The sequence below is a fragment of the Botryllus schlosseri genome, chromosome 4 (genome assembly GCF_051294905.1).
Source record: "Botryllus schlosseri isolate E-star chromosome 4, Bs_hap1, whole genome shotgun sequence".
NCBI lineage: Eukaryota > Metazoa > Chordata > Ascidiacea > Stolidobranchia > Styelidae > Botryllus > Botryllus schlosseri.
Window position 1 is genome coordinate 6257188 of NC_137239.1, and position 72089 is coordinate 6329276.

Sequence of the window (72089 nt, forward strand, 5' to 3'; positions counted from 1 at the left end):
GCGAAATTGCGGACCTATGGCAACCCTAGCTTAGATGGGCCCGCGTGTCTATGTCGGTAACTTGGGTGCGTCTCATGCTCCGTTGTTTCTATCGTTTTTTTAATATCCACCATTGCAAAAAAAGACTGGGCAAAAACGGTTCGATCTCGGGCGGGTAAGCAATAGAGTCAGGTCTCCGAGCACCCCATTGCTGACGTGCGCATATCGTAGATCTCTCACCCATTCATGTTTTATAATATAAATTCCACACGATAACAAAGAAAATCCTGTCGGTTGAACGTAATCAAATAAAACTTCGTGCATCTATCAAACAAGAACCATGTTATATCGCCTTTTGGCATTGATGCGCGCTATTGCTAACTTTATTGAATGCTCTTTTGAGCATGCGCATTGCGCGTATTTTGACAACGCGTCATGTTTTAAATAGGGCTTGGGTTATTTTGCCGAGTACTGACATCAGGCTGCCCTTGCCAGTTGCCAATATCAGTTATTTTATCAGCGATAAGTATACCTCTGAAGCTTTCTTCTAAGCGTCCATGTCTTGAAACCTCTATTGGTCGAATCACAACATCCAAAACCTGAACAAGTCCGCGTACGTACAGTTGTGTATTCTCGTAAACGACACTTCTGTGATGTAGTGACCGAACCGTATCGTTGTCAAAAAGTAATATGAATATAGAAGGTATGGTTCAAGAACCGAAATACATTTAATACGGTGTAACTGGCGTTATTTTATTAGCACTCGTGTAAAAGCTACTTATGTTAACTTTATAGTTTCACTAAATAATAACTTCCTATTGCTAATTTATGTTATAATATATTCTACTATTTAGTGAATAAACGAACGATATGAAGGTATGGTTTCGTATGGAGCTGAAGTTCTGCACCACAAATGGGTTGTATAAGTATTTCGAAGTGATTCACACTGGTATGATGTCATGTCAAGAACAAAGAAGGGACGTAATATTCGTTACGTAATCTAATTACTTGGATTTTGTGGTGTACGCAAAACCAACGAAGTTTTGAGCAATACTCCCATTACCGTTCATTTTTTAAAGAACAGTAAATTATGAAATGAGAAGTAAAAATAATGAATATAATGTATAGAATAAAATGAATAAAGATATAATATAATGCATTTAATTCGTTATCGAAATACGGCAACCTATTTTATGCCAACTGAAGGAGTTAGTGTACCATATATAGTACTATATATATTCTACATTGAGCATAAGCCGAATTTTCATACCGGTGACGTCATACTTCGTGATACGATTGTTAGCATACGCCTTTGAATTCTCTACAAGTTGCTGACGATTACGCCCGACGACTATCAGCCGAAAATATTCGGGTTCATTTCGATATGAATATGCCGTTGAATTAGAAAGTGCTGATATTTGGCTGCGCGGCTTCATTCATTTTCCCGGTGTGAATGTAGATGTCTTTCCGCGATACAAATGTTTTATCGTATCCGGTTTGACTATTGTCGGAAACAGTTATAAGAATAATTCTTTCTATTTTACTCAGCGTAGGGAACCAAAATATCGTGCAATGTCGCAACATTGTTCGCAAGTACTAGGACACACATATCCCATTGGAATATGTGCTTAGTCAGAGTTACCCAAACAGGAACAGGTAACGCGTGTTGTTGTGTTTGGCGTAAAATTTTGACACAGTGGCAAAACGACCAGACGACGCGTAGTTTCCCCCTCTCCACACTTCAATGTACGAACATCCATACACCCTTGCACAGCTGTGTCGCCACGAAAACCTGCACGAATCACGATGCCGGAGATGCTTTCTATCACGATCTATCAACTAGCCCATTCACGCTGACACAACAGTTTGTCGCCGAGATTAAGTTACCCGCGCCATCCTTTATCCCGCTACCTTATTCAATACTCCTCACGTTCAAACACATGTCAGTAACTCGACCCGAATCACGTGCCTCAACACGCGGTCTCCTAGCGACGCTGTAAACAACTCCGGCCGTAGTAAGGCGAGATGCGTGTTTGCCCGTGTCTCCCGGAGTGTGTATTGAATATGATATCCATACGTCAACAGCTCAGCTGTCGAAACCTTCTCGGAGCAACACTGGAGCATAATCGCAAACTGTGGTAACGCACGCCGCCCGTTCATTAATCACAAATGGGGTTTGAATCGTTTGATTGATAACGCACATTAACCAGACTTCTCCAAACAACCAATGCAATTAGTTGACGGTTAATTAATACTGCTTTTTACTTTGCGCATTTTGCAAAGTTAGAAGTTGTACATGCGTATTTAAGAAAAAATAGTTGCTGAACAATCAAAAAAAACACGTGTCGTCGTCTGGCATGAATTTCTAAGCTCGTTAGCAATTAAGTAATTTGATTCAGATAAAATAACAATGAATAATGTGTTGCTTCGGAACTCCATCTAGTTTTAGTTGATTAGTTTCGAATTTTTAATGTCCTTAGTTCTAGTTCTAGCTGCGAGTTTCGAAAAGTGAGTAGTTCTAGTTCTAGTCGCGCATTTTCATAATTCAGCGAAGGTTTTGATTGATTTAGACCCCAAATTAACGGATTGAAATTACGTGATACAGACTAGTACAGCACTGAACTTAATTTGACGATATTCCATCACCCACAGGGCGACAGTGAAAACCGTACCCTCGAGACTTATGTTGATATTACTCACTATATGATGCGTTCGGATAGTGTAACCTAGCTGCGGTGTGTGTTTGTCTATATCGGGGACTTAGCGATAGTTGCGCAACCTACTATATCCTCGGTAGAACCGTGAGGTTATATTTACTACGCTGCTATGAAAAGTCGTGTTTTGTTGACAGGTATATTTATCTTACGCTACGCAAACAATTACGAGAGATAGCAAACACAAGAACGTCTCTCAAAACCGTGTCGCTCGCCAGCGATGACCAATCACAACGGCCTGATCGGGAGAGAATATTTTTGAAATCTTAGCCAGCGCACAATAAGGCCGAGTTTTTATACCCCCGTCGCCATGTCGAGCTGTTTATTCGAGTGTTTGAAGGAGGCGGGTTTGGAGAGGTTTTGCGGCGCGATACAGCGGTACGGTTATAAGACCGCGTACAGCTTGCTTTATTTACCCCCGGCTCGGCTTACAGACGTGGGAATATCCACCGACTCGGACAGGCAGAGGTTTTTACAGCTTGTGCAGATTATAGCGTCTTTTCACCAAGGCGGTAAGCTATCGCCGAATCATCCCGCGTCGCCTCAAAGGCGTTCCAAACAGGACAGGTCAAGGAATAGTGCTGTCTCGATGACACATTCGCTGCTTTTTAACGGTCGCAGTTCGGACTCTGGTACATCTGAAGATTCGCCGCCCGATTATATACCATCGCCAAGGCGTAAAAGTGCTAAAACTCGGGCTAATTCGGCTAAAAGTCCGGCGAAGAATAGTGTTATGGACGCGGCGATTCAGATATCGCCGGCTAGGCACAGGCGTCAACACAGGAGGAGGTGTTCAGCCGAAAGAAACCGGCCGGATCATGTTACGCCCAACGAAACGCAACCTATAAAGAACGACACTCGAGATCACGCTTATGACGCACAATCGGCTGGGTCTCTAGTTACGGGGCGTCCTACTGAAGACAGGCGTACTGGCGTTGATAACGCGACAGCTGACAGCGTGGCTATGTCGGCGGAATCGTTGAAAATTCATAAAGTGCTGCGCACCAAAGGCTATAATTACGGGCTGCCTCGAGAAGACGGGCAATGTAAAGCGAGCGGCAGCCCGAAAGTTACGAAGGCGGACTTTAAATCGCCGGTATCACAAAGGACAAGGTAAGACGCTGTCTATAGTTAATCCAGGTATAAATAATACTTACTATGGTTTGAGAAAATTGAGTTTCTAAGGGCAGACTTGGACAATTAAATAATTCTAATTGTCTAATTACAATAATTAGGGCGAAATGCGGGTATACTAGTTTTAATCTAATCTAATTTGTTGAATGTTTCTTTGCTCTAATTCTGTAATTCTAATCCAATTTCTGGATAAGTTTGAAGTAATTCTAATTCTAATCTAATTTAGAGCGTCTGACTGATTCGATACGGAATCGAGAGTGTTCGAGTATCACGCGTTGTGATGTTATAATAGTGTGGGTGATTTTGGAAATTCGAATCTTTTATGAGACTACGAAAAAATGAAAGATTATCTGGCGTTTTTTGGAAAATATGGAAAATAGTATCTAAACCAGTGGTACCCCACCTTTTTGTATGTCGGAGCCGCATTTCAAACTTCAGAGTAGGCTACGTATGGAGCCACATGAACACACTCGAGTCTAGACTACTTATAACGAAAATATAAAGGTATAGCTAGCCTACCTCTAGATCTCACCATCCAGCTAATTCAAAAGCATGCACATTGCACATAGACTTCTATAGATTTTTTATCGGTTATTTTAGCATTGATAGCAATGATTGGCAAGTGCTATACGTTGAAATAAACTGAAAATACATATCATTACTACAACATATTATTATGTTGCTATGTGATAGCTCCTCAGTTTTCATACGCTCCAGCACCTGATGCGTAAGTTTGCGGGGGATTATAAGCTGAGTAATATTGGAATCATTGCAATTTATACCTTACTATGAGCCGCTATTATGATGTTAGTTATATTGTGTCGAAATTGACTCTTCACAGAGACGATAAATAAAAGTATTTGATCAGCCGAACTCAAGGTATATCCTTGTCTGACGGGTATTCACTATTCATCCACGCGTTTGACGCTAGTCTGCAAGAATTCTCTTTCAAAAGCGGCTTTGGACGGCTTTAGACATATATGTATAACTAATATCCGCCATTTTCGCATTCATATACAGAAATTAACTATAATTGACTATAACTATTCATAGAACCAAACAGCAACTGCCGTCTATTATATTTTTATGGAATATTTAGAGGTCAATCAGAGCCGCAAGAAGGGCGCCTTGTGTATTCAGATTGGAGTCCTCAAATCATTATGCCCTGCCTTAATTACACATGCGTCACGACTTATATTCGAGGTTCTCAAATCGTTACACCGGTACCTAGATTTGATATCAACGACGTTTCCGATTGCAGGGATAACGCAAACGTGATCGCCGCGCGACCTAAGATCACCGTGTGCGTCCGCAAAAGGCCCATTCTCGAAGCGGAAACCAAAAGCGGCGGTTTCGACGTGATCACGTGCAACGATGAAAACGGTGGCAAGGACGGGGGCGTCGTGGTCCACGAGCTTAAGCACACCGTGGACATGGCGGAGTTTATACAACAGGTAAGGGGTGTTATGTTGAAATTTAGACGAGGCCTGTTTTGTGATGATAAAATTAGCGCGGGTATGACGACTGACTAGTTTAGTTGTTAAAAGCAACTGAGAGATAGAGTATTCTATATATGTATAGAATATTTGTTAATCAAATGTGAACATGTCGGAGTTTGTTCAAGATATGAGGGATAAGCTGGAGTCAGGGGTCATCGTCGGCGACTATATAGCAGAGAATTGAGAGGAACATGGTATGCCGACAACAATTTGATGGTGCGGTTTTTGATAGGCAATGTTCTTATCAATTCTATAATAATTGCTTAAGATTACCCTTGACGAGTGTCCGCCGAAACTATTCGCGTTTGTTGCAATATGAATCTGTTATTTAATTGCACAATGTACACCCAGTATATATGTAAATGGAAACTATTTTAGTCTTGAATCGTGCAGTTTTCTTCTAGTCAGACGACTTTATCAGTGTCGCCGAAATATGACCGGATAGCCTGTGTCAAATCTGCGTCTTCGATTTGATATTGACCTACAAATAACTTATTGTTCACGTTGTTATGAATATATTTACGATATGGTAATATAATATGCTGTTGCGTGACTGCTACATCTTCTTCGAAGCGATAATATATTTGACAATCGCGCTCTGTGAAGGATTGTATTGATATGAATTATGACGATCGTTGTATTATACTTGAAGATAAGTGCATTAGCTATAATTCCCGAACTTAATGCAGTATATACTCAGTTATAGAGGTATAATTTGTCAGCGCTTTGTTGAGTTAACGACTTGATTTGTGTAATCTACATCGTGTGTGAATACGTGATTGGTTTTCGGTAATGTTCATGGGCGGGGTTGAGGTATTATCGCGGATATTGTGTACTAGTTAAAGATAAGATCTCCACATTGGTGAAGGCTGTGTTGACTTGGCAATCCAATCTCGAATTAAGCGTTGTCAATAGCCTGTCGCAAGCACTCGAATGTATTTCCAATTCCAATTCGCCCGCCCGTTGAGGCTTGATTGTAATGGCTTGTGAGCACAACAGATGCGTGCCAGGCTCGATTGGCGTCCCTAGAGATTATAGAAAACAACGGGTGGTTGCATTGTCCGTTTTTAACCGCACAAGTGCGTTTTGTTGGCCCGGCAATCCGCGCCGGAGGCGTTCTCAAGTACATTAATGTGTTGCGTCAAGTGGGTTATTATTTTATCGAATCGTTATGGCCGGTTTAAGGTGACCCGTTGGTGGTAATATTGTTGTATATTACTACGAGCACGCCAGCGCGTAGTATTCTTTGGTTGATTTATCTTTATTAACGATCTTGTGTATTTGGAAATTCCTGTGGATTGGGTGTGGTGATTAATGGACGGCTTATGCCTTCCTGTCTCCTCCTAGTAGTAGTGATATGAAGAAGAAAAAGGTAGATACATATATGCCCAAATAACATTATGAAATAACAGAAATACATCAGCAATTATTATAAAACCACTATACTCTTGGAGGTAGGCCTCGCCTACAGATCTTCAATACTATTGAATAATATATTCATATTGAAATGAACTTGTATAGTCGGATGCCACCTGTCAGGGGTAATCGTCAGCAACTAGTAGCGATTTGGAAAGAACATTATATATCAACAATCGTAGTACCAAATATGACTTCACGAATCACGATATTGATGTTTAATATCGGAATTGAAATAATATTGCAAAATAATGTAGTATTCCTTTTTAATTTCAATATCACTATATATTTCAATCATCAAAGAATATGTTAAACTTTGAATCCTATGTTGGTTCATGCATTCGTCAACATCTTGATTTTGGTTTGTAGAATGTGTTCCAATTCGACAAGGTTTTCACGGAACGCAACACAAACCAAGACATTTACGAAGGCGCTTTGAAGTCTATGGTGGACTGGATCATGGCCAGGTGTGCATTTGTAGTCTGGTGTGAATATCTAACCTAAAACAGTTCAAATAAGCACAAAATAGAATATCAGTCAACGGGTATAGCATTAATTACAGCCTGTGTCCAAGTCCATATTGTAAGTGGAATTACTTGCATCGTGGTATCATTTGTGATTCCTTTTCTCCAGCTTTTTGTGTGTTACTTGAATAAACTTTCAAGTTTTTCTGAATTTACCTACGTAATAAGCTTCATTTAATCAGTAGAACAGAAAGTTAAGTGGAATAACATACGAGGAATGGTTTACTATGTTTCTGGGGATACTTGGTTGCCCACTGCCCAGTTTCAGTCCAGCGACAAAGAATGAACATAGTAACTTGATTGACCGCTAGACCAGACCTGATGGGGCTGGATTTTAATTATGATAAACTCACCTTCTCTGGTTTGTGTATATAATGTCATACTGTGCCAGATGGATTTTTGAAATTATTCTTTATGCTAAATGGCGTTTATTCATAAATATGTGTCTCTTCCCATCCTAATTTTAATTATCTCCGATTCGTTCTTATAATGTGATACTGTGACACAAGTCTGCTTGACAATTATTCTTGATGCCAAATGTCGTATATTCATGAAATACATCTCTTGGTATGGTAATCTTCTATTGGTTACCTAATATAGAGCAATAAAACAGTGCTTGTCTGACACTGTCGAAATAGGACCCCGTGAAACGCAGTTTCATAGAGTCATATATCTGGTGATGTTTACCTGTCGCCAGTTTTATTGGTAGTTTGGCACTAGTTCAAATAAATTTTACGCTTGTTGAGTGAACTTTCAGGATGAGTAATGGGCTTGTTTTGTGCTGTTAAACACATTGATTGCTGTTATTTTTCGAGCAGTTCTCACATTCGTTTTGACAAAACATCTTCCTTGGTACTGTATCAAATGAATTTGTGCCGGTTTGGACTAATCGCAGAGGGTGACAGTATTCAGCGTCGCTACTCGATAAGACGTAATGTTATAAATTTCCACTCCATTACAAGTAGAGTTATCAATTTGAAATACATGAAGTTTATTTTCATAAATTAAGCATGGGAATTGCAAATGCCGGCACAGCAAGCTTGGTTCATTCCGCACTACACTGATCTCCCGTTGCATTTTCAGGAAACCAGAATTTAGATTAGAATTGAAGTCAGAGCGTGGATACATTTAACAAATTAAATTCGAATTAGAGCAAAGAAACATTACTCTAATTATACTAGAATTCTGTAGTTTTCCAAGTCTGCTACTCATTTCCTGGTGTGCAAGTGAGGCAGTGAATGACGATGGTAGATGCTATTTGGGAGTGAGCCAATTGTAGCCTACATGGCCCAAGTTCCTTTCTTCGTTTTCTAGCAACACCTTGTACTGTTTTAATTAGGTATGTTACCTAGTCTATAAAAAGCAAAGAAGCAAATATTTGCCACGGTAACAGCACTCATGACAATTTTTCTAGGTGGTGCCAGAGAGGCACCAATTTTCAAATATTGCGAAACTGTCTACTTCACGGTGGAATAAAGCATGAATTGAGAATCCAATTTTTAATCAACCATGCCGCTTCAAAGTAGGCCTACATTTTCTATCATTTATTTAAAATCCTTCATGAATTTTCAAGTCACCCCATTTTTTTCATCATCAACTTTTTTTTTCATTGAGTTTAGAGTGAAAAAGTTGATTTTTCTTCAATTCTCCGTCCCCAGAACTGAATAATTAAACATTTTGGTTGGTTCTCTACCGTCATTAAAGGGAAAAATGTCGATTTTGAAGGTTTTGCATGTAGCGCCATTGAATCCGTTATCTTGGACACCACTGAAAGTATTTCAATTTTTGTTCAATTCACTCGGAATTCAAAAAAGCACAAGATTTGTAAATATTGTACAGTACAAATGTCAAAATGTTTGCTGAATTGCAACGGAATGAGTCCTAATCGTAATGACATCTTTTCCAGAGACGGCCGGGCCACGTGTTTCGGGTACGGCCAGACAGGCGCTGGCAAAACTCACACTCTGCTCGGTGACGAGACCGAATGGGGGGTGTTCTTTCACGCCGCCCGGGACATTCTGTCGCGCTTGGCGATGCAAAACCAACGTCCAAATCACCCGAAGCGCGGATGCACCTTGTCTATCAGCTTGTACGAGATTTACTGCAGCCGCATATTCGATCTTCTCAACAACCATAAGAGGTGGGGGTTTTGCAGATATTGACTGAAAGCATCCTACAGAATTCGTCTGTTTCACAGAGGTTGCTTCTCTAGTCAAAGTAAAGGTTTATACTCAATTGTATGGAGAAGTAACGGTTTTTCATGACTCGACTTGGCTCTAGTCATTTTTTCAAATGCATAGAATGACGCGACTCGAGTCAGTTTGTGTATTGACTCGACCTGTACTGGAGTCATTGTGCATGACTCGAACCAAGTCATATTATGACTTGAGACTTAGACGGCCAACACAGACATTTCATTGTAACTTCGAAGAATAGTAAAGTCACCACATCATTGGTATTTGGTCTATCGGTACTGATACTTGGAAAATGGAGCCAGAAACTGTTAGGACTGAGGAAAATTGTGATATTATGAATGCGAGCCATACTATATCACTCTTGACTTGAAAAGAGTGGGTTGAACCCGATTGAACTCAAAACTGAACAGTGAACACTATCACTTCGACTCGACTTGACTCGAGTCAAAACTATAAAAGTGAGATTGACTTGTCACTCAGAACCTTGTGACTTGGTTACAACCCTGAGCAGCTGAGCTTGACTCTTAGTAAAGTGATCCAAACTTACCCCGAAACTAGTTTCTAATTTTGAAAATACAAGTCATAAAAAGTATGTGGTTTTGCCGGAAAATTGTTCCAGTGAAACTAGCCTATCAGGATAATGCACTCCAGTAATTAGTGCAAGCAGGTAAAATATAGTATTGCTTTGGTATACTGTAAAAATGGGGTCCTTGCTACTGTCAACCTGTTTTATTTCAGATTGCAAGCATTGGAGGACAGCAATAAGCAAATTCACATTCACGGTCTACGTTCAATTACCGTTCATGATATGAATAGCCTAGAGGAGGTGGGTTATCGGATCTAATGTAGTTTTAAGTTTCTGTGCAAATTCCGGGGCCTTTTTTGGGTAAATAGGTGGGCTATATTGGATTGGTTATAAACTTTGAACACAAAGTCTTGATATTTTTAACGTTAATTGGGAATTCAATATAACAACTGAAATGAATTTGTTTAAAGTTGTATTCCGTGAATTAGTATATACCAGGTTAGTTTTGGTGTTAATGTAAAGGCTGTGTGCAGTCAGCAAATTCAGAATGCCTTCCTGTAATTTGAAATTCGCCTTATCAAACATATAGCACTAAGTAGACTAGTAATTTCACAGCACATAATATGCAACTACGAACTCGTTGAGGATAATTTGATCAACAATCCTCTGGCACTGCAAAAGTGAAAAAATATCTATATCCCTATAAGTTCAGCACATATATTTAATGTCCCTCTCAAATGAAATAAAAATGGTTGCTTGCCATTTTGTTGCTTGGTAGGTATGGAATGGCATCAAATTTGCTTGTAAACGAACATCCCTCCTAGGTTTGGTAATAGATAAGTCCTTTGTCATTGATAACAAAAGGTTGCTGTGCCAGAATCAATATGACACACACCTGAATATTATAGTATGTATTGATTAGTGGGGTAATCCGGCGGCGTATGACTTTGAGTAATATATATTGTTTGATTACCTTCACCTTATTCAGCTGTCCAAGTTAGGAATATGACACATCAAGAAATGCTTTGTTTGATCCAGTGTCGCCATAGCTTGAAATAGGTTTCGCTTTTCCGAAAGTCATTGTTTTGCTCATATTCTGTAGGATTTACTACAAGTGGTCTCGTGCTATTGTGTTGATTTTAGCGTCTGAGACACTTTAACGTGACCATCGTAGACTTGGAAAGCTATTATGTAATTTTAGGGAGTTTCAGGTGCGATTCTTTATATTGAATACCATGTATTATATGGAAAAAAGTATCTCTTACAACCAAAAGGTAAAACCCATAGTAAGGAACCGACCACATCTGACAATGCTTCCTCATTTGCAGACAAGATGTTGAGATTGGTATACTCTTATAAATGCTGGATGTTCAGCAGTAGGCCCATCACTCTTCAGTCCCTGTATTTCTATGAATGGGGGCGTTGGTTCAAGTCCATACTTGCTACACAAATATTCTTCTGTGACACAAGTGTAAAGATAATCACTAGGGCAAGTTTTTGTTGCAGTTAAATCCGTGGAAAGTTGCATTAAATTTTCCCAAAAGTTGCACTAAAAGACCACATTTTTGGTCACATGACTAAAAATAAGGTCAACCTTCCGGCTCAGCTCCCGAAATACCCGTTAGAGCGTTACTTCAGTGCTGATTTACGGTATTTCAGTCGAATTTGGCCGTGTATTTCACCAAAATTCTCAAAAAACAGTGACATAATTGCCAAATATTTCCAGTAAAAAGTTGATTGCATGAAAAATCGAAAAAACCTTCATGAAAAATCGAAAAAGTTGCATGAAAAAAATGGACGAAAGTTGCAAAAAGTTGCATTATAAGATTCCTTCAAACAGCTTAAAACAGCATCCTACATATCTTACGAGTATTTAGGAAGCTGCCGGAAGCTGTCAAAAGAAGTTGCAAAAGTTGCAAAAACTTGCCCTCATAATCACCTGTTGCAAAAGTAATCTCAATCGATAGCGTTGATAGAATAACCGCAATAACGGTTTATAGAAGCAACCTGTGTATTCGCCAAATGCATTGGAAATGAAGGCTTTATTCGACACATAACAATTCAGATTCCTGTGAAATTAACCACTTTTATATTAATTGCCTGTGATTGAATACGTTTTCGATAAATCTTGTTTCTTAAGCCTCCAAACATTGCCAAATAAAACGTAATTTCACATTGTTCTCGACTCAATCATTTTCACTCAAAAATTTCAGGTTGTCCGCAAAGGATTGGGAGAGCGCAGTATCGGGGTTACCGGCGCCAATCAGGACTCCTCGCGATCTCACGCTATCGTGCAGCTGTCGATCAAAGACGCAAAGGGGGCTGAATTCAGCAGGTTGGCTTCAACGCAGATCGTTACATTATGAAGGCAATGATTTGCGGGGCTAGGTGTTTGCAAGTTCTAGTCCGATCCTTCTCAATGTTCTGTGAAAATGCTAAAATCTGAAGAAATTCAGCGCTGGTTAGGTATGGCTACCATATTTTGAGGTACGGAAAAGGGGACACTTTTCACAAATTACAAAATTTATAACGTCGGACAACAAAACTGGTAATTTGAAAATGTTTACGGAAAATACTGTTATGTTGACTATAAAAGGTAATTTTACAACTTGTTTCCCGAACTTGAACGTCTACATTCTATATTTTGCATCATTTATGTCGGGTTTTAGTTGTGCCTCTACGTGTACAATCGCCTGGCTGTCAAGGCTATTAATGAGGATGACCCCCCAAAAAGTAGAACGTCTGGGCGTTCACGGAGGACATTTTGATTTCCTGAAAAAGGCGGACAAATCGTCCTCAACGAGGACGTTTGTACTCCAGTAGAATTAAAGTAAAAGGGTAAAAAAATTAAATATTAGGGCTGTTAAAAAAAACAACTTTTCCTTCAGATTACACTGGCTACTTGATAAAATTGTTAGGTTGGTTAAAAACAACGCTGCACACCAACTTTGACTAATTCCAACCAGTAGAAGCGAAGTTATTGCAGTAGAAAAATTTGGATTTGAATAAAATAGTATTTACGTTGGCTAACTCTTTAATTATTTATTATAAAATCATGGAATTGGTAACTTTTCTACTGCAATAACTTCACTTCTAGTGGTTGAAATTGAGCCAAATTTGTTGCTTTAGCCAAAATAATAATTTTTTCATGTGGCCAGTGAAATTTGAAAGAAAAAACTGTTTTTGAACGGCCCTACTGTGCAAGTGGGGAAAGCCTACTAATCTAAAAAGTTGGGGTGCTTCGTTACTGCTCACATCGGCGTGTCTGTACCGTAGTTGTTAGTTACCATAACATCTTTATATATTCGTCAGGCTCTCCTTTATCGATCTGGCTGGTAGCGAACGTGCCAGCGACGCATTACGAGACTCGGACAAGCGTAACCGATTAGAAGGCGCCGAAATCAACCAATCATTGCTGGCGTTAAAAGAATGCATACGGTCGCTCGACCTCGCCTTGGCGCACACGCCCTTTCGTCAGAGCAAGCTCACGCAGGTAACGACTAGTTTCGATCCGAAGCTGTGAAATTACGCATCGGGATTCATAAAAAACAATTTTTCTCATTTATTTTGATGGCTTGTTGATAAAATTGTTAGGTTTCCTAAAAAACGCCTCACAAACAAAGTTGGATCCCTTCCGACCTGTAGGAGCAGAGCTGTAAGATTAAACGATATTGTAACTGTCGAGTCTTAAGAGCGAATTTTGGCCGTTTTTGCACATTTTGAGAAAATTAGGTTTATGTCACGCTTTCATTTACTTTCGGCCGTTGAAACAATGTGATGGCTAATTTATGTCCGAAACATGATGAAAATTGTGCATTTGAAAAAACTAGTATTTACGGTTGGAAACTTCATGTTGCTTCACTTCTACGTGGTGGAATTTAGCCGAATTTGTTATGCATTGCCTTTTTTAGTGAACGGAACAATATTTCATTGGACAGTCAGTAAGATTTGAAAAAAATGGAATTTTCGATATTCTTGGATTAATCCAATTTTATTGTTACAAAATCTCTCCTACATCTTGAAATTTTGCCATTTTTTTAACAAGCCTGCTGCGCATTGCCCAATTTCAGATTTGAAAACGTTCTGCTGTAAATTCGGCAATCTGACAACGTAAATAAACTCAGCACCCCAAGAACAACCTAAAGCCTAACCTAACCTAAAGTCTAAAGCAGAGGTCTCAAACTCAAATGTGCTCGCGGGCCAATTTCCTAATTTGTGATGACCCGCGGGCCGCAGCATCAATAAATAGGGGTATTCAATTTATAATATGCCACTAGGCCTTATTTACCTGCACCTTGCAGACAGGCATTCCACAACCACCGAGAAAATGTAATTTACCATTCACGCTTGGCACGAACAAATAATATTTTCTATTATTTGAATAAAATAGTTTTTGTGCCGGGCATAATTTGTTAGAGATAACTAGTTTAGACATCATGCGAAGTTTAGACATCATGCGAGAGGACGCATGATGATATCGTAAAAGCTGTCGGATTGTAATATTGCAGCTATTGGACCTTTGAAATGCCACAATTTTATGTAGAATATTTTAGAATTCACTAAATTATGATCTGATATCAGAGCATGTGAGCGGTGTAGCCTAGCCTAATCGGGGTTTCTTATATAGCCTACTCGTGATAACTATAGGCTATTGTTACTGTCATTGCCAAAGTCAAATTTAACCAGCGTTAGGATTTTCTTCGATTAATATTGGAACAGATCAATAACAACTTAAATATAATTATTATTGTTCCATAGTAATAGCATTGTTTCTTAACCGTTTTAGCGACCGTACCCCTTGTACTTTTAATAAGATTTTCAGTGACCCTTGTCGATTTTCAACACAATTTCTGATGAGACCTATAAAAATCAGAAAGCCCATTCACATAAAATCGCGCGTAGCGCGAAGTATATTTTCCAGTTGAATAAAATAGCCCAGAAAATATTCCACAGCATATAGGCCAATTTCCACAATGCATCTGGTACCCCCTGATGTGGTGCTTTGTACCACGAAGGGGATACGGACCCCTGGTTAGGAACCCCTGGAATAGAAATGACTAATCGCCGAAGAATCCATTGGTGTTACAGCTGTGGACTGTGGAGCGTACCACTACCTTACTCGCCACCGATAATAACATGGACAGAGAGAGAGCAAGCAACATCCAGGATGTAACCAAATATACGTCACGGGGGCCACAGAATGTCAATGGTTTCCATACAGACCTGATTAGATTTCTATATTCTATATACCCTACGCAACGCAAGCTACGGGCTTTTGATATATAATACTATTCCCCACGACAGCTTCCTAGATTTTTGCCTCCGTAAGATTGCCAAGTCACTATTCCGAGAGGCAAGTCTTCTGATTTTAACGTTCGACCCTACTCAACTCGAGTCATTTTTAGTTTATCACCCAGTCAATCTAAAATCGAGTAATTTGGCGAAAGGTCGCACCAAACAAAATCACAATTTTCAGGCACGAATCATCAACGGTTCATGTTTGTCATCATGAACCTGAAATGTGACGTAATAGCGATCTTCCACTGCATGGTAGATTTTAGGAAGTGATGTGATAGTGAAGTTTATTTAGATTTCAGGTTTTTGTAGTAGTTTTAGAGTGAACTTTAAGTTCCTAAATCTAAAAAAAGATATATGACACTAGAATATATTGTCGAATACTTGAAATTGAAAAATGCCTTCGCGGGCCGCACAAAATTTTCTCGAGGGCCGCATGCGGCCCGCGGGCCGCGTGTTTGAGACCTCTGGTCTAAAGCCACTGCTGCATAACAACCCTGTCAGGTCGCTGCTTATTATTATCAAGGGAAGTGCCAAAAGCTGTGTGACGCCTGCTGCACAATCAACGTTTCAGGGTCCATTTTGTTGAAAATTGTAATTGGCAAGCGACATGCATTTGTGTTAAACGTAATCTCCAATTCGCAAGATTCGCAACGTTTATTTTGCTGAATCAATCTTTTGATTAAATCCTGCTGAACACCAGTAATAGCCTACAGCATGTCAAGTTCAAAACGGATTAGACGAAATAGCTTGAGAGCAAACATCCCACTATGTCCGGTTGCATGTTTATCTGCGTCAAATTTCACAGTGCTGACATGCCTCCATAACGCCCCGCTTCTTGCACCACCGAACCTTAATAATAATTTTATATGAGCGGCTAAGCAAATAGGAAATATTGACCGATTCAACTCGAGATTGTTTTGAATCGAGTTTATGGTTTTTCTTCGAGACCACAAATGATTGTGTATTGTTTCTCAAACACAGCTTAGTAAGTCTTCACACGCCCCATAAATTCTGGTCACTTCTGTTTACAGAATAGCAATTAAACTCAATTAGGTTCCGACAATGCAAACAGCGCAATTAGAGCTAGAACTTTAGCGCCGACCTAGAGCTAGAGCTACCAACCTTTTACAACTAGGTAGGTTCCATTCGAAACCACAACTTTCCACATGAACATCGGCACAAGTTTTAAATGGTAGGAGTTTCGATCTCTAACCCCCCCCCCCCCCTGGCCGCAGCAACTGTTAGTAAGGATGACTCTGAGCTACAGTAGTCGGTTGACCGTCAATTAAATATAGTGGTAGTTACTACAAATCTGTCTTTGGCGCCCTCAAATAGCAGTGTTTCCAAAATTAAATTTAACAAATATGAAAGTTTGGTATCATCACCTTTCATAGGGGGTCCACACTGCGCTGCCATTTTCATTTAATATAGGCTGATGTTCGCGAGTTATGATTGTTTACCGTATATTCTTGACAGGTGTTGAGGGACTCTTTCATGGGTAACAGTCGCACGTGCATGATCGCAAATATATCGCCGTCGCACGCCAGCATGGACCACACCATGAACACCTTGCGTTACGCTAGCAGGTGACTCATTTATATAAGTTTTTTATGTATTGTTCCTGGTTTTAGATAAATTTGTTATTATTAGTAGACCCTGGCACAATGGTTCGAGTAATCCAATCAGAATTGATTGCTAATTTTGATGATGCTGTAGACGGAATGTACAGTGCGAAACAAGCCAAGCTTGGTGCACAGACATTTGCCAGTTTCATGTTTATGAGACTTAGTTCTTGTTTTAATATATGTGTGCCTGCTTCTGATTTTGAATTTAATTAATTTCCGAGTTTCTGCCAATTCAGTCATTTTAATTCGAAACTAATTCCGAAAAACGTTGTAGGTATAATTCCAATTTTAATTAATTTGGAATAACTGAAAATGTTCTAGTGGTCACTTCTCACCGAGGTTGTCCACTCGATTTTGTGGTAACCTCGCTATCACCTCACGATTGCGTCACTTTTCTAAAAGATTGCAGCAAACAAATTTCAACGCCGCAAAGTTATCGCGTGACTTTTATCAAAATACACCAACCCGGTTTGCGCGAACAAGAAGCAGTTCGAGTATGATCTAAAAATAGTACATTGAGCATAAACCATCTTGTTCCCGCCTCTATTGTTTAAAATTTCATGCCGGTTTCGTCGTGTTTTGTGATACGATTGTTGATATGCAATGTTCGTTTTAATTCTCTACTGGTCGCTGACGATTTGCCCACCCCTGATGAGTGTCAGCCGAGGATATCAATATTAGAGGAAAAAATGACTTTTTTTCTCAAATTGTACTGGTTGCTTGATAAAATTGTTAGGTTTCCTAATTGAAGCCTGCACACAAAATTTGGTTCAATCCCAACCAGCGGCCGCATTGCTACGGGAGAAGAAAGTTTTTTATTTATTATAAAAAATGAATTGAAAAAATTTCAAAATTTTCTGTTCGCCCCGTACAATTGTTCGGTTGTCTATAGAAACGATGTTCACCAAATTTGACTCAATTCCAACCACCGGGAGCGGAGTTATTGATGTCAAAAAATTTGGATTCGAATAAAGTAGTATTTACGGTGGGCAAAACTATAATAAATAATTAAAGAAATGGCCACCGTAAATACTGTTTTATTCCAATCCGAAAATTTTTGATGGTAATAACTCCGCTTCTGAACAATTTTATCAAGTAGCGAGGAGAATTTGAGAAAAATAGTCATTTTTGAACACCCCTAATCAATACATTATTCCATCATCGCTTGTCCCGATTCAAACTGCTTCATTTTTTGTCAGGGTAAAGGAACTCCACCGTAGACCTGCCACGTCTACGCCGCAACGACAAGGCAACCGCCAGCGCGTGTCGTCAGCCAGGACATCGCGCCACCGGCCCTTCACCGCAGACCCGACCTTCTCTCAATCCCGACCTTCTGCATCTGCGCACAAGCCGCGACCTCACATGTCGAGATCCGTGTCCATCGACAGCAGCACGAAAGTCTTGGACTGCTCGGCCGCGTTCGGAGGACGAGGGAGGGAATTGAGCAGGACCCCGCCGCCGGGCGTGGCCTGTTCCACGACTGACGATAGTCGCGAATTACCGAGTAATTTTTGTTGTTTTAGTGAAGGTTTGTCGCTTAAACAGGGGTTTCATTTTTAGACGAATCCGAAAATATCCGTATCAGCTCAGATGCAGCTTTTACCGGTAAGTGAGACGGGTGTAACGCAAAGTTTACAACTGAATTCCACCCTTGACGATCTCGACATTTAGCACTTTGCATGAATGTAATCGGAGTTAGGGGTTGGATTAGCTTTAGATAGGGTAGGCTGAGGGTTAGGAAATCTGGAATGTTCTGCTTGCATCTTAAATTTCATGGTGTTAACTCTAGGGTTGTAATGACTCGAGTCATGACTCAACTCGCAATTTTTACTTGATTTGACTTGACTCGAGTCAATTTGTGTATTAACCCGACTTGCACTCGAATCATTGCCTATGACTCGACACATTATACTTCCTCTTGCTTAAATTTGGTATATCAGGAACTGTAATTGGGAAATAGGCCCCGAAACTGTCTTATATCCGTTTGAATAAACATGTTTAGAGCGAGAAAAATGAGTGTATTCTGAATCGTAGGCTTTTGATAGCACTGAAGAGGTTCGCAGCAGTGTGTTGAATCTGACTTAACTTGATACTGAACAGCAAGCACGGACTCGGACTTGACCCGTTGTTTGCTGACTGGGACTTGACTCGCTGGTGAATTGAAAATGACTCGACTTGTCAAATTGACTTGTGACTTTGTTACAACTCTGGTTAAGGTTACCTTTCTAGCGACATCGACTGACCACCATTACTATAACCTCCTTGGCGAATAGTGAAAGTTTGTTGCATAGAATTATTGTCTGATCGATTTCAAACTAATCTTAAGCCTTAATCCGGGAACCACCTTTGCCGTTGGCCATGCCTTTTGGAAATAATGTTATGTCACCTGTGGTACCCTAGGCGCGCCTATAACCGCAATTTAGTGATGATATTTTTGCAGCTGTCGAAACACAGACAAGTGCAATCTGTCCTGCAACGGTCGCGGCCAAACACCGAGAAGATCAAGCACCAGGTATTGACATATTGCGTATCATATGTTTAAAATCGTCGTCTTTATTGACTTGAGGCTTGTTAAGCTAGTTATGCTGGCTAGGAAATTTCCGGAATTTTCAGCGCAATGTCATTTACAGACCGTACGAAACCTGCTCTTCCGGAACAAAGAGGAACAGACGAATTTCGGCGACACCGCGGCGGTACCAGAATAGGTAGACCGCTAGGAAAGGCAATCCGACGAATTGCCTCAGACGGGGCCTCGGAACAGTCCGCCTCCACTACTAGTACTTGTTCTGTAACGTCAAATGACGCGACCGACTCTTACCGTCCGAATCGCAGACGATCTTTCGAATCGCAGTCTTCGAACGATTCCGAAAGCCCAGACGCGACGAAAACCACAGACAGCCCCCCGGCACTGTCCGGGGATAGCCCGAAAAATCCTGGGACGCCTTCGCCCAAAAAATTTCTTACCTTTCTCAAAGACAAGCAGTCGATCAAAACAAAAGCTTTGCGTCAGAGATTGAAAAATGCCCGCCACAGGGCCAATTCGGAGCAACGTGGTTCCGAGGACGAATCGGCCCCGAGCGAACGGTCTAGTTCTCCAGCCGGGGCAGTCTCGACGTCTCACGATACTTTAACTTCAAACGTACAACAGCACCACAGGAGGATATTAAGACCAGACCTTGTGACAAACCGGCCCACGCCGATTGTCATTGACAATGCGCCGAGCCCCGGGGCTTTACCGTCGCCGACGCTGGATCGGTCTGAGCCGAAGAGGTCTTCGAGGATATCGTCTAGGAGCGCGTCGCCTGGGACGGGTGGTAGGACCACGCCTGTTGAGAGACAGTCTGTATCTTCGAACCCGGCTACTAATGTGGGGCTTACGTCTGCTACTGAGTTACGGGCTAGGTTGGCGGCTGCTGCTGCAGCGATGAATTCTCAGAGCGATACAGGTATGTTATGTCGTGTATGGGACTGGGTGAATAGACTACCCCAGTGATCTGATCCTATATCTCAAAATATGGAAATCACTCGACTCGATGTGTGTATTGACTCCCCTTGGACTCGAGTCATTGCTCATGACTCGAACCAAATCATATTAAGTGAGACTCAACGACCAAGACCAACATTTCATTGTAATTTTGAAGAATAGTAAAGTAACCACACTATTGGGGTTTTGTCTATTGGTGATGCTACTTGAAAATGTGACCAGAAATTGCTAAAAGTGAGGAAAATGAGTATATTGTAAATGCGAACCATTCGATATCACCATACTGGTTTAACAAGACTTTAACTGGAAACTGAGCAGTCAACATAATGACTTGGACTCGACCCTTTGCTTGCTGACTTGGACGCAGACTTTACTCGTAGGTGAATTGAAAATGACTCGAGTCGAAACTATAAAAGTGTGATTGACTTGTGACTCGGAGCCTTGTGACTTGGTCACAACCCTGGCTTTCAGTGTGCTCGACCATTCAAGCATCCAGCATTATGACGCCATAACAGTGTTACCGATATTTCTTACCATTCAACAAATGAGGCTCAACTAAATTGCTTGTTCAGAGGAAAAGAAACCAGGCAAGAACGGCAATATAAAAAACGGTTCGGTCCCGAAAGTATCTTCGTCTTCCGACAAGGAGAACAGCGACACCTTTGCGTCAGAAATGTCGCTCAGCCAGCAAGAAAGGAACGAACTCATTTACAAGACGCAGTAAGTTTGACCTATTACTTGTTTTCCGTTTCTTATGACATTGCGATGTCTTAGCATGAAATGTTTATCAATTTTTTAAGTCTTATTATTTGTAAAACGTTTTCGGAGTGCGATATTCATGCACGATTGCACCACTTCGCAGAAATGGGTAATCATTATTTGTAATTGTAACCGTTTACATTTGAAAAAAAAAATGTTGTTGCGATTTTAATCGATTGCATTGTATGCATGACGATTACTCAACTTTTTATGAAGCTATATTGTCTACAATTTAACAATGTATTCTTATTGAAATAAGCCCTAATATTTTCAGCGCACACTGGTCGGCGGTAATCGTGAGCAATTAGTAGAGATTTAAAAAGAACTTTCTGTATCAATACACCTGAATGGTGTCAACGGAAAATATTTGGTTTTATTCCAATATGAATATGTCATTCTATTTTATGTTGAAGCTTTGTACCTCCAAGAGTCTTGTATATTGTCTAGAAATATGTGTCAAGCTCAATTTAAAGAAAGCCAAATAAATGTAATCTTGAATAATCATGATTACCTTTTTCCGTATATTCATATTCGACTAGTGAGCGATTTTGCTGCAATTGTAATCCCGCGATTTGGAAGTAATCGTTATCGATGGCATTGATACGGTAGCTTAAATGTGCCACGTCTGCTTCTTTGCATGGTAAACTCTTTTACGCAGGAGCGAAGTGATCATAGCTCACCAGGAGCACATCTCCGAGATTCTGAGGATCAGCATCGAGGAGGAGAAACTCTACCACAACTTGCGCGAACGGTGGGACAAAGGGACCTCGTTTGAGACGTACACAAAGTCTCTCGTGAAACTTTTATCGCGGAAGACTAGGAGCATAGAAGCGTTAAAGGTGGGAATGGATTGAAATAGAAACTGCCAATATACATACAGTGTTTGATATGATTTTCGGTGGATTGCCGAAAAACCACCTGTGATGTTTCATTGTTTCGCATGTTCCTTCAGAATTGGTATAGTCAGCATTACAGATAGTTAGATTTTGATTAAATTAGGGTTGCCATATTTTGGGATCCGAAAAGAACACACTTTTTACACATCACAAAAGATAGATTGCCTCACGGGAAGACGGGTGATTTGAAAATATTTACAGACAATATTCTTGTGTTGACTGAGAAAAAAGGTCACGTTTCCAGTCCGGTTCTTGAAAGACTTGGTCGAATGTACAGATTTCAGATTCGGCGTCATTTATGGCGACTTCAGTTGTGCCTGTCCAAAGGGATGTCAAAATTATAAAGGAGGACGATTTGCCAAAAAGGAAGAAATTTGGGGGTCCTCGGTGGACATTTTCGGTTTCTTGAAAAGGGAGGACAAATCCACCCAAAGCAGGACTTACGATAACCCTAATTTAATGCAAGGAGTGTTGATATCACCATAGCTTCGTTAGCACACTTGCGAAAACTGCTGGATTATCAAAATGCTCTGTAGAACTAGTACTACGATAGCTGCTACGATGCAACAAATGTAGCTTGTAAAAAATAACTTTGACTTCGTAGATGATTTTGACCATTTTTTTGACCCAACGCTACAATTTTGACGAAATTTTGACTTGTCATGACTGGCCAAAAAAATCGCTCTGGTCATTACTCACACCCACCTCCCCGAATGCCGGCCTTGCTTACTTTTGGCACAGGTTGCAGTGGATTACCAATCATTGATGATATTTCGTCACCATAAAAACTTGTGATGGTGTGTTTCTTTAAACTTGCGATTGTCACATATACAGGTTCAATTGGCATTATACGATCGTGTCCGGGACACCTACCAATGAAGCTGACGCACAATTATGACGCATACAACAAGCCAACGTTTGCAAACGCGAATTTATCTTCCTTTTTCAACTTATCCTTTCAAAAGACGCTGTCCCCTATTGTAGCCATACATGTTGAAGTATATTTTTTTCTGTAGCACAGAGGTACGGATTATATTTCTGTTGAATACGTACTCGAATTTAATACCGCACCATATCGGTACTATGTTGTTGTCTCCATTTTTGCCTAGTTTCGTAACAGAAAGATTTTTTCGTGCCAACTGTGATTATTTTGTCAAAAAATATTCTTTATATCAAACGTTATGATTTATACAACGATGATTTAAAATGTGATGTCGCTAAGTTTGTTGGGTGCGAATGCGTCAAAAGTTGTTGGTAAACTATACCAAATTTTGTTAGCCTCGAAGGTCCCAGTTCTGTTTCCAGCAATTCAATTTGGAATTCAACACCTTATTACATCCTCCTATAATAGCTTCACTCATTTCTTCAATTTGATTAACACGTCACACTTGAATTACCCCCTGTCAGAAAAAAAAACTTTGCATTTTGTTCCATTAAATTCGCTTTCATCTCGCTGTGGCCCCACATTCCCCATTCAAACCAAGATTGTTAAGTGGCCATACGAGTTAACATGCCAGTTTTGAATTCGGCTTGAAATTCTCGATGAGAGTCTCGTCATTTGTATTTTTCTACCAGCATACATCACGATTCGCGGTCATCTTAGGTGAAGCATTCATTTTCGAATTTATCAATCCAATATTAATACATATCATTAATAGTTATTACATTTCTAATGCCAAATGTGAACTGGCAACCATGGACGTGACCCTCAATCCACCTTAACAGTTTGAATGCTACCAGCATACCACACCATAACAGAAACGGTACTATATTTCATATAGCAGGAGACTTACTGCAAGAAAAGCTTCTCTGTAAAAAAACTGAGCTTCCAATGTGTTACCACTCCTGAAATCAACCCCTGAAAACACCTGCCTACTTTTGTTCCAACTCATCTTCAGTATACAGAGGCTGTCGTCACTTTTTCATTACTCAACAAACGGACATTTATATATATTTGCATGCTCGACAGCGTGGAGTTTCTAAGGTCGCATTCAAAGTGATATTTGTACATTCTGTGAAAAGAGTCTAGCAATGGAATAAAATTCATTTTTTCGCCTTCACGATTTCGATCTGAGCTCTCGCTCCAAATCTCGGACTTTGGCTTCGAGCGTCATGCGGTGATCGCGCTCTTCTTCGTACATCTTGCGCCATGCGTTGGAGTTGTTGCCTGAAGGGAATTCAACTAGTAAAGTTGCGTGTCGCCCAATTATTTAAGGGTAGGGATAGATAGTATGATTGCGAGCGACAGTTGACTTGTACAAACTACTCATCTAATTAACTGAAGGTCAATAAATGCAGCAGCCATTATCAGCTCAAAGTCGTCACTACTAACAATGGTGTAGCCAGCGGGTGGGTTTTAGGGGTCGAAATCTCTCCCATTTCAAACTCGAAACCCCGTCCATTTGAAATGTCGATTCTATTTCCGATAAAATAAAAATTACGGTGTTGCCTAGGAGAATGAAATCCAGTCCTTAACATTTAATGACTTGGGAACCCCTAGGCCAGAGCCGGGAAACGATTTTTCTGGAAATGAGAAGGATGAAAGACGCTGGCAGGCTAAGTCAAAATTGTGCGCTATATTCTACAGTGTATTAATTTTTAAATGTTCTAGTTGCGTGTTTTGAAAAGTGAGTAGTTCCAGTTGCGGGTTTTAAATAGTAGTTCTGGTTGCAAGTTTGAAAAACTGAGTAGTTTTAGTTGCGGGTTTTGAAAATGTGAATAGTTCTAGTTGCCAGTTTGGAAAAGTCGAGTCATTTTCAATTCACCACCGAGTCAAGTCCGAGTGCAAGTGAGCGAGCAGAGGGTCGAGTCCGAGTCATGGTATTAGGACTCAAGTCCTACTCATTGTGTTGACTACTCAGTTTCCAGGTAAAGTCTTGTTAAACTGACTTTCTATAAGTCTGTTTGGTGATATCGAATGATTCGCATTTATAATATGCTAATTTTCCTCACTTTTAGCAGTTCACAAAATATTACGAAGTAGAAGTAGCGAAAAAAATATCTACTTGAGTATTTACCAGAAGTAGAGAAAACTACTTGAGTACTTCGAAAAAGTAGAGGTATAGCCTACTATCGGTACTGACCACCTCTGAGTACCAGTACCAATAGATGAAATCCCAATAGGGTGGTTACAATTCTTCGAATTTATAATGGAATGTCGGTCTTGACTGTTTTGAGTCTCGAGTCATGCGCAATGACTCGAGTCAAAGTCGAGCCCAGTAAAGAAGTATTATTTTTCGGAGTATATGAGTACTTTTCTTTGACTTGCATTATTTAGTCAAGTGGCTATCAGTACTAGGCCTACTTAACTGATTTCAGGTAGATAATTTTATAATTTGGATTTTGTAAAGTAAGGAGTAGTTTTGCGATATTAAGTTTGCATCAATTTTATGATTGAAATGGTCATGATAACTGAGTGATGTAAGCCTACAGCCACATAGAAATCGCCATATGTATCTTCGTGACTAACGCAAGATGACTAACGACGCACGTAGCCTATTCTCACAGAATTATTGCCTTTAAAATGTCCGTCAGCCTAATGCTGGAATCTGTCAACTTGTAGGACTGCTACAGATTAGATAACAGTTGAATTCAGTGCGTCTTTCGGTTGAAAAGTGAGTAGTTTAGGAGCGGAAGCAAGCTGTTTTTATTACACAGATGACTCACCAGTTTCTCGTCTAAGTTTTCTCGAGGCGTCCTCCAGCATCGAAATGGCGTTCTTTATCAGATTGTCGGCACTCTCGTCGTCGCAGGAATTCGAATGAGTGTTAAACTGTTGTGCGCCAGTCTTCTCACAACGTCGCACGTCATCATTCGCATGAAACATGGGCGTCGGGTCAGGCTCCAAAAATTTCTCCGTTGATGGCTTTGTGAATTCGCCATGTGCAACTTTTTCGTAACTTGCCGCGTCTGGGAAGTCACGAATGCCGTACTGACGATGACCTAGATCACGCGATAGCTCACTACTGCTATTGGGCAATTTGGAATCCTTGGTGGGATTCCATAGTCCTTCGTCATTATGTTGATTTAAGCTATCTGGCGCAATCTTGCGATCATTTCTGGAGATAGGTTGTGTTGTTGTGTAATCGGGTACGTCCCAATCTGGTTTGCTTCTGTTCCTAATGAAGTCAACGGCCGACTTTGAATCTTCTCGAGACATCAACAGTTGGCCTAGTGAAGATATTGGTTGATCCCATGATTGTTTACTGGTGTTTCGATCTAACTTAGGTCTTGAGTCATGATCTGATCGGGGCATCAACAACTGACCTAACGCTGACTTTGGAACGCCCCACTGTGAAGAGGTATATTTGTTAGAATGCTTTGGTAGATCGGGAATGTCGCCACGCTTAAATGGAGTCGAAACATAACAACAAGTCTTGTAATCATCTGGTTTTACCCGAGGTTCGACAATATCTGCCTTGTTGTCGCTGCTAGTAACCAATCTAGATGCTATGGGTTTTGTGTGTGTAGTGGTAAAATTTCTGTTTGAGCTGTGTATTCCGTTGCTGTCCAATTGAGACAGACTGAGAGCATTGGGCTGATCGTTATGCAAAGCTGATGACGATACGAATTTTCGACTGCGAAAGAGAGAGTTGTCGAATGTTACCGACGATTTTGTATGCGCCTCTGTGTCGCTAGGGCGGCGGAATGCAGCTTCGACGCTAGATCGCCGTGTTCTTTGATTGAATGCTTTTTGGAGCGGTGGGGCCGCGGACATGTCTCTCGAGTGAGATATACGCTGGTCCTGGTATCGGCTGTTTCGCACACGCGTAATATCCTGTGCGATCGTATCGTTTTTCTGCGTCAATAGCTTTCTCTGTAGAGAGTATTAGATGATGTTGATCAAGTCGTTGTGTACAGACAGGGGCGAAGATAGGATGAAAATTTGAGAGTAGGCCTAGCCAATGTTCCCTCTAATTTTTGACGAGACTGCGCACACTACCAACTCACTGCGCAGACCCTTAGACAACAGTGCGTAACGACTAAAACAAAGGTCATCACTTCGAATTTTTTGTGCGCAGAGACTGTGTCAGCACGTGCGCAGCGTAGGGGGGACATTGCGCCTAACGTATTCTAACCGGTGGCCGAATACAGTTTGAGGTAACTATAATACACTTCGAAATCAAAGTGGTCATCGTTGATGCTCCAGTAAAAGTAGAACTAACTCCGTGAATTCCCCATACATGTCGCAATGGAGACGTAAAAATTATCGAGGAAAGTAGTTTCTAAACTTAGGTTTTTTAGTCGAGACATTGAATACTTTTAGTAGCCGATCGCAGGTGGCTACGCTCAAAATTGGAGAATGCGGTTTCACGACTACCGCAAAATGAATGATGCCACTACAAATTGATGCGATTCAGTATTTAGTCGCGATGATACAGGGAATAGTTCACCCACTGGTTACAAGAATCCCACTCAAAGGTAGTGGAAACACTTCCCACCAAAACTATCTAATTTATAAAATTCGCAGTCTAAAACGCAATTAGTTTCGCCTAAAAGACTGTTCAGTATAGAAACGGACGTATTCAGACGCATCTAACCCCCTGAGCCTGAGTAAGTCTTGCAAGTAAGCAAAACCCACTTGAGTACTCCGAAAAAGTAGTAGTCGGTCTTTACTGGCCACTTGAGTATATAATCTAGCCTACATCGCGTGTACGTTAACATGGTCTTATCCGAGCAGGGCTTGTCAAAATCGAGGATATGAGCGATTCGATTCAGAATGGGGTATTCAACTACCACTGATTATTATGAATTCATAATTGCGTAAAATATGCGGAGAGTCCAAATATGTACTTTTTTTCGATCACAAAGTATACAATGCCATTTCTGGATCACAATAAAGATGATTTGGTATTTATTGCGTGTGGCTATTTCTGTGCAATTTGTGACCACGCTATATGAATTGATCACGATTTTCACAGATATGCCAATTCCGCTAACGTACATAGCTTTGTACTATATTTCAAACAGACAGTGTTTGAGAACACTCTGTTTAAAACAGGTTTTAAACCGTGTTTTAAACAAATGCCTTTTCAAAAAAATGTTTTTTTTTTACAAAAGTTATCTATATTTATGCCATAAATGTGTGAATACTTTCGAACAAACATATAATATGAGCCTACGGGCAATTAGCACCCAATGGTCGACGTGTACGATGTTGGGTGGCTGGAACCTTCGAAATAGTCTTCGGTTATATAATTATGGCATGTAGATATAGATCATTATCCTGCGGAATGGGTGTTCTGATGATGAAGATCATCGACCGGTAAAACGCTGCATTACGATGTAGTCTCGGTTAAAGATATATTTGGTCTGTTTGACAGTGGTTGGTGGATTTTTTCGTCGAAGGAGCCATATTCACCCTATGTTTTCAATTGTCAATGCCAATCGACTGTGACGTCACAATTAAGGATTCATGACGCCATGGCTAGAAACAAAAAACAATAAAAAACGTGTTTTAAACAAGGGCCATGTTTTAAATGCAACACTAGATACGACCATCAACGTCTCAGGCTTCTACAGTGGCAAATCCTAGAGATTATATTACCGTTGATAAATTAACTCTTATAGTAGCAAGCATCGCATAATATCATTACTCGAAAAATCGTCCGGCAGTAGTCGAATCGAATCATTAGAATATCAGTTAATTCAGATTCCAGCACTCAAATCATTGTGCCCACAGCCGGGTGAAGGAACTTGCAATATCACTATTTCTCTTCAGATACCTGAAAATTACCCCACGCTTCTTTCTGCTGGCTTGTGGGACGGTCCACTCCCAATTGCAATCGACCGCCGGCGCATGACGCGCGCTTCCCGTACTGATCGTGACAATGTTCCAGGAAAGATGCGACCGTGAAGAAGATTCCACAGTTTCTGCATTGAATGCATTTTGAATCTTTCTGAGCATGGTGCCTGTAAAAGGTAATTTATATCCTACAATTAGTTGAAACGATGCTGAGTGGGGTCTTACAAAATGTCTAGAACGAAAATGGGCTATGCTACAAGACGGCAGGTAAGGTATCCTTACAAAGAGTATCGGCCTGGTGCAAACGAGATGATCACTTACCACAGCCGAAACACTATCATTACCAAACAAAAACGAACAATTATGATCAGTGCTAATGGTGTCAACACGAAGGCTCCTTCGGTCGGTACGCGGTACATATTATACGGGGGGATACGTCACATGAATTCACGGAAGATAGTCGGCAACGTTTATTCGGGCCAGTATTTATTCACTATATATAGAGCAACCATCTTCCATTTCGTCTCGAATGAGATATATAGGTTATATCTATAGTCACTTTTAGTGGAATGGGAAACTTGAACCTGGCCCTGGAGTTCAATCGAAATGTGATAAATGACTCAGTCACACACTTCAGCTTGGTTAGAATCGTGGATGATGTTGCAAAGATAACTAAGTCTGTTGCCGCCATATTTTGAGAAATATCACGTTGAGATGAAAACCAATTCGAGTCCAATTCTTGGTAGCACTTAGTTATATGGGGGCCTGTTGGATTTCCAAGCAAAATCAGAAATCAAAAACTGCAGCAGAGGTGGCGGAACGGATGGTGCCGATTGCACTTCGAAGCAGTGTTTGGATCAAGTCACTACCTTCGAGTCACGAGTCATTTCGAGTCATTGCACATCTTGACTCGAGTCAAGTCAAGTCAATCGATTTTCGAAGGTGTCTCGAGTCAAGTCAAGTCACTCGATTTTTGGAGGTGACTCGAGTCAAGTCGAGTCAAGTCAAGTCAAGTTACGAGTCAAGTCACAATTCAAGTCAAGTTGCCTGTTCGAAGTATGAGACATGATTACGTCATTGCATTTTGCTAGCTGTCTGAAATACAGATTAAGTAGTCATTGATTTTGAAACGATGAACGAATATAGAGTTAAATATCCACGCAAGTAGGCGCTGTATTGCTCACATTTACGTAGAACTGTAACTGTAAATGAATGTAATAATTGCATAGCAGTTTATAGTTACCTGCTAAAATAAAGAATAGAGAAACGAATTGATAAGATGCAATAAGATGCAACCCATTTACAAATTGATATGATAAAATTCGAGCCTGCGCCAATGGCTGACGACTACATAAACTATATCTGAATTCAATATCAATAAAAGAAAAGGTTTGGTTAAGGTAAGAATAGAAATAGACATTTTGCTATTAAATTACTTTACTATACTAGTTTACGACAACGTAAGCTGCAAGCTTCGATCACTTCCTTTGCAGTCAATTATTTGTGAGAGAACAATAGCGGCTTAGTGAACGCACGATCATTGAATGATTGGTCGCTATCACGGGTTACACGAGCGTTTCGCGAACAATCCGAACATATGCAAGATACGGTGATTTTTATCAACACAGATTACATGATGACTTGGAATTGACTCGTGAATTTTGCTCCGAGTCACGAGTCAATCCACATTTTTGATACGGCGAGTCAAGTCAAGTCAAGTCATTTTAGCAAAGTGACTCGAGTCAAGTCAAGTCATACGAAAAAGGTGACTCGAGTCATCCCAACACTGCTTCGAAGTACTTCCAGACCGAGACATATGAGAAGGCCCTCGCCTTTATCTAAACAACCAAAAATAAAAAACAGATGTTGTTGATGCTGTTGTTTTAGTATTAGTATTATTGGTGTTTCGACTACTATGTTCATTTACATCAGGCCGACATTCCTAATTATGCTTTCCCATCTGCCGACTGCACAGCAGCAAATCGAGGTAAAGGAAAAATTGCGAAGCAGTGAAAAAAGAAAGGACTTGAAGAAGTCAATCTTTTTAATCCCCGCCTTGCAAGATCGTGTTGAAACAGACATGTAAATTGCACAATCAAAGAGAAATATCAAAAACGGGCAGGCGATGAAGAGGCATGCTTGTATGCTACGCACAAATGTAGTTGTGAGGAAATCAATGTGCCAATCTCGGGCGAAACGCACGCCAGTAACGCCAGACATTTGCTCTTACGCAAATTATCATATTGATCTAATCGCGGTATTCTCACTTCACCTTACAATCAGCGTTCCGAGTTGTTCTCCGTGCTGACCTCGGTGATAAACTGGTAACTTCTCGGCGTCGGTTGTACGATTTTCCTTGTTTTCCGATGATCTCGCGTGAGGTTTACGATTCCTCGAGAATGTGTTCGAGTCGTCCTTCATCGATGATTTTTTCGGTGATAGCGGAACGTAACTTCCCGTAGACTCATTGAAGTCGAGCTCCTTGAGTGGTCCTTGTAAGGAGGTATCAAGAGAGCTATCCGGATCATTGAAGTATCTCATCATAGCTAACAATTTTGGGAGCTGTTAGTAGGCTAATTGTACAGCTGAATGAATAGAAATGGTTGCGTTGCTGAATATCGTCCAAAATCCTCCGTAAGTCCATCGTATCAAAAGAATATTATACTACGAAGATACAAAATGACACTGATTCTTGCACATAAGTTTAGTGAGTATGCCTCCCCTGCAGTCAATGATTTAATCGCCGAGCACTGACATCGTATCTGACCCAGGCGCTAATGAAGCTGTTAACTCAAGGCGTGGAAATTCTTCAAATGTATCAACTAGTAACAACACTCGCCTTTGTTTCTTCTTGTAGAACATGTTGTCAAAACAAGAAAATCACTGTATCCCTTTCAACACTTGCGCCTATAACGACACCAACGGCAATTCTTGATTAATTGTTTCTCAGCTACCGGCCTCGACTAGCCTGTATATAGTTGGTTTTATATGAGTCTCGAGTAGTTCATATTTGCCGCGATGCGACTTGGTTAACCATTCACACGGTGTTTTTATTGAAACCCGCTCATGCGAATACCAAATCATATAATCTCCTTTATCAACCGAGCGTGGCAAGAGTGTACAAAGTGTTTATACCGACGTACACATCGATATCCAACAAATTATTCATCTAGTTTCTTGATACGAAGTTCCAAACCGTTATTCCGGCTAAAATACGGCATGAAACGTTTCAGCACAGTCTTGTTGCCCTGTCGTAGCACGCTGTATGGGTACGAACAAGATTAACCGATAGACATGTGACTATGTACGGTTTCAATCCGTAGATAAGTCAACTGCGAACTTTTGACCCGATAATCATTCCCGTTGTCAGTCAGCTGTGGATGGAGTCGTATAATATAAGTCGAGTCCACTAAATGCACCGTTGTTGAGGATTCTATTCCAGATGTTTTGAGGAGTCAGTAGCGAAATGGGGTCGAGCCACGCATGATTGTTATCATTGAAGCAAGTTTTTGCGACTTATTTTACAACTCCCAGCAGCTCCCTAAATACTGAGAAGGTATGTAGTATGGTGTTTTGAGCTGTTTGGAGGAAACTTATATTGCAATTTTTTGCAACTTTTCATCATTTTTTCATGCAACTCTTTTCGATTTTTCATGCAAATTTTGCAAGTGATTTTGATTTGCTATGAAACTAACGTTTTACTTGAAATATGTGGCACTATATGCGAATAGATCGCTTGATTATTTTACCATTGTTTAAATTTGAGGTCCTGATTTAACGTACATTCAAGCTGGACCGCAAAAAAAGAATTTCATTTTTCCTGGGTCATTTTTTTCAGGATATTGATTTTGTTGAAGACGCTGACATTGAGTTTTGCTACAGTCACTTTGATGCGGAATGATTCGAGTATCTCATACCCTAATTATTTCAAGGAGCTTGTCCATATACAGAACTTCTTACTGCAACTTTTGTGAAAAATAAGTGCAACTTTCCATGGATTTCACTGCAACAAAAACTTTCCCTAGTTATCACTATTTAATATACATTCTCGGTAATAGACATTTTCGGTGATAGCATTCTCAGTATTGACTGGTCACGGGTATGGATATATTTGGTTATGCAAAGTCGAATAAACGCGGTTCAATTGCAGCAAAACGCTGCGCTCTCGGCAATTTTTAATTATTTTAGTTTTAGTCGATGGGCCTCGCGTTGATGACCCCTGGCTTACAACGTCATGTCATATGCCATGTACATAGGGGCGTTCAAAATGATCTTTTTCCTAAAATTCTACTGGCTACTTGATAAAATTGTTAGGTTACCTAATTGAATTGTTAGGTTACCTAATTGGATTTGAATATTAGTATTCACGGCGACCAAATCCTTAATTATTTATTATAGTTGTGCCCACCGTAAATACTATTTTATTCAAATACAAATTTTTCGACATGAATAACTCCGCTTCCGCTGGTTGGAATTGAGCCAAATTTGGTGAACATCGTTTCTATAGACAACCTAACACTTCAATGGGGTGAACAGAAAATTTTGAAGTTTTGGTTTATTCATTTTTATATAATAAATAGAAACTTTCTACTCCTGTAGCAATGCGGCTACTGGCCGGAATTGAACCAAATTTTGTGTGTAGGCTTAAATTAGGTAACCTAGCAATTTTAGCAAGTAGACAGTACAATTTGGGAAACAATTTTTGAACGCCTCTAAGTATAATATGCCTTTTAAATCGAAGTGGCTTAGAACGTCGAAGTGGTCACTCTAGTAGCCAAATTGGTTGTCTCTTTAAGAAGTGCTAAGTTCGAATGGCGTACGGACCAGGTCAATGGGTTTTGATTAAGCTTTTGGTCGCAGGTACGTTTGAGCCAATCCAAAGTCAGAAAATATAAGGGCTTCGACACCGAAATATCCAGAATAACTGTATATGCTATGATTATTTTTTGACAACGCGGGCCGCGCGATTTACTTCCATTCATAATTACTGTTATGTGTATCATCCGGATTCGATATTTGAGAAGTCTTAACAGGGATAACTTCCATGCCATCAAACTATGCGATTGGATTGCAAACATTCTGGTTGCTCTTTTAATAACTATTGCCATGACGATAAGGGGGCGCGAAATTCGAAAAAAGTTTGAGAACCACTGACTTCGTGGTATGCGTGTATCAAATCTGACTGCTCGATGGCAAAGATTTTACAGAGTTTATTATTAAGTCAGTGTCTTGTGTTGTAATTTGTCAAAGACTTGGAATGAAGTAAAATTTTGAATTTTGTTATGAATTGTTTCTCCGTCTTGGTTTAGTTATTGTTCTGAAAAAATACAGTGGCTTTGATATGAAGTAAAGGTTTCAATAATTATTTATCCTAGATTTTAGTGCATTCCCTTCCCATCAGAGCAATTTATGATAGTTCGGATTGTATGATTGATGAATATATTCAGTAGTAGCATTAAAAGTCTTTTACAGCCGGTTTTATCACAAATACTCTAATTTTCAATCGGCTCAGCCACAACAGGTTTTTAACAGTAGCTTGACTGATTGGAAGAGACTCTAAGTCGTTTCGACACCGTCATGTATTTCCATTTGGCACAGTCTGGTGTTGTTTACAACCGATGGAAATATTAATAAAGCACACCAGAACCACTAATGTGAACCTTTTAGGTGATATCATAAAATGTCTTGAGGTGATTCTATAGAACCGGTGCGAACCAGCGGAATCCCACAACTATAGGGTTGAATTTAAAACAAAAATCAATTTAAAACAAACATGTTCCTTGTTTAAAACATGTTTTATATTGTTTTTTAAGCCATACCGTCACGAATATTCAATTGTGACGTCATAGTGGAGTGTCATTGACAATTGAAAATATAGGGTAAAGCTCCTTTCGCGACATATCTGTACTATTGCTGTTGAAGCGACTATTTTGACGGTTCCAACCATATCCCATATCGACATACGTCGGAAATATTTACACAATTATGGCATAATTTGACAAATTTAAATAAAAACAATTTATTTTTGAGGCCTTTGTTTAAACAAAGTGTTTTAAAACACCGTTTGTTTTAAATGCAACCCCACACACAACTATAATCGTATTCACGACCCAATATTTCTGACATATCAAATCCAGCAAGGAAAGATGAAATTTGATCATCAAATTTGAGAGTTTGTGTAGCTATGTTGTTTCAAACATAGTCACATATTGGGATCCTGTAAGAACATCCGACCAACGAGAATGGCTATTTGTAATTTAATAACGGGCGGTCCGCCTTCAAAAGTGTATGGAAACTTGATGGCGGTGGCAGGAAGGGCCTTAGAACGATTCTAGTTCAATTTCAATTCAATTTCCTATTTCAGCATGATTGCAAATGCGTCTCGATCTGGTTTTGTCGAACATATAGCAACTATTGCGGAATTGAAATTATTGTAGAGTGAATGATGAAATATGTACCGTCATTGTTCAAGAGAGTCTTTCCATCTATGGTTAATTTTTTGAGCCACCCAAAATACAGCAACTATATTTATGGCTTAGTTACGTCAAATCATACTCTAATGGTGCATGGATGCATCGCAGTATTTCAAAAACGATTCCTTTTCGATAAATGGAGTCATGATCTAATTTGATTTGAATCATGCTGTCGTCATAGGGTTGGAGCCTGATCATCATCGCGGGCCCAAAAGAAATGCATTCAAGTTTGATATTTATGATTCGGCAAACTTGTGATGTAATCAGAAATCCTCGGAGTCAAAGTTTTCAGGAAATGTCCTCGTAAGGAAACGGAAATTCACTACCATGCATTAGAAATTCATATTCCTGCACTCGCGCAAATTGTCACTCTGGTTTGAGTCTTGTTTCTGAAAAAATCGTCGGATGTCTAGCCTCCTCATTTTTTACATCTTCATGATGGTGGTATAAGAATAGGAAGTTCAGTAGGGCAAGTTTTTGCAGCTTTTTTACAGCTTCTGGCAACTCCCTAAATACTCAGAAGTTATGTAGTATCGATTGTATTTTAAGCTGCTAGAATTCTTGTTTTGCAAATTAACGCCATTTTTTTCATGCAAATTTATGTAACTTTTTCGATTTTCCATGAATCTTTTTGCGACTTATTTTGATTTTTCATGCGAATTTTGGCAAGTTTTTTCGACTTTTCATGCAACCAACTTTGCACGGGAAATATTTGACACAATATATGTAAATATACCGCTTGAATATTTCACTGCCGTTTAAATTTGAGGTCCTTTCTGATTTGACGTACATTCAGGCTAGACCCCCGTAAATTGTTTTTTCACTGGGTCGGTTTTTTTCAGGCTATTGATTTTGTTGAAGTCGCCAACACTGAGTTTTGCTACAGTGCCTTGGATACGGATCGATTGGAGTATCTCATACCCTTATAATTTCAAGAAACTTGTACATAAATCCGACTTTTGACTGCAACTTATGTGAAAAATAAATGCAACTTTCCACGGATTTGACTGCAACAACAATTTGCCCTAATGGTCAGTTGATCACTTGTCGTCTTCTCAGTTCTGGCATGAAGAATAGGTATTTCGCGTAACACTGAATTAGCTTTATTAAAAAATAGACGCGAGTTGCTCATGATGTGACTATCTCTCGTAGTCACAGCCACTGCAGCTGCTGTAACGCGAATGAAACGGTGCAACACGCGAGTCCTGCCATCCCGAGATGGCCGAATCTACCACGAGCACGTTTTTTAGGGTCTCCCGTGTAGTACCCTTTGGCGTAGAACACCCGTCCGACCAGCCACAAAGCACCGCACAAAGACGCAGCCGTCTGTAAAATATATATAATACGCATGTAAAATATACGTTCAATATTATCCCTGAATGAGTTTAGACTGTATTCTCACCGGGTGTTGAACTCCGCCGACTGCCAACAAGAAAAAGAATTGCGGCAATTTTTCTACCGTGTTCTGATGCGCTCTTTGTATGCAGTTGAACGTTTTGTGCTCGTTGCTATACATTTGCGGAAACTGCAATTCGAGAGCGAATGTCCTACATTAGCGTTAAAATTCACATTACAGTTCAATGCTTGAGCGATAAGTAGGCTATGCTGTTGAATAAAGCGAGGCGAATTGAATCGCATTCGCCACGCTGCTTTGACTACTAGAGAACTTATTCGGACTGCAAGTTCGAGGGAGCATAGAATTTTGTGGGACTTCAATGGAATACAATTTTCAGACAATTAGGCGTACAAGCAAGCAAAATACACTCTCTGTACTTACCGGAACATTGAATTTTCGACGAGCTTTGTTGACATTGACCACGCTGAGCCAAACCATAAGCACCCATGTCGCTACTCCGGTTAACGCGACGTAACCATACTCTTTTGGCAAGTCAACTGCAACCATGGTCTAATCCGATGCGACGGTTACGATATTCTGCTGCGTAAGTGAAAGCTTCTACAAGGTAGGGTAGGGTAGCCTTGTTTACATTTACGGTCGGATAGTCGGTATTTGACAAATATTGCTTGGCCTTCCAGCGTCATCGGCTGGCACTTGGTTCGAGTTGTGTATCGTCGCTAGGTGCTGTGTGAGATGAAACATATTTGGATCAAATCACCATCATCATTGGTTTATTAACAATTTTATCACCGCAAAAATGCTACACAATGAAAAAATAGGAAGGTGTCGAAGCGACTTGGAGCAGTCTATGGACTCAGACACCCACCATAGCCTAGGCGATGTAAACAGGAGGCATGCACACTGAATGAAAAGTAAAAGAAGATGGTATTGAAAAAGAGCCAGCGACAACATTGGGGTGGCATGTCATGGAAGGCGAGATCGATGGGTCAGGTCGTGGACCGGTAATCTTGAAGATGAAGTAATATTTATTTAGTAGTAATTGCATGTATTTCGACTTGAATGTGGACATACTCGTCGACTGTCGGATGGCCGGCGGGATCCTGTTCCCCACATCAGGCAGGCATGGGGTAATCGTAATCGCAATCGATTACATTCGAAAAAATTCCGAAGTAATCGTAATCGTAATCGACTACTTCGCATATCTAATCGATTTCTCTGTGGAAGAGCGATTACTTTTCATTTGTACAAGGACTATGACATAAACTGAACATGAACAATTGAACATTCATGAACAAGGATACCAGTTTCGTGATAGCACAAACGTATCATTTTCAAACGCCACTGCTCATTATTACGTCAGAAGTAGCCTATTAGCTTTGCTCGTCATTGCGTAAGAAGTATCCACAGTAAATAGATATTCGATGTACGACATTACGTACATTAGTGTGATTGTATGAACACCCGCAGTGATGTGTATCAGGTTATCAACACGTTCCGCATACCACTACCTCGCAGTAGGAGAATTAATCGCATCACTCTTAGTTTAAAATGGTAACTTGCGTATTGGTGTTTGGTTATGCATAGTTGAAGCAGTTTGACCGTTGCTGCTTGGCGAGCAGTGGGCCTATGTAGTACGTACGTACACCGGACAAAGATTTGAAATTTTGTACTCGTCGAATAAAACATTACGGATCTCACAACGAAGCATTAAAATCAACAGCTGCTGATATATATCAACCGAGCCGTTTTTTTCGTTTCTCGTAACGCCAGCTTGCAGTACATTATCTGCAACAAGTTTAAGGCAGAATTTTATGTTCTCTGAATATTATTCTCATATGACTCTTCTTTAAACGGGCGCCTCCGTTATTTCACAATTCTTACTCAACATTGGGCCCGCCGCCATAGCCATGGGCTTATATATCATGTTAGCGTGAGTTGTAGCTAGAATCAGTACCAAAACAGCAATTCGTCCCCCAGTGCAAAAGTTGGTATTTGGATCCCAGAGGGTGGTATTTTTAAGTTGAAGACTGAATTTCGTCACTAAATTGGTAATTGCATCATAGCACTATTAATTTTTAATCATGTCTCAGCACCCGATGGTGAGATTTACCGGTAGAGCTGGGGGCACGTAATTCATAATTATAATGTCTGGTATCTTGTTTTAATTACTTTAGTGTATGTTGTTAATTCGTGACCTCCGGTCTGTTAGAATCAAAAGATATTGTTGTATCCGAAACGTAGCAGACTGAAAGAAAAACTTTTGTGAGACGCCCACACAAATTATCATGTCTTTAATGCTCTGTGGGTGCCCGGGTGGCGTCTGCATAGTGGGCTCAGATTGGAAGGATATCGGACTATTAGTCAGGCCCACCCAGCGCGGCTATTGACAATGGACACAAACCCCAAGTTTCAGCCGAATTCTTTCTTTAGTAGCACACTTCGTGAAGTCGCGTTTGGGTCGAAACTGCGTATGTCTTTTGATGTGTCGTGGCACGATATTGTCTGGAACCTAAATGCCTACAATTACTATAAATCAGAGTAGCATTTAAAACAAAAAGCAATTTAAAACAAACATGTAGGCCTATGGAACAAGGCCCTTTTTATTGCATGTACTTTTTCAAGCCATCACGTCACGAATATTCAATTGAGACTTCATAGTGGATTGACATTGACAATTGAAAATATATAAGGTAAATATAGCTCCTTTGACGAAATATCTGTACTATAACTGTTGAACCGACGATTTTGCGGGTTCCAACCATCTTATATCGATGTACATTGGCTAAATCGGTTGGTAATTGTGCGTAGGCTCAAACAAAATGTTCTTTGTAAAGTATTTACACAATTATGGCATAATTTTACAACTTTAAAAAACACAATTTAGGTTTTTTGAATGCTTTTGTTTAAAACACTGTTTAAAACATGTTTTAAACAGAGTGTTTTAAACAACTATTTGTTTTAAATGCTACCCTGCTATTAATTAATAGGTAAGCTTTTTTTCTTGAGGCGGACGCGTATCCATTTCAAAATCAAGCTATCTAGTGAGAATTTTCAACCTAATTAAATCTCTCGAAAATACTTCATAATTTATGTGGGTTTACGACATACTTTTGAGTACCGTTCGAGAGCGTTCTCCACCATATTGGGAAATTTGGGGCGTGACAGTCATAGATCTGGCCAGAATGCAAATCGTTTGGTGCGATAAGTCGTCCTCTATAAAAATGGGCAATGGGTACATTATGACGTAACAAGAAAATTACGCATCTTTTTTAAAGAAATGTTTGTTATCTCATCAGGCCTTTTCAGCGCAATCCATATATTGTCTTCCAATATAACTTCTAAGATGCAAAATAAATGTAATCGTGAGTAATAGTGATTACTTTTCCAATGTAATCGTAATCGTAATCGACTACTTCCTGATTTGACTGTAATCGTAATCGTAATCGCGTCATTCAGAAGTAATCGTAATCGCAATCGATTACATTCATGAAGTAATCACCCCCTGTCTGACGTCAGGTCCGGCATATTAGATGGAGCGATGATCTTTTCGGTGGATCATCTGTTATTTGGACGACGGGGACCCGCGTGTGTCGTAGCCTACTTGTGCGCTTTTGATTCCGAGGTAAAAAAGTCATTGACGTATTCGGGGCAATGACCGCATCAGTGTAACTGCATGACACATAAACTTGGCGATTCCTAGTTTCCGCATATCTTCTATGTTTAGGACACCGAATCTCTTCAGTGGCGACTTGCCGAATGGACAACCAGGCCCCTTTAGGGCCCTAGCTATGATACGGAGTACCGTATGTTGTATTTTGGCAGTGAATAGTAGTTCCGACTCCGCTGCAAATACACTGTTCCGGGGCTTCGGCTCCTTGCTCCGGCTCCAAAGCCCTGATAATTTTGTGTTACATAAATCATTGGTATATTCAAATGACGTTCATGAATTACAAAGTTTTGAACATTTTCACACCTAAAAGCACGGAATTTGCTTATTTATTGTTAAAATTAGAGCGCGGAAGGAGAGGTGAGGCACATGATGAGATACAGACGGGCCAAGCCTCACTTGCGATATAGCAATTCATAATAATCAGCGCGGGATGATCTTTTTTACTGCCACCGCGACACAGTGGTCGTTATTACCAGTGTTGGGATGACTCGAGTCAACTTTTTCGAATGACTTGACTTGACTCGAGTCACTTTGCAAAAATGACTTGACTTGACTTGACTCGGCGCTTCAAAAATGTGGATTGACTCGTGACTCGGAGCAAAATTTACGAGTCAATTTCGAGTTATCAAGTAAACGGTGTCGACTAAATCAATGTATTTTGCGCATGTTCGGATTATTCACGACACGCCGTTGTAACTTTTGAGAGCAACCAGTCATTCACTGATTGTACGTTTCACTAATACTACATTGTTACATCACAAATACACTGATCGCATACGAAATGATCACAGCTTGCGTTGTCGTAGTAGCAGATTAATTTAACAGCGACGTATCGCTGTTTATTGGACGGCTCTGTCCTTACATTGCACGGCGCTCACCTTTACCAACCCTCTTGTATGATTTAAATCTAACAAATATATTTTATGTATTTATACCCTCACGGATGTGTATAGATGGCTAGTGTATTGTGCGATATCAATTTCGTTCATCTTCTCGAGGCTTCGTATTCGATCATCTATTTTGGATGATAATAAGATAATGTAGCATGTAGCTCAGAGTTGTCAAACTCGACTGACGTCGCGGGTCGAATTCAAATATACAGATCACTCGCGGGCCGCACCAGTCAAATGATTCCAAATATTACTAACTCTTAACTCAATATATGCACTTTTTCGCATTCTCGAAATTGGGTATTAATGTCAGCGATTTTCTCCTGTCGATAACTACAGTCACAACTCTGCTGTCGGGTTGTTATATGTGGCCTATGAACATACTCGAAATTTGCTATCTTGAAGGAATATTTATTAGTAGTATTTCTTACTACAAATTCGAGAAATGTGTTGGATAAAATCACGCAATTCTCAACATATACTCAGAATTTCTTCGCGGGCCGAATGAAATCATTTGGCGGGCCGTATGTATGAGAGCCTTGATGTAGCTAGAGTTACTGACTATTTTATTAGCAGTTTTACGTGTGCTTGAGCGATACAACGCATTTTTGCATGCATATTTAACTTTATATTCGTTATTTGATTCAAGATCAATGACCAATTGATCTCTTTAACACAGCTAGTAAAATATAATGAATTTGAATGATCACCCATACTTCGAAAATTCAATTTGACTTGACTTGACTTGACTCGAGTCACCTCTAAAAAACGACTGACTTGACTTGACTCGAGTCACCTTTGAAAATCGATTGACTTGACTTGACTCGAGTCAAAATGTGCGATGACTCGAGATGACTCGTGACTCGAAGGTAGTGACTTGATCGCAACACTGGTTATTACGTTAAAGTACAAGGAAAGTTGATCTCAGAAGGGTAGAACCTAAAGTCGTTTCTAACTTTTGAGGTTCGCACAGCGCAGGTGAACCGAACGTTAGGATCAACTTCGCGAGTATTACTATTATAAAATATCTGTGTTCAGTTGTTTTCTAGTCACGCAAAGTGCGAAAACGATCTAATAGTCACTACCGAACAACAGCTTCGCGCTAGTATGGCGCTTGACTTTTGTACTCCACCAATACATAGTTGACTGTATGGTCAGGAAGAGCCCCTGAGGGCAGACTTGTACAAACTCTCCATTTTTCAAAATTCGCGCCTAGAACCAGAACTAACTACCTTTAAAACCCACATTAACGAACATTGGTGTGGTGTAAATGTACGCTTACCATATTTTGAAAATATAAAAAGAGGACACTTTTTCAGAAATCTGCAAGAGGCAAAACCGGAGTAGAATTCTCAAAAACCGGTGAATTTTTCCCACTTTGTGATCGGTTGACTAAAAAAAAAGGTCATATTTTCGCTCAGAGCTGAATTCACCGTTTTCCACTCCGAAATATCCGCCAGACCGTCACTTCTGTGCTAATTTGCGGCATATCACTCGCAATTTGCTCTAAATCTGACCTAAATTTTCAAAACAGAGGACAAAAGGGCGTCCTCCGAGGACACTTTCAAAAAAGTCAAAAAAGAGGACAAATCCTCTTAAAAGAGGACGTATGGTAAGCCTATGTAAATGACCAATTGACCATAGTAGTTGAAGTCGAACATTAAGTGGAGCCACTTTTCTCCTTAACCTCGTTGGCATCAGTGACTGCTAGCTTCTTGGCGGAAGTTGGTAAAAACCAAAAAGGCCCGCAAAATCGCTTTCATCGTGTCCAAACAGGTATTTCAAAGAGTAATTCCCCGACTTCACGGAATCCTGTACCCCCACGTCCGAAACCTGAAACCTGTTACGAGAAAGCCATATGAATATAGGGATCTTATTAAACTCCCCTTTCTCTATTACCTATCTCAATCGGTGACAAAGGCAGCCCCTATAGCCCTATGTATATACCAAGGATTGTACTATAGTTCCGCTGCACTCAATTTGAACTAAACGAGCTTACTCGACCTTTTTCAATTGTTAGGCTTTTTAATGACTCAGATCTAAATCCAAATTTAGACACTCTCCGGTGGTCTGCTGGGAATTGATATGCAAAATTCCCTATTCCTAATTCCTAATTCCTAATTCCCTTTGCCTTGTCAAGAAATGAGGTGTATTCCCAACGCAGAAGTAGACTATATAGTCGGTTGACGGGTTGATATACACTGCCAATACATTTCCGCAGTGGGGCATTGGTAAAGAAAATTCGGCGACAGCATATCATCCGTGAATACATCACAACGTATCGCTAGCCGTTAACAAGATGAACGAATACCAGGGTGAAGGTGAGATCAAATAACCACTAGTGATACTGTTCAAGTGGACTTGTAAAGCGTGTACCCTCTACCTATATCATATAACTAACATGTGTAACATAGCAACTCCCTCGTTTCAAACTATTGTCGAACATGAATGCTACATCTCAGCGACTTTGCTGTTCGACAGGAATCCATCATGATTCCAAGTGTCGGCGGTGCTGAGTGCCGTGCTAATTTTTTGAGACAAATATTTCTTAGTAAACATATAAAACAACCAGTACACGGAGAGGCTGGAAACGATCTATTATAAAACATACTAAAATCCAACGCTGTATCCTTAACACTTTGAACAACCTAAGCTTACCAACACTGTATTAGCGCATATTAGCTCCGATAGGCTAATACGCACGACGGCTGGAGGTAGATATTCTCATTGGCAGAGTATCAAAATATTCAATTGCGTTGAGACCCAATTGACTGTGCACAAGCGGGAATCGCCCTCGGACGAGTTATTGTACATTGTACAATTGTAGGATAACAATTGTACCTATTGTAAATTTGCGACAAGGACATACAACAATATAGTTACAAGCCAGAGAGCCTATAACCTGTGATCGCCCTCTTGCTGTTATCAGAACGCACGAATCCTGTTAATCGGTCATCATTTTATCCTAGATTTGGAATCCCCCAGTGTTGGAGAAATGACAGGTGAGCGCATTATGGTAATAGGGACTATAACTGCGTTTTTTACCCTTTATCAACTTGCACTAATCTGTAAGCCTTCGCCGAACCCCAAATTGTCGATGAGTCATATAAACGAAAGTCTACCCTCTACCGCAGTGGTTCTTTACCTTTTTTCGTCCAGCGCCCCCTTTCAAAAATTATCGTGCTCCAGCGCCCCCTCCCCCAACTTCATATTGTAAGGAATGAAATAAAGACAATGAGTAAGAGGGAGGGCCGTAACAGCACTTCGTCAACCCCCCTAAAAACGATTGCCTTGCGCACCTATAGCCTGATAAACCGAACTTCTGAGGGCTTCGCCCCCACGAACCCCATATCCTGATTTTGATGGTCAGCAAAGTTTGTGTGGCCTGGTCGCCCTAGGTACCAAAATTTCCTGTAATGCATGGTAATAATTACATATTTTCTGTAATGCATGGTAATTACATTTATAAGTAGCTATAAACATTTTATCCTCTCAGCCCACGTAATCAGATTTACCAGTAGCACTGAGTGAGCTGTTGTACAGGAAAATCAAGGGCACGTAATTGATAATTAAACATATTCGGGCGTGCCCGCAGGTACAATTATTCGTTACCAGGGCCGTAACAGCACTTCGTCAGCCCCCCTCCCCAAACAAAAAACGTTGGTCCTGGGCCCCCATCGGGTGATAAACCAAACTTCCGGGGACTTCGCTCCTAGACCCCCATTAGGCTGTCCGCTATTTGCTGATAGCCTGTTAGTAGGGCTGGGCACAATGATTCGAGTACTCGAATCTGAATCGAGTATTAATTTTAATGATTCGAGTCGAGTAGTAAAAGACGATATTTTCGAGTACTGAAATTACAAGCTCCTCGCTACTGAAAGTTAATTTATATAGTTTTGCTGCTAGTTTCCATTAAGGATGGCTTAAAACACTTTTTGGCTGCATTGAAGCATACGAAACATAGTACAAAGCTACAAAGCTTACGTGAAAAAACTCATTTTCGAAGTAATAATCATCCCATAACCTTGTCACGAAGTGCAATGAAATCGGTATGGTCGAAAAAATATCAAAGCATTTTTAATGTGATGGATAACAGCCATTATATTCTTTGCTGTGGCATAAACGGTACATATTTGAACTTTGATATACTGCATTCTGTTATGACGTCATAATGTGTGATACTCGAATACTCGACTCGACTCGAAGCACAATACGTGATTCAGATTCGAATCACTCAGGTACTCGATTTTGCCCAGCCCTACCTATTAGGTATCTACATTTGGTGTCCATTTACTAAGGGAGCTATTCTCGCCTAGTCGCGCGAAGTGCGAAAAATTAATGATTGAATTGGTCAATATCATCGGGAATTGCATGTAAATTGAGATCAATTTTTATCCTCTCTCTGCTCACGTAAACACATTTACCGGTAGAGTTGAGTGAGGTGCAATGTTCCCTCTAAGCTGCGCACGTGCGCAGTGCTGACAGGGTCTCTGCGCACAGAAAATCTACGTTGCGCACAACAAATCATGAGTTATTACCTTTTTTAGTCGTTGCGCACTGTTGTCCAAGGGTCAGCGCAGTGAGTTGTTGAGTGTGCGCAGACTCATTGAAACTTAAAGCGAACATTGTGAGGTTTCTTGGAAACTGTAGAGCCCTTTACTAATAATTAAACATATTCGAGCAGGCGAACCCGTTGGTATGACTTCGTTGCATGATGTTATTTCGTGACCCCCTGTTTGCAATATCAAAAAATATAGAATCGCTCAACGGGGATATCGCCCAACAGGAATATCCCTGTCGCCCAATCGTACTAAACTAAAAGACGCACACGATTTCAGATTGGTATTGCTTCACTGACATATAATTTTTGCCTGCCAGATGGAATTCGTCTTCTGGGGTTCAGATTGCCAAGACAGGAACATTCGGTGTCAGTCATTTGGGCGCCCATGGACAATTAAACCTATATGTATTTTGAAGGCTATATGTAACGAAGTTTTCGGTGTTAATTTGCTCTGAATACTCATTAAGGATATGTCCTATCACCACATCATCTACTGCGAAGCCATTTTTCTCCAGCGCCCCCCATACCGCCCCCCTGAGCCCAGCGCCCCCCATATCGCCCCCTGAGCGTTTCCGTCCCCCTTCAAAATTGCCAGCGCCCCCTGGGGGGCGCTGGGGGCAAGGTTAAGAACCACTGCTCTACCGAAATACGAAAGTTAAGAAATGCGATGCTTCACCTTGGGTCTTATACATATCGGATATAGAATTTGCATTTCAGAAGGACGGGGTTTCGATTTCGAAACCCAATCTCACCAGCGTACGCCACTATACACACGACGTACTGCCACAACATTCACAATTGCACTACTGATTGGTTGTGTATATGTACAGACTAAATGCACAGAATTTTCGCAGTCTAGCTTAATGTCATGATATCATAAATATCGATTCTGTTATGGTGATAGATAAAACTGCACTGAAAACCTGAAGTTGTTTTACCGCTGTTCAGATACGTTGCGGAGACGCAGTATTCCCGAAATCGGTTGTGGAAAAGTCTTGCGTTTCCTAGAGCTTCTGAGAAACAGATGCGGCAATTCAATAAAAAACGCCCTCCAGGTCGCCGAAGCTGAGATTCGCTTGGAAAGAGGAAGAGAATCAGAGACCATGCAAGCAGTGGGAGTCATCCTTCGGAGTGAAGTTACTGAAGCGAAAGATGTGCGTACGCTGGCAGAGAAATACGCACTAGACGGAAAGCACACATGTCGCTTGCAGGTTCTAATATTGTATCATTGGGCGAATGAACTCTATCAAACCGAGAGTCACAGTACCAAGGAGAAAGTGAAATGGATAAGGAGTCTAGTTACGGACATACGCTTAAAAGCGTATGAGCTCGCGGGAGAAGAGCACGTCTCTTCTAAATGCGCCGCCATCTCGCACGGAGCGAAAGTAGCGGAAAAACTTCTCCATACGATACAGAACATGACAGATGTCAACGAGGATGAAAAGAAAAAAGTTGAAACTGAGTGTAACTATAGAATTGGGGACATATATTTTCGATCCCGTAAATACGAGACCGCTTTGAAGTTCCTGCAGACAGCTGTGTATATGTCACGAGGGATCAACCGCCGGGATGAACAGGAATGCGAACTTCTCTTCATTTTGCGTTGGACTCTCGGTAATTGTCATTATCGGATGCGAGAGTTCATCAAAGCAGAGGAGTCTTACAATGAAGCGATTGAATTAATTCAACCATTCCCAAATATCGCAGAAAGGTGGCTTATAATCGTCAATGAAGATCGTGACAAAGCAATGGAGAAGCTGGATAAGGGTACGTTGATGCGTAAAAATGTTGTCATAGTGATCAGCGTTGGTACTCAAGAAGAGGTAGCGATTGCAAATGGGGCTGAGCACATTGTTTCGGGTGCTCCAATCATAATCCAATAATAATTCCAATGGTTCCAGTTGAGTACTGAGGATTGAGAGATGATTATTTCGCATAGTAATAAAAATATGCACTCCTCTACACTAAAAGTTAATGCAGCGCTTTTTAGCCTTTTGGAGTTCCATTCACACTTATTTTTTAAAATAAATTCCATTCGCACAAAATAGCCGAAATTTGTTATACAAAAGAAAAGATGAAGATATACAACATTTTGTTCAGATGTGCAACAAATTGGCTACTATGTAGCTTAAGCTCGTTTTGATTTCAACTATTTCACCAAAACCCTTCTCAGCCAAACAAGTTATTGGGTTTTGTACAAGAAGGTCTACTAGTGCTTTGATGCTGGCCAGGTCTAAAAATTTGTTCTTTATTCCTATCCAAAATACAACGTATTTTTCGCGAGTGAAAAATGCTTGCTGGCAGAAAGCGTTTTTGAGAGCTGACACAAAGATCCAGGAGGTTCCAGTTTGTCGTAAGGTTGAAAAACCCAAATGCTTGTATTGAGGCTTTTGTCTCATGCCTTGCTACATGGAGTGCAAAACGATCGAGAAGAATTAGCACATTAGAGCTCTCTACCTTATAATACGTCGCTCCAACTTCTGTCTCGCCAGTATATGAGAAGAGGAAATAAACTCACGAAACTGTGTGTTCTGCTCTAGCTCAATCTAACTTGTGAATTCGAACAGTTTAATAACGGTAAAGCAGCTTTTTAGACTACCACCAAAATCTGAGTTTTTGTGGCATCTCAACAGTTAGACAAATCTTACCATGAATTCTCGCGATAAAGCCATATTTTTTACGTGTCTCGCTTATTGGCTACAGTACCCAACACAGTAACTTTGGATATGTAAAAACTATCGCAGAATTCATCAAATATTACGCACATATTAACAGATAGCTCTGGCACCATGTCGAACCTAAATTATACCGATTCCGGTCCATACTTTACTAAACCTTGAAGGGGCAAAAATTTGCGTTACAGTAGCTTGAAAATGTGATTCTGTAATGATGTTGTTTACTAATATCCTCGTGCCTCGCGCTAATCAAACAGTTATTACGAAAATATGGTGATTGCTTAGCGAAAGAAATCAGGAAGTCAATTTGACGCCATTTTTTCAGCCTGTCGCAGGTTCAGACGGGCTGATATACTGTATGTCTGCCACTACATCAGCTTTCAAAGCAGGCTGTTGGTTACATTATAATTATAGTGCGAAAATATTAATTAACAGTAACTTGTGAGAGTTATACGATTAGTGGTGCGTCGTAAGTTTTTACGATTGCGTTGATACTACAAAACGTAGCCTACACTAACCTCAAATTAGGTTCATTTGAATAATTCCACTTCAGAAAAATTAACAATCATTCACGATTTTCATTAGCACTTGATCCGTATTTTCATTCGCACTATTCGCACCATCTTCGTCATTCGCATTGCAATATTTTTCATTCGCGCAAGTGCGAACCGTCACACTGAGCACTGAGTTAATGTAACACTGAGCATTAGAGTTTCGATGGTATTTTCCGCCGTGGAACTCCTGAAACCTCGATTGGTAGTATCACAGCATAATTCAGAGTTGGATCAATTACATTATTTCACTTCAATTACAATTACAATTACAATTACAATTACTTTCATGCATGTTTCAATTACATTTCAATTACTCCATGCTAAAAATATCAAATTACAATTACATTTACAATTACTCCTTGCATGCTTCCATTACATTACAATTACAATTACAATTGCTGCTGTTGAACATGTAATTGAATAATCATAAATTCAACCGTGCTCCTTGACAACCGTAGCGTCGTATTCAACAACAATTCAAGTCTAGTTCAGATTGTGTAGTAATAAATGCGTTTATGTGCGTACATAGTATGCTATGTAAGATGTCATTGTGACGTAATATAAGCGTGTTTTGTATGCTCGGTAATTATGGCTCACGTAATTGGAAATGTAAAATGTTATTTACCTAATTTCCTATGGGTTAGGATCAAGGATAGGGTGCAGTATGTCGTTGAAAAAGTATTATAATATATGCACGTGTCGGATTTGCGTATATAGTATATAATTGAAGAAATAATATTATTTTTATCGAGGGACGTAGGAATTAGGATAAGGAGTAAAAACAAAACCGTGCTTTGTCAGATAAGACGTTATATAATATCCAGTGGTCTGGTTAGTTAGCCAGACGAAGTAACGATGCGGCATCGTGATCTGAAATCGTATTGTAGATTGCCAACCCACGGATAGATGCGCAAGATGTGGGTCACGGATGAATGCACCGACAAACGTACTGCAGAGCCGGCTAAAAGCAGCAAACTTTGTAGTCCTAGAGCTGGCGATGCGTCCAAATTTGATGCATCTGGTTTTTATCGTAAGCTATTGATGTACTAATTCCGAAAATACAAAATAAAATCTCGTCAGGGCAATGTAACTGCTCCAAAATAGCCGTTTAAGGCCGACTGTTCTGAAAAGTGAGAGCGCTGCAGCAGCATGACCACAACAATTACCAATTACGCCCAGCGATTGTTCAGAACGATGCCGATTCCCAGACTTTCACGACTATTTTGGGATGGTACCATTGGCTGGAAATATACTTTTATTGTGGAATCAGTGCGACACTAGCTTTCGATTAGGACCATACATATCAAATTTCGACGCTTGGATCGCCAGCTATGGGACTATCAATTCTGCTGCTTTTAGCCGGCTCAGCAGTTCGCTTCTCGGCGTATTCAATCGTGAGTCACGTGTTGCGAATCCATCCGTTGGTTAGTAATCTGAAAATTGTATACAATGGCAGCCGAGGCCAGCATAGCGGTAAAAATAAAAAATACTTTGCCCGTAAGGGCGCAGTCAAGGGCTTCCGCGAATGGATCCACCAAATTCATTGTCGACATTTAAAGAGAATGCATTATAAGTCAATTATTTTATGTTGTGCTTGTCAGGTCTCAATAGCAATTTAGTGTAATTGAAATTGTAATTGAGCAAAATTTTTGTCAAATTATAATTACAATTATAATTACACAAAATAAAAATGCTTCAATTACAATTACATTACAATTACATTGAAAAATGTAATTAATTACATTCAATTACAATTACAATTACAATTGATCCAACTCTGCAGCATATACGAAAAAGGTAGTACAAAGCTGCGGACGTTAGTGAAAATATCATGTCTGTGAGGTTGCATTCAACCGCAACCCACATCATTGTCACAAAGTGCCATGGTAATGGTATGATCGAAAACACCAAATCATCATTAATATGCTGTATATTACTGGCAATATATTCGTTGCGGCTGCATAAAAGGCAGTCTACATATTGAATCGTTCCACATCTGACTTAATGCTATATTATATCGATGATAGCAACATCTATGCAGTCTGTTCAGTATACAGTTACATCAGGCTGCTATGTAATACAATAGGCAGCACGGCGGATAGGAAATTCGATATACAATGTGATAAACAATATATACGTTGCGATGTAATGAAATGATAGCATACAGCGTCGAAATGATCCTTGATTGTCAATCAATCCACCATACACCTTACGACATATCCATATTTGTTTAGAATTTAGATGTTATCTGAGGAATGGCATTTAGTTCAGCCTCTATTTTTCTCAGAATACGTCAACTTTGCGACGCGTTTGAATTCGCTGAAGAAACCAGAAAACCAAGATCAACTACTGGATACAATCAGAGAAAACCAAAACAGCACCACCCTCGAATCTGCCCTCATAGTAACGGAGCATAAAATACGTTACTACGGGGTCAATCCCGAAAGTTCTTTCCAAAGAGTAAAGGACATGGCTCTCCGTGATCAACTGAAAACTTCGGATGAACTACGAGGCAGAGCACACAGATATTATATACGCTACGCAGATCAGCGCCTCCCAGCCCTAATATTGCATGGGATTTCATTCGATATGGCCCTGGAGCAGGATCGCATTGTCGACGACGTTGCGGAATGGGTAAAAGATACAGCCCTGGATGTCTTCCTTATATCTTATGAGCTTGCTGCGGAAAACAGGAGTTCCTCACGAGATATCGCTATGACTTACGGCACCGAGTTAATGCAGTATCTAATGTACTGGCTGCAGTCGTTTGATGCTGACGACAGCATATTACTTCAAATTGCGAAAGCAGATTGCTTTTACTACCTTGCAAATATATACTTTCGTAGTAGACGTTATCAAGACAGCTCCGTTCACTTTGAAAGTGCGGCGCAGATTTTCGACGAACTAAACCATAAAAAGAACGAGCACTACTGCCTTTCGTTGTGGAACATTGCAAACTGCCATTACCGTTTGCGCGAATTTCGAGTAGCCAAAGATTGGTACGTTAAAGCCGTGTCATCAATACAGACAGCCCTGCCGGAAGTTACGGAAAGATGGCTGAAAATTGCGACTATAGACCTGGGAAAGGCCGAGAGAGAAATAAGCCGACTTGAAGGTCATGGAGAGTCATAATATTTCCGCACCAAATGAAATTGTGAATATGTCGCTCTGGCTTAACATTACAATATTGAAGTGAAAAATTCCTGTGAGTCGTATGATTGCTGATTTGTTGTCCCTCGCTGATCGTGATGTCTCCTCTTGTAGTTTGCGAAAAGTTTTTAGGCATTCGACCTTCACGAACCGTATGGTATGTATTACCGTTACTTTTAATTGTTTTAAATAGTAGAGTTTTGCGAATGTCTTTAACGTAATTGATACGGACACATCGAACACCCTGTCATCTTACAAATGATTAATTCCGTCCATTTGTTTGCGATTTTAGAACAGTATTATTGTCTCTATCGCACACGAAACCCATTTAGTCATCCACATACTCTTTTCCACACCCTTCAGGCCAAGTATTAAGTACGGTTACTTTTCCGATGCAATAGTCCGCTTTTCTAGGTATACGAACGTAGATATTAGAATGTTGCACGTGTAGATGCGTCTCTAACAGCCTAGCTATAACGATGTAGGGATAGAAAATAGAAATAGATGTATAGCCTTAATGTATAGGCCAGATTGGTTGATCTTCATTTACAATACACGCAACGGGAGATTTGTTGTGTCTGGACCATACCAGTCAGTTGAGAATACTCGAAGTCAGTCATTACTCGCAACGATACTTTTGTCCAACTCGCCGCCAAGTTGTATCAGTTCTGCGAAGAAGTGATTGCGCAGTACCACGGCTACATAAAGATAGAATGGCCACCAAAGCATATTTATAGTTCGATGTGAGCTTTGTGTGAAGCAAATTGCAGAACTGATCAGTATCATACCTGTATGTAGGCTACCTTAATCCACCGTTAAATTATTCTGAACTTCAGAATACATGTAATCAAACAAATAAGCCTACCATGATATCTTGTTTATCATTTTGATCAGAATGCTTCAAAGTGTGTTTACTGTATGAAGGGAGATCAAAACAGGACATAGGGTCATTTTCCCAGATTTGTAGACGCCATTTGTTAAAAGATAATATACCTAGTTCGAATTATGTTGCAGGGAAAACTCCAATCTGTGTAGTGTGATTAGACCGTCCTTTTGCGAATTAAAAGTACGCACATGAAGTACGTAACCAGCATTTTACATGGATTTAAATGGCTATGCATTTGTGGAAAAATATTGCGTACATTGTGGAGATCCGGCGCCCTCAAAAATCCAAATCGTCCCGTGGGCGGGCAATGGCGCCAAGATTAAAAACCACAAATATATACATTATCAAATGCTTCTTGGCTATCAAATACGAAATATCCGGTCGAAATTGAAAGGTTTGTTTGCAATATCGTTGCTGGAAACGCCATGTCCATGTCTAGGAACCCGCGCGAAGGCGACGATAATGCCCATTCCCACAACCCGATTGAGCAAAGGGAATATCTATTTGGAACTGATCCCACTATATAAACAGTTCCAGAAAACAAATTTTGACTGTCTGCTGGGGATGTTAAAAAAACGTTTTTCCTGAATCTTGCTGGCTATGTGATTAACTCGTTAGGTTGCCTTCAAAAACGACGCACACCAAATTTGAATTCATTCCAACCGGTCATCGCGGATTTCTTACAGTTTAAAAATTTTGAATTTCCTGAATAATGTAAAAAAAAAATATTTTCAAATTTCCATGTAAACCCAACGAGATTGTTGCGCTGTCTTCAAAAACGATGCAAAACAAATTTGACTCAATTCCAACCCATAGAAGCGTAGTTATGTGATTTTTTTTTAGTAATACAAATTCTCAGTAATATACAACAGACCGAATTGATATATTGCCTAATTCTCAATACAAGTACAACAAATTAATCACACATTTAGTGCCAATATTTTTGGATATGACTAAAACGATATAACCCTAACTAATATACGACAGATATCATGCCTTTTGGCATAACGCACGGTTCCAAATCAATAAAGCCCGTGTAGTGATGAATTGGCGGCGCCAATGCAAGCAATCATGCATAAAAAGGAAGCATCGGTGCATAGCGAGGGCCCGTGGGGACATTCTGCCACAACACTTACTACTGAGATGCCGGGAATTTTGAGTATCATCCATTTAGGGAATCCCAGTTATATGCGAATTGTTTCTCCAGATATAGATAATGCCTTTCTTATTGTTTTATTAAAACGATCCTGAGAGCAACGCAAAACAACATCATCTGCTGAAAGCGTCACTTTATCATAGTAATATTAAACTCGTTGAAAGTTCTGGTCGGATTGCGGTTGGCGGACGCGATAGTGAACCCCAGCATTATAGCTTCCGATAAAATCTTACAAATAAGCAATATATTCGTCAAGTCGTGTCACAGAGGCAATAATTAAAATTTATCTTTGAGAAGTACGGTGTATTATTTGGTATTAGGACCCGCAACGTGAACAACTACCGCCATTGACGCAATTGTAATCGTCGTGCGTGATGGCGAACTCCGTTCGTTTGTTCTGGTCTGCTGCGAAATCAATACAGACTTAGGCCAACGGTCCGTGGGTGGAAAACTAGAAGATTTTCAACCTTTTCGAATTCGATTATGATTATAATTATCTAAACCAGTGGTTCCCAACGTGGGCGACATCGCCCCCAAGGGGCAATTTGTTGGTCCAGGGGGGCAAAAATAGCCAGGGGGCGATGGGGGCGAAAACGGAATAAGGAGGCGATAGGGGCGCGATCGCGCGTTGAAATGGCTGTGTTGGCGTCCATGACCGTAGCTGCCACACCCAAACCCGCAATTGAGATGGGGGTCCGAGCTCGAAGGGGCCCCACAATTTTTTATTGAATTAACATCAATTCTAGAGTATTATTTTGGAGATTTAGGCAACTTTTGAAAAAAATTTCGCGCTGCGCACCATTTCGTGGTCACGTGTTTCTAGCTTATTGGAAACCCTTCTTCCAAGAAATAAAACGCATGAGTTATAGGAATGGGCATCTCGGCGTCAGCCAGTATCACACCATGACGCACCAAGACATATGAAGTTTCAGGCCATGTAACATGCGACTCCGAGAAGTGTGCTGGAATGTGAAAACCTTGGCGGAAAAGGACTGTCTTTATGCTGACCGACTTCGATATATATATACGATATACATATATACTTAATTGTCCATAGGCGCCTAAATGGCTGGCCTGTCCTGCCAATCAGAACCCTACAAAAAATGCCATCTCGCCGAGAAAAATTAATTGCCAGCGCAGAAATACCAATTTGAAATCGTGTGCGTCTTTTAGTTTAGTACGTATGGGCGATTTGAATATCTCTTGACATAGCAGAGAGGCCACGAAATTTCATTACGTAACGAAGTCATTATACCCACGGGCAATGTTCCCTCTAATTTTTGACGAGTCTGCGCACACTCACCAACTCACTGCGCAGACCCTTGTACAACAGTGCTTAACGACTAAAACAAGGTCATCACTTCGTATTTTTTGTGCACAACTTCGATTATCTGTGCGCAAAGACCGTGTCAGCACTGCGCACCTTAGAGGGAACATTGTCCACGGGTCCGCCCGAGTATGTTCAATTATTATCAATGGGCCCTACATTTTCCAAGACACCTCACTCAGCTTTACCGGTAAATCTGAATACATGAGCAGAGAGAGGATAAGAAATTGACAGCAATATATATGCAATTCCCGCTCATATTGACTGATTCAATCATGAATGATGGAAATTTTTCGCGCTTCGCGCAAATTAAGCTGACTTACTGAAGAGTCCAACCATTTGTGCTGAGAAGTAGCGGTTAAGAGGTATCGGGGGAGTTGGGTCTAAGGGTTGCAGAAGTTTGCTTTATCGCCCTATGGAGGGGGGGGTCAAGACTAACGTATGGGGGGGCTGAAGAAGTGCTGTTACGGTAGGCTTACCATACGTCCTCTTTTAAGAGGATTTGTCCTCTTTTTTGACTTTTTTGAAAGTGTCCTCGGAGGACGGCCTTTTGTCCTCTTTTTTGAGATTTTGTCCTCTTTTTTGAAAATTTAGGCAGATTTAGAGCAAATTGCGAGTGATATGCCGCATATTAGTACTGAAGTGAAGCTCCGGCGGGTATTTCGGAGTGAAAAACGGTGATTTTAGCTCTGAGCTAAAAGATGACCTTTTTTTTTTTAGTCATCCACCCGGCAAAGTGGAGTAATAAACGTTAATTTGAGCTCTGAGCGGCAGTGATGACCTTTTTTTTTTTTTTAGTCAACCGATCACGAATTGGGAAAAATTAACCGGTTTTTGAGAATTTGACTCCGGATTTGCCAGTTGCAAATTTCTGAAAAAGTGTCCTCTGTTTTGATTTCCAAAATATGGTAAGCCTATGTTACGGTCTTTTTGGAATCAAGTGGGATAAATCAATTTTTTTGTTAGTCAACTCTCCCAAATTTAGCCGGAAAAGTGTAATTTCGAAGTCGAGCCGAAAAGTTGACCTTTTTCTTAGTCAACTCGACGGTGATTTCAGTCTGCATGCCCATTTTTCGGTTCCCAATATTTGGGGGCGATGATAGGTGTGGAGTTTGAAAAGGGGGGCGATGAGTCGGCAAAGGTTGGGAACCGCTGATCTAAACAGTTTTCTCAAAATTAGATAAGAATTCGAATTATTAAATGCGCGAAAACTTAGCGATTGAATCGAATGCTGTTCGTTTCAAATCAGAGCTCATTCACAATTCTCATAAGCATTAAATAGCAAATTTTTCACATCAGATTTTGTTCGTTTGGCATTCTGCAGTTCTCCTGTAGCGTTTTCAGCCAAAAGAGAAATTAGATTGGAATGAGGATTACAACATAGGAAGATTCCACAGATTAGATGAGAACTACATCACCGCATTTCGCTCTAATTCAGTGGTTCCCAACGTGGGCGGTATCACCCCCTGTACGATTTTGAGACGAGAAGATGGGATGGGGGGCGATATGGGGCAAAAATGTTATAACTTTCAGTCAGAGATATTTAATTGCATGGCGACCGGATTCCTGCACAAAATACGTGTGAAAAACGAGTTGTTCTGGAACTTTCGTAAAAGTTGTCAGGAAAAACGTCAACTCGTCAAAAATTATCCTCAGATACCGGGATCGTCGCGAGATTTGATCTTTACTTTTAATTTTTTTAGTAAATTCAGCAGCGATACAAGTTAACTGTTTAAGTTTTCCGTTTATATGCCTCCTTTCACGCATCCGAAAATGTGGGGGGGGGGATAAATATATGTCGCGCTCGATAAGGGGACGATGAGTCGAAAAAGGTTGGGAACCACTGTTCTAATTAGTCGAATTAACCTAGATTTATCTACTTGTTCAAGTCTGCAACAGTCATCACATTGGAGAGTACACACGTACGTTAGCTGACAATATAAAGACTATATATGTTCCGTTTTTGTCAGCATAATTTGCATTGCTCCCTCTCAGGTATTTACGGGAATTATCCACGTAATATCACTCAGAGAAGAATTCGCCCACATAAAGAGAACGCCACCTTGGTATAGATGCGTTCACTACCTCGAAACGGGAGTTTGTCATCCATGCGTATTTCCAGTTATGCTAGAGCAGGTGTTATCACACAGGGGTAACCGCACCACCTAAGTACGCTAGAGCAGTGCTCTTCAACCGGGGTTGTCGTACACCCTAGGGTGTACCATAATTTGCAAAGGGTGTACCACTCGGATGGGGTGTACAGGGGTGTACCAGATCCGAATTACAATGACCGATGGCTAGCTATCACAAAGGCAGGTTTATGGGTCAGTATACAGGTTGACGCACAGGTTAATGAGCAATATGGTACGATGTTACCTCAAGTGTAATACTGTACAGTGCTTGATTGTGATGTCATAGGCAAATATTTCTCCCATTCATTTAGCCGTCGGCAACAGACCAATGGTTCCGTTTGGTGTTGGAAAGTATGCAGTTAACAAACATGTGTCCAGCTAGTCATTTGTCTTTTAATGATTTTTGAGGAAACCGCCGCGATAGCTCAGACTTCTTGAATCGGTACTTCCTACCCGACGGTAATAAATACCGCAATCCACAAAAATGAAGTGACGTAGCCAGCCATGGTCGAACCAGCTTCCATGTTGAAATCGAAACCATTTCGTTTTAAAATGACGATTTTATGTCCAATATTTCACCAGACATTTGCAATTTAGTATTTTGTTATTTGTGATGCAAATTAGCGACAATAGACTGTGTATAGCCGCATACGATCTGAGGTTACTGACGTCTCTTGCAGCTAATGTGCTACTATCGAGTGTGTGTGGCGTGGGCCAGGCCTGATACGCAGTAGGCTGGTGCGGCTGCTATCATCGCTGATCTGAATTACCGCTTCTGCAGCAGTAGCTTTACCTACTCTCTCCCCAATACTGTTACATTTAGGTTGATTATCGTTCGTATGTCATGCTGATTTTGGGCTGACACGAAATAAATTCCAATTTACGTGGCGGGTGGCCTAAGTAGCTGCGAATAGGCTCTGTGACCAAATACTATTTTATTCAAATCCAAATTTTTGACGGCAATAACTCCGCTTCTACTGGTTGGAATTGAACCAATTTTGAAGAACATCGTTCTTATAGACAACCTAATACTTTCATGGGGTGAACAGAATAATTTGAAATTTTTCGTTATTTATTTTTATATAATAAATAGAAACTTTCTTCTCCCGTAGCAATGTGGCTACTGGTTGGAATTGAACCAAATTTGGTGTGTAGGCTTAAGTTAGGTAACATAACAATTTTATCAAGTAGCCAGTACGATTTGAGAAAAAGTCACTTTTGAAGACCCCTAATGAACAGGGGTGTACGAGTTTTGAGCAAACGTTAAAAGGGTGTACCACGTCGAAAAAGGTTGAAGAGCACTGCGCTAGAGAATTGTCGGGGGTACTTTAGCAACTTCATTTTTGAGCTTACCAAACGAAACGCTTATTAAGGATTAAACCCCAATGGTTGTACCTTGCAATGTAACACGTTTATCGCCTCATCTGCATTACATATAGTGAATTTAAGATTATATTCTGTCGTCACGACCGTAGATATCGTATTGGTTTTACATGAATCAATGTTATCTGAATATCATGAAGGCTAGACCTACCTACATGATTATTGTTATTTTAATCTTCAGTATTCTGCTTTTGTACAATGAAGAGCGGTCTATAAAGTTTGTGGTATCGATCTAGTACAGAGGTCTCAAACTCAAATGTGCTCGCGGGCCAATTTTCCAGTTTTGACGACGCTGCGGGCCGCAGCATCAACAGGGGTATTCCATGTCTTTCAAAGTAGGCCGTATTTGACGGGATGAAATTGTCGTATTGAAAGTGAACCAATCCAACAGACTGACATTCAACACTCATCACAAAAATAAGATTTACTCTTGTATCAATTTAGGCCTGGCATGAAAAAAAATTATCACATTTATAACTATTTGAATAGAAGTGTTGTTGTATTTGATATATATTAATTAGAAGATATAGACGCCATGTGAGCGGACGAATATATAATGTTATAGTAAAAGCTATCCCGTTATAATTTTGCAGCTACTATGAATATTTTGAACTTAACAGATTGATAATAAAGATTGATCTGCTATCACAGCATTTGGGGTTTAGCAGTGTAGCCCAATCCAGGATTCGGGTATCCTCCTGATAAGCTCATGGTCAAATACCTTCGAATATTTGAGAAGAAAAATAACAATATAAATCTATTATTGAATGTGTTATAGATATAGAAATATCGGCGCCGAACAACATCGTTATACACCGTTGGAGCGTACCACTACGGTATACTCAGAACCTTTAAGTGGCATTTATAACATGGTTTAGCGACCCAAGATGTAACTAACAGATTGCCAATGGTTGCCATAACTAATTGCTTAGTTAGCGAAATGCCAAGCTGCGACCTTCTGATTTATTGCTATTCCCATGACACGTGAATAGTTTGTTGCGTCCATGGTTCTAACCAATTCACGGATTTCCGAGTCCATCCGAGTCCACTCCGGTCTTTTTCATTTGGCCATCGAGTCAGCCCGAGTCTGAGTAATTCTAATAAGGTCACGTCCAAGTCTAACTCAAAAATTTCAGTCACGAATCGTCCAACCATAGTGCTGTAAACGACTATCGTCTAAGGGTCAGGGTTTATCATCATGAATTGGAAATGTTGCGAAATAGGGAATCTCTACTGCAGGGTCGCGGATAGTGAAGTTGGATGAATAGTTTTAGGCTATCGGAGCAATTTAAGAGGGAATTTTCCCTTTACAACTTGAAAAGATATAAGTGGCACTTATATGTTGAAAAATTAATGAAAATATGAAATGTCGTCACGGGCCGCACGAAATGCTCTGGCGGGCCGCGTGTTCGAGACCTCTGATCTAGTATGTAAAGTCGCATCCAGCCATTGTGTTCAGAGTCGTAGATATTCCATCCACTTACATTACAGTAGTTCCTTATAAGCACGGTTTTTCAACATGTTTATTGCCCATGATCAAGAACAGACAAACTGCCAGACTTTCCACCCAACATAATTTCAAACACTTACAAGATTGGAATGACTCGTGGAGATGCATCAAACTAATCCATCGCAGTGACATGATGTGTGAAAGTGTAAATTCATAGAATGTTGTGTTCCGTCTTTCAATTGAGGTCACGTTATGCAATTTTGTTTACGGGGTATGCTATTCATGCGAATAAATCGAAAAGGATTGCAGTCAAACAGTTTGAGAACACCTGTGCTATAGCTCTACAAAAGTAGCACCTAACCGGTGTTCCATGCAGTAGGCCTATACTAGGAGTTCCATGATCCTGTCTCAGGGTTCGGTGGAGTTGAAGACACTTACTCAACTATTTCATAAGATTTGTGATGACAAGGACGACTTTCTTGACCTAAAAAGGGAAGATTTTGACCTAAACAAATAAAAGCTTTAACACTTTTGACCTCAAAAAACCTAATTTTTACAAAATTTTGACCCCATGTATGTAAATTAGGCGTTTATCCACAAAACGTTAGAATTTTGCTACTCATCTTCATTTCTGGTTGGAACTGTCTGTCCTTACAAAAAGTTTGGCCTGAATAAATCTTTCTGACTTAAAAACTGACAAATCATTACACGAGAAAACTTTATTTTAACGAAATCTGGACCTATGAAGAATTCAGTTGTTACATTACGCGTTATGGTAGGAATAATTTACAAAATTGTAGTACAACGAAAGACACTTTCTTTTATTCTCGGCTAGAAAGTGTTTGTCCTTACTAAGTAGCTTGTCAAGAATGGACAAAGAACGTTCAACAGAAGCAGTTGTTGCCTGACAACAGAGAACTTTTGCGTACACTTCTGGTGACACACCGTGTTGCTTCATTCCGACAATGTTGTCTACATCACAATTTTTCGTCATGCGCTTCTTGATATAGAAACCAACCACGCTGTCCTGATTCAGTTAGGATATTGCGGTACGTTGAGCATAACACCATGTCAACCTTTTTGTTTCATTTGACCGTTTATGATTCACAACGAGAAGACAATGGGCCGTCTACAATAGACGGCCTATAAAATAGCCTACCAGCTGTAAAATATCGAATGATAAGTTAACCGACAGGATAAAATCTACGATACAAACGATATGGAGGGGTCAGTTTTGCATTTTTCCGACCTAACGCTTCAGTTTTGACAAAATCTTCACTTCTTTTGATATGTAAAAAAATGCCCTAGTAATGATTGTAGTTACTATTGTGGTGGTACGTTTATTTCTAGAGCCGCCAAGTGTCTCTAGCATCGACTACATGAAATGGACGCTTGGTGGACACATGAAAATGCATACGCTCCTTGTCTGAACTGTTTGCCGTGAGCAGTGAGCACGCAGAAATAAATCTGACTAAAAACTATGCTGTGCATCTCTTGACATCGACTATATTAGGAGGTCTTCCGCACGGGAACATCGGTTGAAAACCATGGACTCCAATCATGAAATCGCCTCCAGCGCACGAGGCTGGAAAACGAACGAAGGAGCCAAGGATATGCAACAGTTGCTTGTTGTTATTTACTATTCATGCAGGCCTGCAGCCGAAAGCAATGTTTCGTCGGCCATCTTACACAACGCCAGTGCAGGCCATACTTATTATTACGGAGCTGCTGTATAGCAAGGCTTTCGCAGCTTACGCGGATCCTATCGCCGGGAAAACCTCTAACGCATATAGGTAGCGATCCCAGAGTCGAACTTAATTAGCAATTCGGTATCGGATCCGCGACCCGTATGTGATGTAGCCAGGACCGTAAATACCGCCGCCAAACTCCCCAATTGGGAGGGGGGATATCGAAGGGGTCCAATAGTATTTCGTGAAATAACTTAAATTATGGAGTATTCTTTTGAAAATTGATGCAACTACCAGTTCTAGTTTAGTTCTCGTAATAGCGGAGAATTAAAATCAGGAAGATCTCCAACTAAATATTCAAAGCCATATATTTGCGTGCATTTTAAACTGACCCACGACCATATTCAATTTCTCTTACACAGCACTTTTAACATGCCGTAGCTACTTTACTCCGCAACCTCATTACTTTCAGTTACTGGATAGCAAATTGGCGGAAGTTGGTAAGAAATCATGTAAAATAGCTTCCATTGTATCCAAATAGGTATCTCATGGAGTTATTCACCGACTTCAAGTAATTCCAGACCCAAACCTCGGAAACCTGGAGAATAAATAAGCCATATCATTATTGCGAGAATGCCACAGGAATATAGGGATCAAATTACACTTCCCTATTTCCATCTCCTATCTCAAGCGTTGGCAGATATGGACATATGACTAAGATTTTAGAATAGTTCCTCTCCACTCAATTTGAACTCGACGAACCTACATTCCTTCTTCTATAGTTAGGCCTACTCACTCATATAAAAATTTAAATTTAGATACTCTCCCGTATTCAACTGGGAAATGATATGCAAAGTTCCCTATTACCTTTATCTTGTCGATATTTAGTTGTATTCCCAAATGCAGAGGTATGGGCTATATAGTCGAGATGTTGATATACTTTATACTCTCTCAATATCCTTCCGCAGAGGGACATTGAAAAGGAAAGTTAGGGGATCGCATATCATCTGTGAATATACGACAAGCCAAAACGTATCGCTAGCCGTTTACAAGATGAACGAATACCAGGATGAAGGTGAGATCACAAACGAGTAATACTGTACAAGAATACTGGTAAAGTGTGTACCCGCTGCAGCATATAACAGGCGTAACATGGCATATTCTTCGATTTCAAGCTATTGACGAACTTTAATGCTGTATCTCAGTTACGTTGGTGTTCAACAGGAATCCACCATGATCAAATGATTGATGACATATCTGATATCATGTGTCCGGGGTGATTAGTGATTAGTTTCGTGCTAATTTTTTGAAACATCATAAACATTTCTTAGTAAACATATACAACCATTACACGGAGACTTGAACCATATATTTTAAAACATACTAAAATCGAACGCTGTATCCTTAAAACTATGAACTTACTAAGCTTACCAGCTCTGCACTAGCGAATGTTACCTCAGGCTGGAATACAACGCACAAAGACCAGAGGTACATACTTCTCTGATTGGCAAAGAATCAAAATATTTAATTACGTTGAGACGCAACTGGCTGTGCACAAAAGGGTCTCGCCTCCCGACAAACCTATTGTATATAGTGTACTATAACAATTGCACCTCATTTCTCTTTGCGACCAGTACATACAACAATATAGTGACGAGAAAATCTTAAGCTTACCAAATACAGCGTTTCTTTAGGCTTAAACCAACATGCTTTTGAATTGTTCTGTAACGCTACTTGCCTCATTTACGTGAACTGCATAGTGGATTTGTGACTCTTAAGAGGTTAAGAGAGTTACCAAGTAGGCTACGGTAGATCTTGGATAGGTTCTGCTTGAACCAGTTCTATCTGCATGTTACAAAATCTTTATGATTATCGCTATCAGCGTTATGCCTTTGTACAATGAAATGCAGGCTACAATAGTTTATGTAGGGTAACCATACGTCCGTTTGGAGGATTTGTCCTCCTCTTTCAGGTTTTTCAAAATGTCCTCCGAGGACGCCTCAACGTCCTCCTTTTTGAAAATTCGTCCTCCTTTACAGCTTTTACAGCTATACGATAATGTATAGATGCTACTGAAAATCGGCATAAATGACGGGAGCGGGTCATTCGGAGATCGAACGAAAGTGATGACCTTTTTTTTAGTCAACACCACTAAATTCACGAAGAAAATTGGTAGTCGCACGAAAGTGAAGACCTTTTTATTTTAGTCAAGTCAGCCAAATCAGTAAATATTGCAAAATTGGCTGCTTGTTTTCAATTTTGAGCAAGCAAGTGTTACGATTTGGCAAAAGTGTCGTCCTTTCCCGATTGCAAAATATGGCAACCGTAAGTTTATGGGACTGTTCTGGTATGACAAATTCGTATCCAGCAGTGTCAGATGTGTGAAGAGGCTTTTGAACTTCCATCCATACAATTGTGACTTGTGAGCAAGGTTCTGGAAAGCATGTCTAGGATCAAGAACAGATTTACTGCCTGACTACACAACGTGATTTACAAGTGTGCCATTCCAAAACACTGCCTGAAATAAAATTACTCGTGGGGAGGTTTCGGACTCACCGATCGCAGGGAAATGATCTTTGAAAATTTAAATACATTGTCTGTTGTGTCTTCTCTTACACTTTATTGCGAGCACCCAAATTTTGTTTGTTTATTTTGAGGTTTACATGGTGTTTGTCGACTACTATGGTCATTTACAGCAGACCAATTGTTTTCATTTTCATTCCTTAGCTGCCGACTTGTAGCACGGCCCACTTCTAGGCTTTCATAAGACACTGCTTACTCGGTTGAGATGGCGAGGAGGAGCCATCTCAACACTTAAGTAGGAATTCTTGAGTTGACCTCGGTCGGACTCGAATCCGGTGTTGGGATGACTCGAGTCAAGACTCAGACTCGAGTCACCTTTTTCGTATGACTTGACTTGACTCGAGTCACTTTGGTAAAATGACTTAACTTGACTTGACTCGGCGTATCAGAAATGTGGATTGACTCGTGACTCGTAGCAAAATTCACGAGTCAATTTCAAGTCATCAAGTGGTCCGTGTCGATAAAAATCACTGTATCCAGCATAATGTTCGGATTATTCGCGAAACTCTATACTTCATCGGTTCGGATTCAATGACCACTCAATCTGTATTTCAGACGGCTAGCAAAATGCAATGTCGTAATCATGCTTCATACTTCGAAAAGGCAACTTGAATTGAATTATGACTTGACTCGTGACTTGACTTGACTTGACTCGACTTGACTCGAGTCACCTCCAAAAATTTAGTGACTTGACTTGACTCGAGTTACCTTCGAAAATCGAGTGACTTGACTTGACTCGAGTCAAAATGTGCAATGACTCGAAATGAATTGTGACTCGAAGGTAGTGACTTGATCCCAACACTGCTCGAACCCGCAACCCTTTGGTGTTGAAGCTGTGGATTATACCATTGCGCTATCTCGCCACAGAGTAACACCCAAATTTACTTTACGGGGTACGCTATTAATGCGGACAATTCGAAAGGGTTGACAATGAAAAACAGTTTGAAAACTCGTGTGCTAGAGTTGGCAATAGTAATGAAAACGAGTCCATAAAAGTCTAACGCTATGAACACTATCAATCTGTTTAAGTTTGACCGTATTTATTCATAACATGATTTCAAAATACCTGTTTCAGCCTTTACATACAGTTTACTCGAATGCGTATAAGCTGGTAACGCGCCGATAGCTAGGGTAACTGGTATTGTGAAAGACGGGGGAATTCCCGAGATGATTCCCACGGGCCACGTGTTTCGAAACCATACGAAACTGTTTTGACACTTGATACTACAAACGCAAGTACACGTATTTTCGATATATCAATACCCTATCACCTGAGCTGGCCAACGTAACTGCGATGCTGAAGACCTCTTCTACTCAAGGACATCTATTATTTTACAAGATCAAGAAAATCTACATCAAGCGCGTACCTGGGAAAGTCTTGGTGTCAGAAATATACAGGGTGAAATCACGCTGAACAATTCGTAATAACAACATCATCCTTCATGACTATTACGCAATCATTGCCCGAGGACTCTATTGATAAATACCAATTGTGAATTAGAAATACGAGCTGACCAAAGAGTACATTTAACTAGAAAATGATCGATTGTTAACAGCAGTATTGAAAAACTGTTGAAGTATAATATATCTGTAATATGCCGCATTCAACGTCTGAATCCATTCGCGGACCGCACTATTGTAAAATAGGTATTATAAGCAAAGATGAAATCTTTTTGATTATTTAGTCACTCGAAGATGAAATATAGATTTAAAACAAATCTAAGATTGATTGATTTGATGATAACATACACGCGTCCGCAACATTAAGAAGATTTTATATGCTGGTCATCCTCGACAACCAATTTGTCAAAATTATGCATGGAACTCGGTTGTACGTTATAGGATTATATTTAAGACAAACGAAGGTTTTCTTCAAACGTTGTATAATTATGCCACAATTGTATATATATACTTTCTTAAAACATGTAGTAAAAGCCTACGGACGATATGCACCTGATTTAGTTGACGTATACGTCATGGAGTGGCTTGAACCCTCGAAATAGTCGTCGGTTCAGCAGTTATAACAAGTAGATATAGATCATTGGTACGAAATGGGTGTTCTGATGATGATGACCGCCATCCGTAAAATGCTGTATGACGAGGTAGTTCTGGTAAAATATATTTTTGGTCTGTTTATGACTGTGGTCGGAAGCCCTATACGTGGAAGGAGCCATATTTACCCCATATTAAAAAAAAACATGTTTAAAAGTGGATCTTGTTTAAAACATATTTTTATTGTTTTTTTGTTATTGTTATTTTAAACATGTTTTTAAAATGATTCTTGTTTTAAATGGAACCCTAGTTGTGCCGATTCTTAGATTACGATCAGATCCCGATGGAAATGAGAATCTGTGAGCGGGAGTCTGTTCATTGATTATATACCTTAATCTACATTTACTTAAACTTTCCCTGTTTTAATAAGTCGGAACTATAAATTGGGAAATGCCCATACAACGTATTGCGAAATTTATGACTTCCTGTTACGAACTATCTATGATAAAATAACCCTGGCCACCAACCTGGTATCTTTACAACCAAAGTGAAGGTGTCGCAGATTATATATATAGTCTAAAATCCCTGGAAAATCGATCTGAAAGACGATATAATAGTCCGCAAACTTAAACTTTGCATTGCAAGCCGATCACTTCATACAAGATGGCCGGACATCCAGCGGGTGCTGAAAGTAAGTTAAAAGCAATAGCAAATAATACTTACAGCTGTCACGACATTTTTACATTATTTATTCTATAATATGGCAGCGGTCTGAATTTTGAATTATAGTATACCTGGAAATCTAAAGGAGGAGTTCGTTTTACTACTGGCCAGAAATTATCTAGGTGCCATTTATAGTGTAATGAAACTTTTGGTAGTCATCATATATGTTTCTTAGTAAACTACGGACTTCCATGATATCTCCATATATTCTACCACAGAAATGTATATTACTTGCTTTTACGCTGCTATCTGTGTACTGTACAATCTAAAGCCTAACATCACTTCAGTGAATGTCAACTCGACTGTAATACTAACACAAGCAACTGATGTACGCAGATGTCACAACAGCACAGAATCAAAACATTAAATTGTATAGAGAAGCTATTGAATGTGTACAAAAGGTTCACGCTTCTCACTGCGTTTAACAGAACAAATGTCCCATCGCCTTTGTAACAAGCAGAGAGTACACGAGATAATCCATGCCACTTATGGGGATGCACTGTCTCGTTCCATCTACATTGCAGTATAAAACGTGTCGTCTTTGACTTCTTCAAAATTTATAATGCATTAGTGGCAAAGAAATTCTAGCGGAGCGTCTAATGATGTCTACCCTGACGGGTACGCCGATTAAACCAATGCAAGGTGGGCACTATGCGGGATATTTTAATCAACTTCATCTTATAGGCCTACATGAACCGGTAAAGTTCATCTCTATAGTCACTAACCATACCAAACGGATGTATCACACCATCAATTTTAAACTTTTTTACTGGATCTGTCCTAAAATAGTTGAGTGGCCATGTCCTATAGCCTATGGCAATTGACAATCTCACACACCAGAGAAGCCGAAATACTCTCTCAGAGCTTCTGAATCTCTGTAGCTAACGATGAGGATCTCTTTTCCGCTGTGCAGATCTGTTCAGAAGACGCAGTATTCCCGGCTATGGTTGCGAGGAAGCTGCAGTGATCCTGGAGCGTCACAGAAGCCAATATGGAAACTCCTTACGAAACGCTTCACAGACCGCGGAAACTGAAATTCGTTTGGCAAGAGGAAGAGAAACACAGGCCATACAGGCAGTGCGGCATATCATTGCACTTGAAGCTCATGATGCAAAGAAGGTGCATAGAATAGCCGAAAATTACGGACCTTGTGGACGAAACACGGCATGTCGCCTCCAGGTCTTAATATTATATCAGTTAGCAAATGAGCTTCATCAAAACGAGGATCATAATGCTGAAGATAGATTGAAGTGGATAAAGATACTAGTGGCAGACATACGCCTTCAAGCGTACGACCTCGGTAGTGAACCATACCCGTCTTCGAAAAGTGCTGCCATCGCATACGGCGCCAAAACAGCGGAAACGCTTCTCCAGGTCCTACGCGAGATTACGGATAACAGCGAGTACCAGAATGAAGAACTGACAGTACAATGTCACTATAGCATCGGTGATATCTACTTCAGATGTGGCGAATATACGACTGCGTTACAGTTCTTGCGAGACGCTGTCGACTTGTCAGTAGGCATCAATTACGAAGATGACAAAAACTATGAGCAGCTGTTCGTCCTACGCTGGACGCTCGGAAACTGTCATTATCGGTTGAAACATTTCGTCGAAGCGGAAGAATGCTACAAGGCCGCGATTGGATTGATCCAGTGGTTTCCGAGTATCGCAGAATGGTGGCTTGTGATTTTAAAAGAAGATTGGAACAAAGCATTGGATAAACTAGGAGAAGGTAGGACGATCAGAACATCCTCAGATAGTATAAAGCCACGCACAGAGGCGATCAGTGACGAAATTATACTTCTTCAGAGTAGGCTAATCATAATTAGTTTGCTACTATGTTGTAATGTATTTGTACATAAGTAGAGCAAGATTGAGCTTTTTAGATTGCCTGCCCACTGACTGAACTTCAAATGACGTCCCACTTCAGTGCACAGAAGTAAAATAAATTTTGTAGCAACATGATGCAATATCCGACCACATAATGCAATGTGTGCCCTCATAGGTCTGTGACTGTAATGTTATGTAGGCTAACCGTATAGTTTGCCTCGCTTACTTAGTGCTTCACCGCTTAAATTGGCACTTATTTTTTAAAGTATACAACAATATGACTGTATAACTCAAATATGACCTAATCAGGAAAATATGACTTTATATGACTTTATAATTTTCCTAATATACCCCATAGGGATGCGGTTTTTACGTTAAAATTGATTGCACGACTTACTGATGCATTGAAAAAATATGACTTTAATGACTTTAAATGGCCCTAGTCATTATACTCCGGGGCGATATTCTCTATTTTCAGTCCGTATTTACTTTATAGTTAAATTAACGTTAGTTCAGTCGTTATCAGGGCAGGTGTACAGCCATTTCGAGAACCATCATAAAATTTGATTTTCATATTACACAGAAATCGTGAGCTTTGAGACGCGGCTGAATATTAGAAACATTCCCGAAGACCAGGACGACCTACGTCGGAAGATCACAGAACTCCAAAACAACTCTACTCTGGAATCAGCCCTCATAGTAGCGGAATGCCAAATGCGTTTATGCGAAGAAAATATCGAATGTTCTTTCGAAAGAGTTCGGGATATGGCTCTCCATGAAAGTATGAGAACATCCACACACCTGCAAAGGAGAGCAGAACGATATGATCTGCGATGTGCATCGCAACGGGTGTCAGCCCTAGTACTGCTTGAAATTTCATTTCGCATGTTCCCACAAGGTGCACGTTGTATTCATCAGGTGGCGAAACGGATCACAGAGATTGCAGTGGATGTCTTCCTGATTTCATACGAGTTGGCAGCGGAAAGCAAGGCTTCTTCGCAAATTATCGCTGTGTCTCACGGCGTCGCGTTAATTCACGATTTGGGTCAAGTATACTAAATGCCCGGAAAGAAGCCGTGGTCAGTAGGGAACACGGGAATTGAGATGTGGTGTGATGCAGTATGTATTTATGTATGTTTCACGTGGGCCGCAATTTGGCCGGAGCTTAAGATTATTTGTACTATATACGGAACAGATAAATTTAAAGCCCGGAATAGGAGAGAAGGTGCATTGATTGTGAGCTATCTGAAGAAGGATATCCGGGACTTCGTTAGGTCTGGACCAATCACGACATAAGTGCAATACCTCTTCTCACAAGGGGCGTCAATCAGCCAAAACTGAAACGAGCTATTGCCTAACAAAAACTAGGTAAGCGCCGACTTGCGTGCAGGGATTTCGACGGAAGACACTTCTGGCGAGCTAATGATTGTGGGGATAAAAACCCGGGCCATTCCAGCGGCTTCACATTACACTGAACTGCCTCATATTATGGAAGACAACGGTGAAATTAATTATACCGATCGTTTGCGCGCACATTTGATAATGGAGGGATCATATAAGGTAAGGCGAACAAATTTATAACCGTCATACTAAGTCTGATTTCAATAATAATAATATTTGTGTGCGTGCATTGTTATCGCAAGCATAAGTCCGCTTTCTCCGCAAAATATTTGCGAGTGGTATTAGTGCGTAATAATGCGAGAATGTGGGGCACAATAATTTCATTTCGCAGGAGGTCAGCGGTGAATATAATCATCATCACCATTGATTTATTAGCAATTTTTGTCGGTTCAATGCTCCGCGGAAATGTGATACAATGAAAAGATAACATTTTTTGCGCTTCTCGCGATTTACCATGACGTATAGTTACTTGATTTTGCGAAACCCACGAAAATATATACGGCAGCCTAATATCGTATGAAACTGTTTTGATGCTTTAGTCTGGGAGGGTGCGCTGTGCAGCCTGTGGGACCGCGAATATTTTATATGGACCAGCATTTTTTGCGCTTGGCATTTTCACGTTAAGATACGCACGTTTCGAGCAAAATGCGACTGCTGCATGTGCTGTATGCGTTGCCAAATGATTGGCGGCGATAGAGCATCGAAATACAATAACCACCGCGTGTTGGCCTAAACTTTCGACATTGATATGTCCAGGGCGCCGAAATCAGGGGTATATAGAGTTCTATAAGTCCCTGGCCGAAATGACCGACGCGTAGCTTGAGCCGCACGTCCCATATGAGATCCACACAAATAATGAGTCCCGTGTCGAAATGCGAATTTTGAATTGGGTTGGTCTCACGAAAGGATATATTATTTTAGTTTCGCCTGATACGTGTAAGCAATTTTAATATGACTGGAGCAAAGACAACCTTTACCGCTATACCGCGATCTTTGGAGCTTTGCAGACAAATCTAGTATCAGACCAATAGTTACATCAAACCAACTTCCTTGGTACAGGGGTTGAGACATTTTTCATCATGAAACCATCTCTTCATAACATCTTTGATCGGCCGGTCGCTTATTGGCTATGGTACCGAACACAGTAGCCTTGGAAACGATCAAGGTAACCACTGAAGATCGGCCATTACGGGACTAAATTTAAATGATGCACAATTGCACATATTACGTACATTAGACGGTATAGGTCTAGTATGGTGGGGACCAAAATTTATACCTTTCACGACCAATACTGTAAGAATAACTGACGTAACCAATGCCGGTACCATCTGCAGATAGGTGGTCAGTGTGATTCCTTACTTGAAACATTAAAAATGAAAATGGTTGGCACGCGGGTTGGTAATATTTTACA

The 72089-nt window shown here is 40.3% G+C and overlaps 5 protein-coding genes across 5 annotated transcripts in view; 3 read left to right on the plus strand and 2 right to left on the minus strand.

Annotated features, from left to right (window-relative positions):
* Positions 1-2486: 2486 nt before the first annotated feature.
* Positions 2487-23119, plus strand: LOC145436911 (uncharacterized). Its single transcript, XM_080314100.1, has 15 exons — positions 2487-3806; positions 5089-5281; positions 7112-7209; positions 9173-9406; positions 10200-10287; positions 12201-12322; positions 13300-13480; positions 16762-16871; positions 18110-18414; positions 18471-18515; positions 19351-19422; positions 19541-20356; positions 20967-21114; positions 21812-21992; positions 22884-23119. The coding sequence occupies exons 1-15, from the start codon at positions 3004-3006 to the stop codon at positions 22926-22928; spliced, it is 3441 nt and encodes a 1146-aa protein (XP_080170226.1). The 5' UTR covers positions 2487-3003; the 3' UTR covers positions 22929-23119.
* An 848-nt stretch (positions 23120-23967) lies between these two features.
* Positions 23968-31744, minus strand: LOC145436913 (uncharacterized). The gene is made up of 4 exons (XM_080314102.1): positions 31067-31744; positions 28775-28961; positions 25716-26865; positions 23968-24216 (listed from the first exon to the last, which is right to left on the minus strand). Exons 1-4 carry the CDS (start codon positions 31336-31338, stop codon positions 24107-24109), a joined length of 1719 nt encoding a protein of 572 aa, XP_080170228.1. The 5' UTR covers positions 31339-31744; the 3' UTR covers positions 23968-24106.
* Positions 31745-36347: 4603 nt separating this feature from the next.
* LOC145436905 (glutathione S-transferase 3, mitochondrial-like) lies at positions 36348-37238 on the minus strand. The gene is made up of 3 exons (XM_080314096.1): positions 37045-37238; positions 36670-36792; positions 36348-36593 (listed from the first exon to the last, which is right to left on the minus strand). The coding sequence occupies exons 1-3, from the start codon at positions 37168-37170 to the stop codon at positions 36420-36422; spliced, it is 423 nt and encodes a 140-aa protein (XP_080170222.1). The 5' UTR covers positions 37171-37238; the 3' UTR covers positions 36348-36419.
* Positions 37239-43395: 6157 nt separating this feature from the next.
* On the plus strand, positions 43396-52483 carry LOC145436906 (uncharacterized). Its single transcript, XM_080314097.1, has 4 exons — positions 43396-43505; positions 44154-44186; positions 46694-47512; positions 51262-52483. The coding sequence occupies exons 1-4, from the start codon at positions 43484-43486 to the stop codon at positions 52104-52106; spliced, it is 1719 nt and encodes a 572-aa protein (XP_080170223.1). The 5' UTR covers positions 43396-43483; the 3' UTR covers positions 52107-52483.
* A 14901-nt stretch (positions 52484-67384) lies between these two features.
* LOC145437933 (uncharacterized) overlaps positions 67385-72089 on the plus strand; it is a 5477-nt gene continuing 772 nt past the window's right edge. The window contains exons 1-3 of the mRNA XM_080315305.1: positions 67385-67412; positions 68358-69179; positions 69861-72089. The exon at positions 69861-72089 is cut by the window's right edge and continues 772 nt beyond it. Of these exons, the coding sequence (XP_080171431.1) occupies positions 67385-67412; positions 68358-69179; positions 69861-70336 (1326 nt within the window). The 3' untranslated portion in view covers positions 70337-72089. The remainder of the gene's footprint in view (positions 67413-68357; positions 69180-69860) is intronic.

Excerpts from the sequence above, each read along its gene's own strand:
- LOC145436911 (XM_080314100.1), top strand. The coding sequence starts at position 3,004 with ATGTCGAGCTGTTTATTCGAGTGTTTGAAGGAGGCGGGTTTGGAGAGG. Across the intron at positions 5,282-7,111 it reads TGGCGGAGTTTATACAACAG|AATGTGTTCCAATTCGACAA; the intron begins GTAAGGGGTGTT and ends TTTGGTTTGTAG. Across the intron at positions 16,872-18,109 it reads ACCTTGCGTTACGCTAGCAG|GGTAAAGGAACTCCACCGTA; the intron begins GTGACTCATTTA and ends ATTTTTTGTCAG.
- LOC145436906 (XM_080314097.1), top strand. The coding sequence starts at position 43,484 with ATGAACGAATACCAGGGTGAAG. Across the intron at positions 43,506-44,153 it reads GAACGAATACCAGGGTGAAG|ATTTGGAATCCCCCAGTGTT; the intron begins GTGAGATCAAAT and ends ATTTTATCCTAG. Across the intron at positions 47,513-51,261 it reads AATGGAGAAGCTGGATAAGG|AATACGTCAACTTTGCGACG; the intron begins GTACGTTGATGC and ends TATTTTTCTCAG.
- LOC145436905 (XM_080314096.1), bottom strand. The coding sequence starts at position 37,170 with ATGGTTGCAGTTGACTTGCCAAAAGAGTATGGTTACGTCGCGTTAACC. Across the intron at positions 36,793-37,044 it reads GTCGAAAATTCAATGTTCCG|TTTCCGCAAATGTATAGCAA; the intron begins GTAAGTACAGAG and ends CTCGAATTGCAG. Across the intron at positions 36,594-36,669 it reads TCGGCGGAGTTCAACACCCG|ACGGCTGCGTCTTTGTGCGG; the intron begins GTGAGAATACAG and ends TATATTTTACAG.
- LOC145436913 (XM_080314102.1), bottom strand. The coding sequence starts at position 31,338 with ATGATGAGATACTTCAATGATCCGGATAGCTCTCTTGATACCTCCTTA. Across the intron at positions 26,866-28,774 it reads AAGCGTGGGGTAATTTTCAG|AGAAAGCTATTGACGCAGAA; the intron begins GTATCTGAAGAG and ends TACTCTCTACAG. Across the intron at positions 24,217-25,715 it reads AAAACTTAGACGAGAAACTG|GCAACAACTCCAACGCATGG; the intron begins GTGAGTCATCTG and ends AATTCCCTTCAG.